The sequence below is a fragment of the Astyanax mexicanus genome, chromosome 2 (genome assembly GCF_023375975.1).
Source record: "Astyanax mexicanus isolate ESR-SI-001 chromosome 2, AstMex3_surface, whole genome shotgun sequence".
In the NCBI taxonomy this organism is placed as follows: domain Eukaryota; kingdom Metazoa; phylum Chordata; class Actinopteri; order Characiformes; family Acestrorhamphidae; genus Astyanax; species Astyanax mexicanus.
In genome coordinates, this window is record NC_064409.1 from 23,455,877 (window position 1) to 23,527,965 (window position 72,089).

The following is a 72,089-nucleotide window of genomic DNA, read 5'->3' on the forward strand; positions in this document are numbered from 1 at the left end:
TTTTTTATTAGAAGAGAGATGTTATTCTGCGCGCAATGCTATATTCACTAACACCACTCACAACTTTATGTACAGAACACAAGCTCTACAATACAGAGTTACTATATTCACTAACACCACTCACAACTTTATGTACAGAACACAAGCTCTACAATACAGAGTTACTATATTCACTAACACCACTCACAACTTTATGTACAGAACACAAGCTCTACAATACAGAGTTACTATATTCACTAATACCACTCACAACTTTACTGTACAGAACACAAGCTCTACAATACAGAGTTACTATATTCACTAATACCACTCACAACTTTACTGTACAGAACAAAAGCTCTACAATACAGAGTTACTATATTCACTAATACCACTCACAACTTTACTGTACAGAACACAAGCTCTAAAATACAGAGTTACTATATTCACTAATACCACTCACAACTTTACTGTACAGAACACAAGCTCTACAATACAGTTACTATATCCACTAATACCACTCACAACTTTACTGTACAGAACACAAGCTCTACAATACAGAGTTACTATATTCACTAATACCACTCACAACTTTACTGTACAGAACACAAGCTCTACAATACAGAGTTACTATATTCACTAATACCACTCACAACTTTACTGTACAGAACACAAGCTCTACAATACAGAGTTACTATATTCACTAATACCACTCACAACTTTACTGTACACAACACAAGCTCTACAATACAGAGTTACTATATTCACTAATACCACTCACAACTTTACACAGAACAGAACTGAGATCTTAGTCTGTCTTTAAGACCACACCTTTACCAGGAATACATGTGTTAATTTTCCATAAGACAATGCTAAACCACATGCTGCACACATTATGAAGGCATGGCTGAGGAAGAAGAGGGTGTGAGTACTGGGACTGTCCCGCCTACAGTTCTAATCTTCCAATAGAGAATGTGTGAAGAATTTTGAAATTTAAAAAATGTGATAATGATCCTGTACTGTTACATACTTTTGTTTACAGGAAGAATGTGGCAAAATAACACCTAAAACACTTCATAAATTGGTATTATCAGTAAAAAAATGTCATTTAAGGCTTAACAGGGAAACACACCATTACGGTCTGCACGTAGAGCTATGAGGAAGACTTTAGTAGAGAGAAACAAAACAGGTCAGAAAATATTTTGTCAACATTTTACAGATAAGCTGCATTCCACAGATAGAGAGCAGATTCAGAGAAAAACACACTATCTGCAGAGTCGCTGTGACCTTCAGCCTACTGAGACCTTATGAGAGCTGACTAGACACAATAAAGGGCTTAAAGCATCCTGAACTAAAATCCTTTTAAATATATGATTCTTAAAACAAAACTAGGAAAGGTGCACAGTTATGAGAAAAGGTTAAGGTGGCCAAGTTTTTCTCCTCTTTGCATCTTCTCTGAAGAGTGGCAACATGGGAGCCTCAAAACAAAACTCTCAAATGACCTGAAAAAAAAACAAAGCTTGTTCAACATCATGGTTTAGGGTAAGGATACAAAAAGCTATTTCAGAGATTTTAGCTGTCAGTTTTCTCTGTGAGGAACATAATGAGGAAATGGAAAACCACAGGCACAGTTCTAGTTAAGACCTGAAATGGCAGAACAAAAAAAATCTCAGATGATCAGAGGAGAAGGATGGTGAGAATAGTCATAGTCAACTCACAGACCACAAACCAGCTCCAAAGATCTACTACATCATCTTACTGCAGATAGAGTCACTGTGCATCATTCAACCATTCAGCTTACTTTACACAAGGAGAGGCTGTATGTGAGAGAAATGCAGAATAAGTGTTTTTTTGAGCACACGCCACAAACAGAGTCGCTTGAGGTATGCTAAAGCTAAAGCACATTTGAACAAGCCAGCTTATTCATTTTGGAATAAGGTGCTGTGTGGACTGATGAAACTAAAATTAAGTTATTTGGACGGCGGTATGCATGGAGGAAAAAGAAAACAGCATTCCAAGACAAAAAAAAATTCGGCCCACAGTAAAGTTTGGTGGTGTTTCATCATGCTGTGGGGCTGTGTGATCAGTGCAGATACTGGGAATCTTGTTAAAGTTGAGGGTCACATGGATTCCAGTCAATATCAGCATTCAGATTCTTGAGAGCAATGTTCAAGAATCAGTCAGAAAGTTGAAGTTAAAGCGCAGGGGCTGGATACTTCAACATGACAACAACCCTAAACACTAAACACTTACTTCTCAAAATCTACTAAAGCATTCATGCAGAGGAACAAGTACAACGTTCTGAAATGATCTCAGTCCCCAGACCTGAATATTATTGGAAATCAATCAGAAACCATCAAACCTGACTGATCTGGAGATGTTTTGTAAAGAGAGATGAGCCAAAATACCTTCAACTAGAAGCCAGACTCCCATTGGAAGCTATAGGAAGAGTTTAGAGGCTGTTATGTCTGCTAAAGAAGGATTTACTTAATAATGATGTAATTTTTCTGTTGGGGTGCCCAAAATCATGCACCTGCCTAATTTTGTTTAAATAGTTATTGCACACTTTCTATAAATCCTATAAATCTTTTTACACATATTAAAATAGGTCTGTCGGCTATACGGAACATGTTCCTTGAGTTATTTTGCACAAAATCACTTGGGACATAAAAAGAGCTCACCAGCTCTATTATTGCCAGTTCAGTCCCTTTCAGAATGAGACGTTTAAGAGCTCTGTCTTTAGATAGTTTGGTTTGTTTATGCTTAGCTGAGATAGAAACACTAAACTCTTTATTTGAAAGTCCTTATACCCCCCTCATCTGCTGACCTGCCAAGGGCAATAGGTACAGATTCCTCCCTCAGACGAAGCATGGTGCTCCTCAATCCTTTAGACCGAAAGAGTGGACCTTCAACTAATCTAGTGGATGGGGCTCTGGTAAGGGTTAAGTGGTGATAGGGTGGTTCTATGCAGGTTTCCTTATTGTGACATCCCAATAAGAGAGCATCCAAACAACTAATGGACGCACATGATTTCTGACACCAAACTTTTTTAAAAGAGTCACAGGAGGGTTTTTGTTTTTTCATTGTTTATAGGGGCAATTGAGACCCAAGTAATAATACAAAAGCATGCATAAATATGAGTTTTGCATAATATGTCCCCTTTAAACCAGTGGGTGTGGCCAAAACTGTGACAATACTATTATAAAATGACAGAGAGAGAAAATAGAAATTGTGTTTATTAATAAAAAAAACTAAAAAAAAATCCTTCATTCATCATTAAAGAACTATAATGTCATAAAAACACACTGGACATCAGAAAAGAAGAAAATAACAAATCGATAGTTTTCTTTTTTTAATTTGAATACTGAATAATGCAAAAATACTAGATTTGAAATGTACAACGCATAATTTTGCAGAAAGATCGTAAGATGTATTTGACTGTTCACAGATGCAATCGATCAGCTAATACATGTTCAATATCTGGTCTGTGCTTCTGCAGTTTAGGACAGGACTATCACAGGACACTGTCTTAGCAGGTACACAGCAATGTCTTCATTTATTCGCGTCAAAAATTTATTAAAAGCTATGTAAACAAGAAATTGAGAAAAAAAAAGAGAAAAAAAAATGGTCTGACATTTTTTTTAATAGAACCTAAAAAGAACAAAAGTACACCAATCTATTAAACATTACCAAACCAAAAACAATATGGCCACCTCCTTATTTCACCCATTATCTGGTTTTACAATAATTACAGAATTGGTGTAAAAACAAAAAGGTGGTCATACTGTTATGCTTGATTGGTGTATGTGTGTGTAAAGTCACATGACTCCACCCTGTCCAGTGTGCAACAGTGAAGCAACATGGAGGAGAACTTAAACAACCACACAACTGTGTAACGGAGGGAACTTGTACAAAAATTTGATTAAAAAAAATTATAAAGATCAATAACTTTAAATTAGGTCTCGCAGCTCTGCTCATTCAATGTGTTTTCTTTCTTTTTATGAATTTTCTACATTGTAAATTTAATATTGAAGATATTAAAGCTATACCAGAACACATGCAGAATTATGTAATATTAGAAGATGTTAAACAAACCTGAATATATTTATGCTTAATACTTTAAATTCTACCACATTTAGCTTCGAGGACAGATCTGCACACTCTTGGTATTTTAATTTCAGTGTCTTCATGAGGGAGAGTCACCCGGAATAGTTTTCTCAGTGTCTTGAAGGAGTTCCTGGAGGTGGTGAACAATAGTTGCTGCTTTTTCTTTACACTGTGAAGCTCCAGCTCATCCCAAATCACGATCTCAGTTGATCAGGTTTAGAACAGGGGATAGTAGAGGACAATTTTTGAAACAATGTTTTCATTTCCTACCGAATTCCATATGTGTCCCTTAATTGCTTTCTTATTTAATCTACAATGTAGAAAATAAATTAAATAAAAAACGAAGAATAACATTGAATGAGAAGAGGTTTCCAAACCTTGGATTCGTACTGTATATATAGATAATTATATATAGATATGTATGCATATGTAAGGCATGTCCAATCATGTTTTGCCCAATCAAGTTTTTTAACCAAATGTCACATGGAAAAATTCATTTTTATTTATACTTTCTTTCTTCTGAAATCAAGGGTATTAAAACAAGTTTAACCTGCTTTTGTTGGAGTAACTGTCTCTACTGTTCAGAAAAGATTTTCTACTAGATTTTAGTAGAAAAAATTGCTGTGAGGATTTGATTGCATTCACCAGCATTCAAAGTGTTAATGAGATCTAGATGTTGGATAATCACCATATTCAATAATGTGGGTGGTAATTATATAATAATATTACCATCCACAGTGGACAGTGCAGTGGGTGGTAATGATGGTGACAGCAGCGTTTGGCTGGAATTGTCTGTGTGAACAGACTGAAAGCGACTCCAGATTTCACATCCACATTCAATCGCTGTAGACCCCGCCCACATATCCCACAGGTCAGTGCAGCTTTCTTTAACTTCAATGGGACATGTAAAATGTCAAGGGACACTATAATAGTTTCTGTCCTATGACTTTTGACATGCTCCACTAAATGTATGACACTAGCTCAGTATTGCAGAACTTCTGAAAACAAAGGTATTTAATAGGCAGCTTGTTGCACTTTAATACAGTTACAGCCTCTACTCCTCTGAGAGGGCGTTGGACCTCATTGCTGTGAGGAGGATTTGATTGCATTCAGCCACATAAGAGCATCAGGGAGGTCAGGTACGGATGTGAATGGTTAGTTTAAATCAGGGGTTCTTAACCTTTTTTTACTGTATGACGTCTTTTTTTGGATGAATCATATTTTGCAATTGTATATATTTTATAATTTAAAAAAAATGTCTTAAACTCACCACCCAGACACATGAACTAACCCCACCAAAAACAAACAAAAAGAGGACTAGCTGACAGGCAGTGCAGGGCTGAGGTGAGTTAAGTCTCATGTCTGGAACAGTCAGCTGCAGATTTGCTTTCAAATGATAAAAAACTAAAAAAATAAATCCTCAACCTGTCACTAATATTAAGTAATAATAATTACTGCAATTTGTGATTATTTTACTGATCTTAACATCTATATGATTATATTAATATTTTACCAAGACAGCACTTTGTGCAGCACTTTAGGGACCGTGGTAAAATAAGTAATGAATAAATCTATTTAACTTTGGCAAAATGTGACCTTGTGATGTCACATCCACAGTAAACTAATATAAAATTAACATATATTTTACTGTTGGTTTGACATCATTAAGTCACATTTTGAGAGAGTTAAATTACATATTTTTTTCCTATATTATCTTACAGTCCCTAAAGTGCCACTCGGTGGCTATATCATGTCTTAATCTTTATCTTGGTCAAATATAATGGTAAAACATTACAAAAAGGGTACATTAACAATACTCATGACAGAATGCATCAATTAATTATTAATTGGCACTAGTTAAGGCATTATTAATCACAAGAAAAAACTAATAAAAAATGTCTTAATTAGTATCAGTTAAAACATAGTTGAGGCATTGTTGAACTTTTTAACAAATGTTTATTATTGTTGTAAGTACTGCTATTTGATGTACCCTTATTTTTTTATTAATATGTTACCAATATAATCGTATACAAATGTAGTCAAATAAAAGCTCAGCAACCCTCAAACGATGGTGTCAGGACCTCTTGGGCGTTGCTGAGCCCAGGTTAAGAACCCCTGTTTTATATTAAGTATTGAATGGAGCTCCATCATCACTCCAGATGACCACTTTACCTCAATGCTGGGGAGCTTTATACCCCTCTGGCCTGCTCTTGGCATTAGGTATGATGAACTTAGGGCTCCAGAGAGTCCTGTTCTTTATTGGTCAGTGCTTCTGTATAGAGATTATTTTCTACAAACTGTGTTATTAAAAAGACGGTGTCCGGATACTTCCGGACATAAAGTGTACCATTGCACATTTACAGCACAATATTTTGATATTCAATATTACAAAATAAACTACAGGGGTTGAACAATGAAACTGAAACACCTGTCATTTTAGTGTGGGAGGTTTTTTGGCTAAATTGGAGCAGCCTGGTGGCCAATCTTCATTAATTGTACATTGTACCAGTAAGAGCAGAGTGTGACGGTTCAATTAGCAGGGTAAGAGCACAGTTTTGCTCAATATATTACAATGCACACAACATTATGTGTGACATACCAGAGTTCAAAAGAGGACTAAAGAAGACAAATTGTTGGTGCACGTCTTGCTGGCGCATCTGTGACCAAGACAGCAAGTCTTTGTGATGTATCAAGAGCCACGGTAAGCAGGGTAATTTTAGCATACCACCAAGAAGGACAAACCACATCCAACAGGATTAACTGTGGACGCAAGAGGAAGCTGTCTGAAAGGGATGTTCAGGTGCTAACCCGGATTGTATCCAAAAAACATAAAACCACGGCTGCTCAAATCATGACAGAATTCAATGTGCACCTCAACTCTTCTGTTTCCACCAGAACTGTCCGTCAGGACAATAAATTATTGTGGTTTGAAACCAGTTCAGTTTCAGTTTCATTATCGAACCCCTGTATATTCTGAAATGTAGGCACTTTAAGGACAGTATGAAAAATACCGGACAAAATGAACAATGAATAAATCTATTCATCTCGTCTCTCAACGATGAAATATATATCTGTATAAATATTTTTTTACTGTTGATATAACAACAGAAAGATAAATAAACATTTTTCCAGTCTTTTTCCTACAGTCCCTAAAACGCAGTTTTAGACTGAAGAATTTAGAGCATTCCATTCTATTGGTCAGTACTTTTCTATAGAGATTGTACTTTATAAACTGTAAGATACTTTTTAGAAGGGGTGTCTGGATACTTCCAGACATAAAGTGTACCATTTCACATTTAAAGCAGACATTTCTCAATTCTCGATTCTCATTAATACAAAATAAACTATTTTCTGAAATGTAAAATCACCTCTTACTGAAGGTGTAATCAGACCTTCAGCCTCTCTCTATCTGAACCTCCTCCTCCTCCTCCTGTACTTGTAAACTGTTTTTCCAGCAGCTGAAGCGTCCCAGTATTTGGGTTCTGGTCCATGTTTTTGTCTCTGGGTCCAGCAGGCGCTGCTGAAACTCGTGCACATCGCCGGTCAGAGCGTCCCCGGCTCATCCCAGGCGGCGTTACGGCCGCTGGGCCAGCCTGCTCTTCCCCTCCTCCTGCTCGGCCAGCTTGAAGTGTGTGTAGGCGAGGATGCCGCTGAGGGTGCAGAGGATGCCCAGGCCCTGGTGCAGAGAGAGTGGGTCGTGGAACAGGAAGTAGCCTCCCAGCAGCGTGATGCAGAACTTAAAGTGTCCAAACATGTTGTAGCTGAGAGGGTCGGGGTTAAAGAAAAACAACAGAGAGGATCTATAATACAGATCAAACAGTAAAAAAATCTGTGGCAGACACTAAGGTTGGGCTTAGGCTTGTCACAATAATTACGTTATCAACTTATCGTACAATAAATGGACATGACCTCAATAATATTTGATTGTGATATTGTCTATTGTGTTTTTTGTATGTTTGTTCACATATATAACAATGAATATTATTTTAGCCAGTCATGCAATACCAGACAAAAGTAGGTAAAAAAAAAAAAAAAATCTATATATTTCCCAAACTATGATTAATTAAATTTTGTTTCCTATCATTTCTTTCTTTTTGTTATGATATTCTATTATCATCATAATAAAATGAGAATAATATTGATTATCGCAATAATTTCTTTTTGCCCACAAAAAAATCGTGACAGGCCTAGTTGAGCGATATATCACAACACATTGAATTTTACAAATATATATTTCAAGAATACACTACAACATTAAATTTGAAAATTGTACTATTGCATATGATACGATGTGACGCACCCCTTACCGAGATATAAAAATAATACAATAATTTTATCAGATTTGTAACAGAAGTCAGATCCAGTTATGATCCAGAATGTTGTAATACTAATAATGCATTCCAAATATCTGCATATATGCAGGATTAAAGTAAAATAAATGATACTGAACAGATATAATCTGTCTCTAGTAGATATAAAATGGGAAATGAGAACAGAGTGATTTTTTTCTCATTTTGCTAAAAACAGACAAAAAAAAGTAGCACCCTGATGTGATGATCAGGGGTGGGTGATGTGGCATGATATTTCATAGTATAATATCGTTCACAATATTAAAAAATGTTGGAGATATCATTGCATACTATACAATATGACACACCCCCTAGCAGACACAGTGTTTAAAAACTCCAGCAGCACTGCTGTGTCTGATCGATAGTATCCTGTGGGGATCTGAGTATTGAAGAACAGGGTGAAAGAAGGAGGATAATAATAAAGTATAGAGAGAAACTGATACAGAACTACAGTCTGTAATTATACAGTGGAGCTACAAAGTGTCCTGTATGTTATGGCTGATCTGTACATACTTACATAAAATCACCTCAGTAAAAACAGTAAACACAGCAGACTAGTGTTTCTGTGGCCTGTGGCCACTCTATGCCACTGAGAGCAGTGTACTTTGGGTGATGTACGCCATCTACTGGTGGAACTGTGGAAAAAGCCACAGAGCACCAAAAGCACTTAAAGAGAGCCTTTAAGTTTGTTTAGTTGGAGAATATTTAATATTTCTCAGGTATTTTGTGTAAAGTTGTTACATTAATGTAAATACACTTCAGTGTCTTACTCTACTAAACTCTAGTCTGCTTGTACTGAATAATTCAGTATTGATAGTCTGAACACCATTTACAGCCTGTACAAATATTAGAAATGGAAAGCATCAGTATACATAGGAAAAACAGTCTGAAGTTTCCTCATAATATAGTGCATAATACAGATAATGAATACAAATTAACAATAGAAACTGAATAGCTTAAATTAAAATTACAGGTTTTAATAACACCGTATAAAAATACTATTAATTAGACTATAAATTCACTTTTAAATCTGACAAACTTTCAGAAACCCCCATGAAATTAAGTACAGTAGCATAAAAAAGTTTGGGCACCCCTGATAATCTTCAAGATTTTCCTTTATAAAATCATAGCTGGTTCAGATCAGCAATTTCAATTAAATATATCATATATCAGATGAACACAGTGATATTTGAGTGGTGAAATAAAGTTTATAGGATTTACAGAAAGAGTGCAATAATTATTTAAACAAAATTAGGCAGGTGGATAAATTTAAGCAGCCTTGTCGTTTTATTGATTTGAATTGATTAGACCACAAAATTTGTTTGGTAAAAGCTCACTGAATACTTCAACAAGACAACGACTCTAAACACTTCTCAAAATCTACTAAAGCATTTATACAGAGGAACAAATATAAGTATATATTTTGGGTTCCCAAATGTATGCACCTGCCTAATTTTGTTTAAAGAATTATTGCACACTTTCTGTAAATGCTATAAACTTTACAGAACTTTTCATTTCTTAAATTTCAATTCAGCTGCTGTGTTGTCTGCTATATGATATATTTAACTGAAATTGCTGATCAGAACAACTCATCATTTATAAAATTATCATACATTACACTGTATATTCGTTTTAAATATATAAGTTTTAGTTTGCTTTTACATTTAGATCCAAAAATATAGCGGGTACTGTGAATAATGGACTAATAACATGATCATAATACTACTACTAATAAAAAACAATTCTGTTTTAATCCTGTGTTAGAACAGTAACACCACATTATTAAGGGCAGGAAACATCATTAATTTAAACGTGATCCCATACAAAAATGCAGAGGAAAACTGTGTAAATACAAACAAACTGACAGTAGCAACCAAAGTAAACAAAACAGATTTACTGCTTCAGAATAAAAGGATACGTGACTGGAGACGTGTTCCCGATGATCCAATATATAGACAGATTCACCAGGAATGCAACAACCCCCGACAATAACACCATCACCTACAGGAAGCAGAATTGTTATAACCATGCAACATTAGTGTAGAATTATAAACCAAGAATGTGGCATCATACAGTATAGCAAGTCAGAATTCATCTTTACTTTTATTACATAACATGTTTTCTTGTACCTATAGCCCTATCTAGATGGGATTAGTTTTTCAGGGGGATGTTTTTGCAGTGTGATAATTGAAAAAAAAAAAAAAAACAGTGCATAATTCTGCCTGTAATTTTCTCAGAGGACCTTAAAAAACCACATACATGGTCGTTTTGAACGGTAATAAAATCACAGAGGACCCCCCATAAAAACAGAAAATTACCCCAGGACCCCCTGAGAAACTAATCCCATCCAGATAAGACTTTCGACTGATTAATGCAAATGAGCTTTGTTCTGATTGGTTGTCCTCATAAAAGAAAATGTGTATGTGTTCTTAAAGTCAGTACGGACCTCACTACTGAAAATAGAGCTCCTGAATAAAATGGTGTGTTTGAGGGGCCTCCTAACACAGGCTCTGCTGTTATGACTGTGTGTTCAGGAAATTCCTGTGGCTAAGTGGGTAGAGGTGTGTCTGGCCAGTCTAACAGAAGCACGCACACAAACGCGCACACAAGCCCCTTTTGTATAAAACCAGGGCATTATCAAGTTACTGTTCCTGGTAAGGTTCAGGGTTCTGTTTACCCAAAAAGCTCTTATCACAATATTTTACACATTTTTTCAACTCGACCTCAACCTCACTCCCAACTCTTGATATTAAACTGAAGCTGTGTAGAAGTCATTTTTTTCCAATTTTCTTCCAATTTAGCAAGGCCAATTGTCCCACCCATTCAGCTGCTACTCAGCTGTTTATCCCCCACAACACAAGGTGGGTGAATACTAGCACACACCTCCTAAGACACATGTGAAGTCAGCCACCGCCTCTTTTTCAACTGCTGCTGATGCAGCATTATCGAGTAACATCACAGCAGACTCAGTTCTGATACATCAGCTCACAGATGCCTTGTGCTGATCGACATCACCCTTTGGAGAGATGTGGGGAGAGAGCACCATCTACCCACCCAAAAAGAGCAAGGCCAGTAGTGTTCTCTCGAGGCTCCAGCAGCTGATGGCAAGCTGCATGACCGGGATTCAAAGCAGCAATCTCCTGATCATAGTGGCAACGCTTTAGACTCAACTGCTGATCTAATCAGAGGATTAAATACACTGTCCAGGCCATCCAATCAAAGAAGATTGTTTAACATTTTTTATTTACAAAATAATTCTGCATGTACTCCTGTATAACTATAGCTGTAACTACAAGGTAAGGGTTTCTAATAAACTGGCCAGTGAGTGAAAGCAGTGTGGAGCAATTATGCCAATTTTAGTCCTAACAGACATTTAAAGGCTCTAATAGAAGAAATATCTTACTAATACAGGTTGTATCTTTGTTTTATTCTGTTCGTACTTTCCCTACTGTGTATGTTTCCCATAAAATGATGATGAATGAACTATGTGTGTAGTCACATGACTCCACTCCTCCTAGTCTGCAACATAAAAAGCAACACTGTGCAGAACACAGACACAAATCCAACTGAGCAACTCAGACGTGGCTTAAATTTGTTGGACCTGGTTCAAACATATCCCACCTAACTGGTTGATTTTACCAGGATTTTAACTCCAGCTTGTGTTCACTTTAAACCCCTAGCCTATTTCACTTCTTCCGAATACCTGAATACAAGCAAGAAAGGATCTTCACTCACCACAGCCTGTATAGACCAGGGGCCGAATATGCCCCCCTCTCCAGTGATAGGTTCGAAGAACGGGACGATGACGAGGAGGAAAGCGGAGGACATGGGGGCCTGATAATACAGCAGCTGCATGGAGTTCACCTGCAGCTCATGCTGCTTCGCCCCCACCCACTGAAACAGAAAGAGGAGAAAAAAAACAGCTTAGAAAACAGAATTATTCTCATTTACTGTGATTCAGTAAAATATGATACTGCAATCATTTAAATATGAACCACTTACCACCTGATACAGCGAGGTGACAAACACTCCCAGCGTAGCGAAGACGATCCCCAAAAAATTAAACTTCACATCATAATACGAGTTCAGTATCACCCCCAGAGTGATGGGCACCTGTCAAAACACAAGTCAGGAGATGTTTCTATTAAAGTGGCCAGCAAGCGAGCACTTTCATTAATTTTGGGACACATTATTAGAAACACCTGCCAAACACAAAAGAGTGGGGTTCCTATGAAGTGATCAGTGAGTAAAAGAAGAAGGTGGTAGGCGTTTCTAATAAAGTGACTGGGGTGTGGAAGCACGAAGTAAACGTCAGTGTTTCCAATAAAGTGGACACTAATGAAAGGTGTGGAGGAGGTGTTTCTAGTAAAGTGGACAGTTAGTGGAGGTGGAATGTAGTAGTAGGTGTTTGCATTAAAGTGGCCGGTGAGTGGGAGCACAAGATAAAGTAGGTGTTTCCAATAAAGTGGCCAGTGAGTGAAAGCATTAAGATAATAGTAGGTTTTTCCAATAAAGTGGCCAGTGAGAGTGGAAGCATTATTTATTAGTTGGTGTTTTCCATAAAGGGGCCAGTGAGTAAAAGCATCAAGATAATAGTAGGTGTTTCTAATAAAGTGGCCAGTGAGGAAAAGCACAAGATAAAGTAGGGGTTCCTAATAATGTGGCCAGTGAACAAAAGTATGAAGTATATGTTTCCAATAAAAAGGTCAATGAGTAAAAGCACAAGATAGGGTAGGCGTTTCCAACAAACTGACCACTGGGTGGAAGTATTAGTTATTAGTATGTATTTTTAATAAAGTGGAAAGTGAGTGAAATCACAATATACAGTGCTGGTCAACGAATTAGAATAATTTGAAATAGTGCAATCATGAAATTCTTTGAATGCATTTTTTGTGCAGAAAGCAAATCAGGTGTTCACCGCACCTGTCCTACTCGTTAGACTAATCACAGAACTCGTTACCTGGAAAAAAATTTGCTCAGCTGAGCTTTCCAAAAGGCCCATTTAGGCCATTTAACTGTGACACTGTTGTTTTATTGAATTAGAATAATGGAGAAACCGTTTCATTGAATTAGAATAATTTTTATTATAATTACAATCACTTTCTCAGTATTTTGTGGCTGCCCCCTTGGCTTGTATGACTGCCTGAAGTCTCCGCGGCATCGATTTGATCCAGCTTGTCGCAAGTTTCCGCACTCACAGCTTCCCAGGCAGTGGCGATGTTCTGCTTCAGTTGGTCAAGCGTAGTAGGCTTTCTGTCGCGAATTTTCCGCTTGACGATGACATTGAGGTCAGGCGAGTTGGCTGGCCATGCCAAAACTTCAAGCTGTTTTTTAGTGAACCAATCTTTGGTCAACTTTGCCGCATGAGCCGGTGCAAGATCCTGTTGAAATATGAAGTCTTCTTCGCCGAACTGTTCCTCAACAGTCGGAATCAGGAACGTTTCCAGAACATCTTGATATACGGCAGCATTGACAGTCTTCTTGAGGAAGCAGAGTTTCCCTACACCTCGAGCGGACATGCATCCCCAGACCATAACGCTCTGGGGAAACTTGACGGATCTTTTCACGCACTCGTGGTTGTAGGTTTCGCCACCACGACGCCAGACACGAGGACCTTGGTCACCGAAGGAGATGCAGAAGCGTGATTCGTCACTGAAGACCACTTTCTGGCTGTCTTCAGCAGTCCACTCGCCGTGTTCTTTGGCCCACTTCAGCCGTTTCTCCATTTGTTTCTTGTTCAGCATCGGTTTTACTGCTGGAACTCGAGATTTGAAGCCGAGTTCGCGCAGACGACGGTAAGTGGTTGATCTGGAGACGTCAGCGCCGGTCTGCTTGTTCCACAAGTCGGTGAGCTCGGAAGTGGACTTGAACCGGTTGCTGACTGCGATCTTTCTCAGCTGCTTGTTGTCGCGAGCAGAAGTTTTTCGGACGCCGGAACAGTTGGTGCGCTTGCTGCAGTTTTTCTTGAGAGCTTTGCAGACGGAAGACTGGCTGATGCCGAGCTGCTCAGCAATTTTAGTTTGGGTCAAGCCTTGTTGGCGAAGGGCTTGAATTTGAGCCACTATTCCGGTTGAGAGGTCGCGCTGCTTACCCATGATTGATTTTACAACTTAGAAATTCTACTCAACCCTGACTTTATACTGCACAGTGAACACTCTTCACAGAAAACAAAAATTCGAGCATTTATTCTAATTCAATGAAACGGTTTCTCCATTATTCTAATTCAATAAAACAACAGTGTCACAGTTAAATGGCCTAAATGGGCCTTTTGGAAAGCTCAGCTGAGCAAATTTTTTTCCAGGTAACGAGTTCTGTGATTAGTCTAACGAGTAGGACAGGTGCGGTGAACACCTGATTTGCTTTCTGCACAAAAAATGCATTTCAAAGAATTTCATGATTGCACTATTTCAAATTATTCTAATTCGTTGACCAGCACCTGTATAGTAGGTGTTTCCAATAAAGTGGCCAGTGTGTGGAAGCACAAGATACAGTAGGTGCTTCTAATAAAGAGTGAGAAAAGCATTAGGTAATAGAAGGTGTTTACAATAAAGCGGTCAGTGAACAAAAGTATGGAGTAGTGGCTAGTGTGTGGAAGCACAAGCTCAGTTAATAAAGTGATGTAAGAAAGTTCTTCTGATGTTTTACTGTGGTTGTGGGAAGATTCTCTGTAAGATATTTCATATGAAGTGAATTCTACAGTAATAAAATTTATGGATCAGGTGTGTGTGTTTATAATGGCTCAGTCCAGGCAGGCTACTCACCAGTGTGAGTTTGATCTTGAGGGAGAAGGTCTTCCTGTAGTAGACGGTCTGGATGATGATGATCACTGGGGTGGTCATGGCTTTGATCAGCTGGTAGGTTCCGATGGTGTTGTTCTGGAGGGACAGGTTAGTAAAGGCCACGAAGCCGCAGAAGCTGAGGGCCAGCAGGATGATCTTGGTGGGTCTGAGGGTCTTGGGGCTGAAGATGTCCATCTGGTGGCACATGACCAGCCCCAGCCAGGTGACCACGAAGTGCACCAGGGTGAGGGTGATGTTGGGGAAGCCGTAGTGCAGGTAGATCCATTTGTTGAGGAAGACGATGCAGATGGAGGAGAGCAGGTTGACCAGCAGACCGGTGGCGATGGGGCTGTGGTGGAACAGTGAGCCGGCCATGCTGCTGCTCCTGCTGGACCCTGACTGCTGCTACTGCTGCTGCTGCTGCAGAGCTCCGGGGCTTCAGCTCTGGTTCTGCTGCGGCTCTGTTGTGAGTGAGGGCTGGGTCAGAGTGTGAGCGGGTCCCGGTGATCAGCAGCGCGCCTGGAGCCGCGGCTCGGGCTCTGGTTCGGCCTGGGTTCGGGTTTGTATGCTCTGACTCTGAGCCGGTTCAGTATCACTGCGCTCAAACACACACAACTTTCAGCTGGACGCAGCCGCCTGACGTCAGAACACGCTCTGCGGACCACAGCTGGTTTTATAGCGAGACCATCCACTCCACATACACCACACCATCTCCCTCTGTTATATCAGAAAATCACTGCACACCGATAGAGGGAGCCCGCGAGTCAGTGCAGAATGAATGGGAGTGAATGGAGCTAAACAGCTAAAACACAAATTGAAAATAGTACCTATTTTATTATATGAAAATAGTAACTATTTTATTAGAATATTACTTTAAGTTAGAAAGTAGAATGATGTATTTTGCAAAAAAAAAAAAAGCCTACCTATGTGTTTCAGTTTTTCTCTAGTAAATGGGTTTTATGCAGTAAAGGCCCTAGCATCACTGCCAAGGTTATGCCTAGTCATTTTTATGGGGCAATATGGCCCTAAAATATTATTACAATATTTCAGGATATTTTGGATATATCCTGGAATATTGTGACAGAATTGTGACAGATTGTAACCCAAATCAATGACCCACACAAGTCTCAAGTCTCCCAGAAGTCATGGGAGTCTACCACATATCAATAAATGGCTCCCTGATGCCCACAAGTCAGATAAAATCTCCTGGAACCTAGAACAAGCCAAAAATGCACACCCAGGCAACACATACTTTTCCCCCCAATCGCATGTGTGAAAAAGAAGGAGAGGGAGAGAAAGTTTTGTGTGTGTGTATTTCTGTGTGGCCAGCTAATCAGATAAAGATATTTGTTTTTTTAAAGAGCAAGTTCAGATTCAGGTGAAAATAAATTATGGGATTTTTTAGCTCAGAGTGAGCAGATGATGAGTTATCTGCAGAAATTATGTTTAAAATTAAAGGAACATACATCAACTGTTCTTAATAGTTTGTGTGAATCTAAATGGGTCTATATTATCTGATATTATATTATATTATATTATATTATCTATATTATCTGCTGCTGTGAGCTGACTGACTGGTTAGTGATCTGATGCTGGAGTTACCACAGCCAGATTACTGAGTTTAAAAGGTTTATATCTGTTGTTTGAAGGTTTAAAATGTGTGTTCAGTTCTAAAACTTTTAATTTTGTTCTGTGTTGGGAATTTGTTTAATTGTTTTCAGTATGAACATTTATTAAAACAAGTTTATTAATGTTTTAATAAATGTTCATAGTGAAAAACAATTAAACAATTTTACAATTAAACAATTAAATTAGTTAAATTGCTCCATTGGAACCTATTCTTTTTGGACTCCCCTAGGAGCGCCTTCTGGTGGTAAAACACACCCACAGCACTTTTTTCTCAAGTGGGTCTTCTCCTTTATATTACAGACTCTCTGGCTGCCCTGGCGCTGAGCTGCCACGTCATTACTGCGCTCTACAGCCACCTAGTGGTTCAGAGGAGCGTTTACACTTTATAACCGGTTAATATAATGAAGGATATTGTTTTAGATTTTTTTACTATGGAATGATTAACAGTACCAGTCAAAAGTTTGGACACACCTTCTCATTCAATGTTTTTCTGTATTTCTTTATTTAAATACAATAAAGCTATCAAGGCACACATGTGAAATTATGTAATTAAGAGTATAAAAAGTGTTTGTTCTCCACAATCCCCTGATCTAAACCCAACTGATCAACTGAGATGTTGATTTGGGATGAGCTGGAGCTTCACAGCGTGAGGAAAAAGCAGCAACTACTGTTCAGCACCTTCAGGAATTCCTTTAAGAGACTGAGAAAATTGTTCCAGGTGACTCTACATCGTAAAGACACTGAGATTAAAATACCAAGATTTGTGCAGATTTGTCCTCAAAGCTTAATGTGCTACTTAGAAAAATCTACAGTAAACATAATTCATATTCTAAATTGTTTAACACTTTTTATTTACAGAATAAATCTACATGTGTTCCTGCACTGCTTTTATATAGTCTGTAATATTACATTTACAATGCAAAAAGCATAAAAAAGAAAGAAAACACACTGAATGAGAAAGGTTGTGTCCAAACCTTTGACTGGTACTGTATATACTTGTAATGTATAGATTACAGGTAGATCTGTTTCTGTGAATGCCCAAAGCTGCTATAAGCATACTATACACAGCTCTACTGATCATACAGAACAATTTGTAGTTCTGTAGTAATTAAACACTGTAGTCCTCTATCTGTTTCACCCTGTTCTTCAATACTTAGGGTCTCACAGGATAGAAAACCACACAGAGCAGCTGTTATTGTTATTTGGGTGGTGGGTCATTATTCTCAGCACTGCAGTGACACTCTTTGTTCAGGTGTTTAAAAACTCCAGCAGCACTGCTTTACTTGAACCTTGTTATCTCGGTCCTGGCCCTGTACAAACATTTCACTATGGCACACACACCAGTGGTTAAAAAGTCTTCACTACTACTAAGACTTTGCACCTATACAGCTTTTTTTTGGTTCTGATCCTGAGAGAATAATGAACTTTGTTATTATGGGCATAATATCAAATGTTTTTGTCAAATTAAATCAAACTTGTTTTTGTTTTATTTGAGGGTGAACGGCTGGTATGTCAACATGTGCAACAGCAATAAAATACCACAGTGCTGTACATCATACTATGACCAGTTTCATCCTCTTTAGTTCCTCGAATGTTGGTATCGGAGCCTTGTTTGCAATTTTGAGTGAATAAGTATTGTATTTTCTCTCCCTGCACTCACTAAGACTCCCCCTATCACTAGTGATGCCCCTACACACCAGGAGAGTGAAGACTAACACATGCCTCCTCCGACACATGTGAAGTCAGCCACCGCTTCTTTTCGATCTGCTGCTGATGCAGCATTACCGAGTAGCATCACTGCGCACTCGGAAGAAACAGCAGCGACTCGGTTCTGATACATCAGCTCACAGGTGCCTTGTGCTGATCAAGAGAGCGCCATCTACCCACCCACAGAGAGCAAGGCCAATTGTGCTCTCTCAGGGCTCCTGTAACCGATGGCAAGCTACATGAACAGGATTCGAACCGGCGATCACCTGATCATAGTGGCAGCGCTTAGCCCACTGGACAACTCGTGTCAATATTAATTTATCTCAAATTCTTTTTCTGATATAGCTGATATAGTTCTTCAGCTCCAGTACTGGAGCTCTGTGTGGTAATATCCCAGTTTAAAAGAACCCGATTTAACTCATCAGTTACATCACCAAACCTTTCTGGACCAATACTGAAAAAAAGACTGTTCTGTAAGAAGATCCAACAGAAGGCTTGCAAACAATCCACAAATCTTTATTCAAATACAAAATAGAAAAATTCATCATCTCACACTGTTTTAATCATACTTAAAAGAAAAGAAAAAAAAACTGAATGAGAGAAAGACATAAGTGTTTGTGTGTGAGTTTAGGACTGGAGCTCATAGCCCAGAGGATCCAGTCCTTTATCCAGCAGCAGCAGAGACGACTCCCTCATCTTCTGCAGGAACTTCTGCAGCTCATCTTTGGAGAACACCTACAAACATACAAACACACACATTCAGACAGATTTAGATTTACTAAAAAAACATCAGTAAAATTGTTGAGCTTTTTGCACTTAAAATCCTTTAATTTTCTAAAAAATTGTTAATTCACTTTATAATCCGATGCATCTTCTGTGTAAATTTTACCAGTCAGGTAGTAAGGAGCAGTAAAGCCACTCTGCTGAAGTACAGTGTTGTACAGGAGTTTCAGTGAAGTTTCTCCAACACAGAGGCTGCAGCAGTATTAGCATTAGCTGCTAAGCGCAGTGCTAGCTCTTTCGCCACTCTGAGGTGAGTATATCGAACTGTATATTAAAATAATCTACCTAGGCTGAACCGCTAGTTAATATGGCACTGGTTTACCGGAACACTCAGGGTTCCTCAGTGTAGCGCTGTCAGGCGACACTTACTAGCGCTAAGCACTGCTAACTAAGACTATTGCTGCTGCTATAGTCTGTAAAATACGGTAAATGAGTAAGTTTGGAGTGGCTACTCAATTTATGCACTGGTGTCATTTGTGTGTTGCAGGAAAGAACAATCCATAATACTGATTGACATGGCACATTTTGATAGGACTAAAATCGCTGAGGATCTCCCATCTCCCCATATAAAAGAGACTGAGGAGTGGAGGCTGCAGAGTAGCTGGGTCTTTTTTTGCATGTGTTTATCTGGCTAAGTTGTATTTGACTCTATTTTAAACTGCATGTACTTTTGTCCATTTTTAAATTTAACAGGTTTTAATTAATTCCTTTTTATCTGAACTCTTGCTGTAAGTAAAAACAGGACAGTGTTAGAGAGTAGCAGTAGGAGAGGAGAAAAAGAAATAGAAGACAGCAGGAAAAAAGACATCAGTAAATAAATACTGGCCTCATAAAGCCTGTGCTGGTCGGAGGCGATGATGTCGGCGAGGCGGAGGCTCTCCTTGTGACGCTCGGTGCGCTGCAGAACCGTCAGCAGCAGGAACGTCATCATCGGCAAACACAAGCGCCGCAGCAGCGCCATCTGGATCGAGCGCTCAGAGTCCTCCTCAGCGTCCTGACAGAACACACACAGACACACACACGGTTCAGTCTTTTACTGGGATTGTGAAGAGCATTTGAAAGTACACTCACTGGATATTTACTGTAAAATCGTGTGAAGTTAATGTTTACCCAGCAGGAAGTAAATTAACACTAAAAACATAATGTAATGTGACAATAGTTTATAAACACTGAACATGGAACTGTACGCATCTCACCTCTCGCACATCCACCATCCAGCCTCCATCCACAAACAGCAGAACATTATAAATCCTCTCCTTCACCTCCTCCGTCAGAGCGTCCAGACGACCCTGCCAGTTCTCATACTCCATCTGTAAACACGAAGGAAACATACAAAAGCTAAAGTTTAACAGTGTCATTCCAACAAACTGTGGACTGTGAACCAACTTAAAACCCTGCAAAAATAAAATAAAAAAAGAACAGTTTCAGAAGCATCTTAAGAAGTGTATTTCAGAAGTGGAATTAGAATTCAAAAACCACAGTAATGTTCCGGTTGGGATCTGGCAAAGATGGCGGCGTAGATTTTTTCTCTCCCCCTCAGCTCTTTTAAACCGAATAATTTTTACCCTAAAACACCCCGGTGCAGGTTCGTGTACGGCCTCTGATAAAGTATGGAGTCCACAGAGAAAAGAGGTTCAGAAGAAAACGCCATGGAAATTGCATCTCCTTCTTCTAAAAGTGCGGCTAAGAAGGCTAGGCGGCAGCTAAAGCTATCCGAGGAGCAGGACACTCAGGTTCAGTATTTGCAGTCGCTCAGCTCCTCGGTGGACAGCCTGAAACCGACCTTGTCGGAGCTTAGCATGGATGTTAAGGCTATTCGCAACGATATGGATAACTTCCGTACAAATCTTGTGAAAATTGAGTCTGAGATTTCCATGCTAACTGCTTCGCTAGCAAAGCTGGGCAAACGCACAGACATACTGCAAGCAGCTCAAAGACAAGACCGGGACGGGATTAAAGAGGCGAACGACGGTGTTTCGAAGCTACAGAAGCGGCTGGCAGAGCTGGAAGACCGCAGCCGGCGCTCGAATCTCCGTCTGGTCGGACTACCGGAGAATGAGGAAGGGGGCGACGCCGTCGCGTTTCTTCAGCGGCAGCTCCCGGTTTGGTTTCCCTCGCTGGCGGGGAAAAGTTCGTTGGAGATTGAGAGAGCTCATCGAGTTTACTCTGGGCAGCCGAATTCGGATGGAAACAAACCGCGCACACTAATTTTCAAGCTGCTCCGCTACACCGACAGGCAAGAAATCTTAAAGGCTTACCGGCAGCCCGGTGCGCAGGTAACCCACGGCCGAACGCGCCTGCTTCTCTTCCCGGACTATTCCATCGACACAGCGGTCCGCCGCAAAGCCTTCCAGCCTGTGATCTCCTCGTTAAAAAGCAAGGGATTGCAACCCTTTTTACTCTACCCAGCGAAGATGAAGGTCCTGCATAACTCCCAAACGCATGTCTTCTCCTCTCCTGAGGAAGCCCAGCGTTTCGCTGATTCGGTCCACTCTGTCTCTGCTAACTCCAGTAACAGTGTAGTCTGATCTGGTAAAGTGGCCTTGTTTTTCTGGTGTGAATTTGATGGAAATAAGTGAGGGGTTTAATTGATATAACGCTCTTTTGTACCTGTTTGCTCCCGTTTGTCGGGCATTTTATATTGTTTATTCTTGGGGGTGATAAGTTATTATGTTCGGGCATCACTGCGATTTTTCGAGTGGCTCATATGTTGTTGAATTTGTCACTGAGTACTTTTTATTATTACCTTTTTTGCATGTGTAAAAATTCTAATTTCGAGTTATTATGAATAGAGATGGGGGGGGGGGGGGGGTGCCTTTTTTGCGCGATTCCACCGAAGCTAGTTTCTCGTTTGTTTCTATTCCAGCTTTTGCAGGGCAGATGTTTATGCCCTGGCGTGCTGGTGTTCTGCCTGTTGGGCATTTTGTTTTTGTTTTTTGTATATTTGGATTTTACAACACACACTACGAGCTATTTAACACTGGGGGGTATGATTTATTACAGTTTACTTGATTCCCATAGACCCATCATTATTAGTATTGATGACTTAGTACTCTTTACTATTTTTATGTTCTCTTGTATAATTATTATTGCTTTATTATAAATGGTCATTCAGTATAATATTATATCCTGGAATGTGAATGGTTGTAATACTCCTGTCAAACGTATTAAGTGTCTTGATTTTTTGTACCGTAAAGGGGCAGACATAGCTTTAATACAAGAAACTCATTTGAAGGCCAAAGATGTGTACAGATTGCAAAACAAATATTATAAAATTATTTCTAGCTCCTCATCCTCAAACAAAACAAAGGGAGTTTTAATTTTGGTAAAAAGGAAATTAAATATAACTGTAGAATTGGCTGGTGGGGACTCAGATGGTAGATGGTGTTTTGCAAGCATTATTTTAAATGATATTAAATGTTCTATTGTTTCTGTATATGCACCTAATATTTTTGACCCTGAATTTTTTGCATGCTTAAAACTAAAGTTATTGCTTTTAGGGAATAGGCAGCTAATTGTGGGTGGGGATTTTAATTCTGTAATTGATCCTAAGATAGACAGAACAAGTAGTTCTGGGTATGCTGTCTCTAATTCTTCATCAGATAATTTAAACAGTTTTTTGTCAGATCTTAATTTATATGATCCTTGGCGTCTTAACCATCCAAAGGATAATAATTTTACCTTTTTTTCACCCCGTTATAAAACTTTCTCTAGACTTGATTATATCTTTATATCATCTGGTGCAATCAAATTTGTTACTTTTACGGATATTCTTCCAATAACTATTTCAGACCATAGTCCTGTGCTTCTAACGTTAGCTGTACATGCAACAACTCCCCGCTTTAAGAGATGGCGTTTCAATGTATTTCTTCTTCAGGATGCAGATTTCATAAAATATATCAAAAGTAGTTTAAAGTCATTTATTGAAATCAATAATACCCCTGAAATTTCACCCCACATATTGTGGGAAACAACAAAATGTTTTATAAGAGGCTGTTGCATCTCATTTGCTTCTAATTCGTCCAAACGTAATCAGTGGGATATCACATATTTGGAGGGCCGAATTAGACAGTTGGAGATATTGCAGAAAAACTGTTTTGATGAACACAGGGGCAGTCTTCTGACATCAATTAGGGCTGAACTTAAAGATCTTCTCAGCACACGAGCAGAATTTTTATTGCTTAAAACGAGGCAAACCTATTACGAGCAATCTGAGAGACCTGGTAGACTCTTAGCTTTACAGCTAAAACAGTCTGAAAGACTTTCTTCTATCAATGCAATTAGGGATTCGACAGGTATATTATTCTCTGACCCTACAGATATTATTAATATTTTTAAAGATTTTTATTGTAATTTATATAAATCTGAATTATCTGGAGACACTATAGAATTTGATAACTTCCTAAAACCTTTGAATCTATCTTCTCTTGCACCCCATCAGGTTATGCAGCTAGATGCCCCTATCACACTGGAGGAGCTTAAGGAAGCAATTATATCTATGCAAACACACAAATCGCCAGGTTTGGATGGAATCCCACCAGAACTTTTGGTAGCAGTATGGGATCTAGTCGGACCTATATTTTTGAAATCAGTCGAATATTCTCTAGAGATTGGGTCATTCCATAGAGACCAAAACTCTGCACTTATATCACTTCTTCTAAAACCTGGAAAGGATTCAACAGAGTGTTCAAGTTATAGACCATTGTCACTTTTGAATACTGACGTTAAGGTGTTTGCTAAAGTCCTTGCTAAAAGGCTGGATTCTGTTATTCCTGATTTAATACACAGCGATCAAACTGGCTTTATACGTTCTCGATTAGCCTCTGATAATTTGCGTCGCTTATTCCATATTCTAGAGTTTGCTCCCTCACAGATGCTAGGTTCTGCAGTGCTTTCATTAGATGCTGAAAAGGCGTTTGATCGCCTAGAGTGGCCTTTTCTCTGGGCTGTTTTAAAACGATTTGGTTTTGGATCAGCTTTTATTCATATGATTTTTACTCTTTACACCAATCCGTCGGCGTGTGTTAGCACTGGGCATATGATATCAGCTAAGTTTCTTCTAGAACGAGGCACCAGACAGGGATGTCCTTTATCCCCTTTTTTATTTGCTTTAGCTGTAGAGCCTTTAGCACAGGCTGTAAGACAAAATGCCTTAATTAAACCTATATCTATAAAAGACTCTCTTCATCATATATCACTCTATGCTGATGATATTTTACTTTATCTGTCAGACATATCCAGCTCTTTTCCTAATGTAATTTCTCTATTTGACCAATTCGGCAGGCTCTCGGGATACAAAATTAACTGGTCAAAGTCTGTATTGATGCCACTGGATGCTCTTGCTAAAACATACTCTCTTCCTTCTGAAATTCCAGCTCAGATACGGGTCTCTGAATTTACATATCTAGGTATAAAGATTCACCCCAATATCTCCTTCGCTAGCAAAAATAATTATGCCTCTCTTATTAATAAAATCAGACATGATTTGATTAGATGGTGCCCTCTATATCTTACTCTACATGGAAGAATATCAGTAATAAAAATGAATATTCTTCCACGGGTAAATTTTCTATTCTCTATGATACCACTCTCCCCACCAGACACATTTTTTAAAGAATTAGATTCAGCTTGCCGTACTTTTATTTGGAACAATAAACGTGCTAGGATTCGATTGTCTACCTTGCAACGCCCCAAATCTTTGGGGGGAATTGGTTTCCCTAATTTTAAACTGTATTATTGGTCATTTCAGTTGAGATTTTTGAGGACATGGTTGGATGCTTCTGCGCTAACTCCTTGGCGAGCTATGGAACAAGCTATGGTTGAACCATACAGACTTCAGGATGTACCCTTTTTAGGTCTTAAACAAAGATCAGTCTTACTCACTTTGGGACCTATAATAAATAATACACTGAACATTTGGAAACAAGTGCATAGATATTTAGATCTTTCTGATCATTTTTATAAGTTATCTCCTCTTTGGCATAATAATTATTTATTGACAGGTTCTAAACCATTCACATTTCCTCCTTGGAGTAATAGGAATATACATGTTTTTGATGATCTATATGATAAAAACGGAATACGTTCCTTTCAAAATTTAAAAGAGATTTTCTCTCTCCCTGGAACATCTTACTTCATGTATTTGAGAATTCGATCTGCTCTACGAGCTTACGGTGTCCCCTGGGATGGCCCGCTGAAAAACCATCCATTGGTGGATCTTCTTACTTTAGGTAGCTCAACTCGGGGTCTTGTGTCCTCACTTTACAGCAAATTTATATCAGCTAAGGATCATACCCTGGGGACTGTTGCTGTGTGGGAGAAAGAACTCTCAAACTTGGGTATCAGTGTGAATTGGGACGTGGTCTGGAATAACGTATTCATGTCATCAAAAAATTTAGGTCATCAATTAATTCATTATAAGATTATTCATAAGTTTTACATGACTCCTCTTCGTGCTTTTCAGATGAAACTCAGTGCTGATAAAAACTGTAATAGATGTGGTCTTTCACTCCTTGGTACTTTTTTTCATTTCTTTTGGGAATGTCCAGTTGTTGTAAGATTTTGGACTTTTGTGATGGAGTTTATTTCTGAACTGTTAGATATCAAACTACGATTATGTCCAGCTCTTTTGTTATTATGTGATGATTCTGGATTTGATTTGAAGCTAATACAAATGAAGATTCTGATGGCAGGCTCAACAGCTGCGATAAAGGCTATCTTAAAGCAATATTATGAGCCTAATATTCAGCTGAGGAATATTTGGTTACAGTATTTCCTGGACATTTTAATTCTGGAGCGGTCTACAGCCAAACTTCGTAAGGCTACTTCAAGAACTGTTAGTAACTGGACAGATGCTATTTGGTTTGTGAAGGATCACATTTGAAAAGAGGGATAAGGGATGGGTCTTTTTGTTTTCCTCCAGTTTTGTGTTTTTGTATATGGACATGTTTGTGAGTAGTGAATGTGTATGTATTGGTGTGTGATTGTTGTAATTATTGTGAATCCAATAAATTGTTATTCGCAAAAAAAAAAAAGATAAAAAAAAAAAAAAAAAAAAAAAAAAAAAAAAAAAAAAAAAAAAAACCACAGTAATAATGTTGTGCTAAAGATAAACTTGTTCGGCTATGCGTTTACGAAGACGACCTGCTGCATCGTGAATGTATTTATTCTCATAATTGCCTGTGTGCTCAATGTTTTACTGGAGGCTTCCACTAGAGGGCAGCTCAGACACCTCATTACTGTTAAAAAAAAGACCTTTATTTTGTTATCGGGCGTTTTCCACCATGCAGAGATGCAGCAGTGTCGGATCATTTGCAATTCAATTTAATTTCCACATTGACTTTTAAAACGATGCTGATCTCTCACCAGCTGTTCTGATTAACATATATGTTGTAATGCAGCGCTGAACTGCCCCCTAGTGGTGTTTTGTGAGGGTGTACAGACGGAGAATATGCGAGGCAGCCAGCATGCCTATACAAATGTGTAATTAACAGCAAGTATATATTTACACTAAGGGTTTTTAGAATCAAAATAAGAATTATAGAATTCCACAATAATTATAAAATCACATTTCAGAACAATAAATATTTAAGAACCATAAGTAGAAGTCTATGAGCACAGCAAGGGTACTACAAAAAAAAAAAAAAATAAATAAAAATAAAAAGTTCTAAAATTCTAGGAGCATAGTGAGGATTCTTAAACAGTAAACAATGTAGAAGCAGAATTTTAGAAGCATGATTCAGATTCTACAACAGTATGAAATTCTAAAACCACAAGTAGATATCTAGTACCTCACAACATTCAATCATTCATATAACAGTAGAAATTCTAGGCACACCAAGGATTCCACAAGAATAACAAGCAAAATGCAGATTCCAGAACAGTGCGAAGTTCTACATCCACAAGAGGAATTCTAGGAGTGCAGGAATGTAGAACCATAAGAAGAATTCTAGAAAAATAGTGAGAAATTCTAAAATCCCAAGTAGAATTCTAGCAGCACACCAAGGGTTCTACAAGAGTAAGACACTGGAAAATCATAAGTAGATTTCTACGAGCACAATATGGATTCTAGAAAAGTAAAAAAAAAAATTCAAGAACCATAAGCAAAATTCCAGGAGCATAGTGAGCATTCTAATTCTACATGCACAGTACAGAATCTAGGACATTAAGAATTTCTAGAACCACAAGTAGAATTCTAGAAGTACAATACAGATTGTAGAACAGTTGGAAATTCTACAACTACAAGTAGAATTCTAGGATTACACCACAGGTTCTGCAACAGTAAGCATCATAATGACTTTAGAACAATAAGAAATTCTAGAATCAGCAGTACAATTCTAGGATCACAATATAGATTAGAGAACATGAAATCCTAGCAGCACAGCAAGGATTCTAGAATCCTAATATCGCTAAATATTCTAAAAATATATTTCTAGCTTAGTTTGTCTTTCGAACAGTCTGAGAGTAATATTTTTATATTCTGAACACCCCACTCTTGAAAACATGCTTATTAACACTGTGTTAATCAACTACACTAATTAACTCATAAGAGTCATAAGAACCCAGTATCTCTGACAGTGGGTAATTTAATGTGTAGGCAGGGTAAAAGGTGAGCTGGAAGCAGATAATGGGGCAGTGTTGGGGATAATACAGGTCCTGACCTTGTACTCCTTCTCCTTCATCTCAAAGGCCACCTTCTCTGTGAACTTGGCCTGGGCTGGCATGGTGGGTTTCACTGGGGGAGAGTTCATGTGCCTGAACCACTCATTAAAGGCCTCGTGAGCTTCCTGTTAACACAACACACACAAACATCAGCATTACAGCGCGCCCCCTATGCTTCCTGTAGTGTATTACAGTCTGTCAGAATAAGTATATGGACCATATGAACATTATAGAGCATTATAAAGTGCCCCCATGCTTCCTGTAGTGTATTACAGTCTGTCAGAATAAGTATATGGACCATATGAACATTATAGAGCATTATAAAGTGCCCCCATGCTTCCTGTAGTGTATTACAGTCTGTCAGAATAAGTATATGGACCATATGAACATTATAGAGCATTATAAAGTGCCCCCATGCTTCCTGTAGTGTATTACAGTCTGTCAGAATGAGCATGGGGATCATATGAACATTATAGAGCATTATAAAGTGCTCCCTATGCTTCCTGTAGTGTATTACTGTCTGTCAGAATGAGCGTGTGGATCACGATTATTATAGAACCATATAGACCCCCTACGCCTACTATAGTGTATGGCTGTGCGGATCATATGAACATTAAAGAGCAAGTGTATACTGTAGTGTATTACAATTTGTCAGAATCAAGCTAATTTTGCATATTAGTTTGCATATATAAACTGTATGGACTCAGGAAGCGAATGGCACATTTTGAAACTTCAATGGAGTGTAGCTTCTCACCAGGTAAGCCCGTATACAGAGGTGTTCACGAATGGCATTTTCCTCCTCAGCGGGAAGGGGCGTGTTCATGCCTCGCTCCTCCCACTGGCGGTAAATTTCTCTCATGGAATCTTCTGGGACTTTGGCGAACACCAGTTTAGCAGCATCATGCTTCTTAGAGGCTAGAAAGCAGAGAGATCAGTCTGTCACAAAGAGTGTGTGGATCTTATGAACACTCTAGAGCATAGAGTGCCTCATAAACTTTCTGTAGTGTATTACAGTCTGTCACAATGGCCATATGTTTCACTTGAGCATAATAAAGCACCCCTCACGCACCCAGGAATTTCCTCATGATGGCATTGCTCTGCTTCAAAGCCTCGGCACGCTGGGCGGGGTCAAACACCAGCCAATCAATCACATCAATCTTCTGTCGATCTTCCTGTTAAAGAAAAATTTTAATTTGTACACTTATTTATTTTTTCATACACATTTGCTATACTACTCACAATTAATTCACTAAATTAAGAATTATTATAATAATGAATAATAAATAATACTTTTGTAAAGAAAGAGTGGATTTATAAAGTTTAGTCAGAATGGTGTAAATATACTGTTTCTTGGAGTTGTAAATCGAGATTAAGTTTTAAAAGCATCAGTGTGTGTGGTGTGGTGCCATACCACTGTGGTGCCAGTGTCCAGTGCAGGTGTGAGATCATGGTGAGAAAATTCCTCACTGTCTCTCTCTCTGACGGCCTCTACCACTGTCTTAGTGACCGCTGCCACGTCCAGACCTGAAATTATACAAATATTTATTTATAAAAGTGGTTTTGATTTTTCACTAAGAATGATTTATATATATTTTTTTATCTGACCCTCCTCCTGCATAGCTGACAGCTTGTTGGGAATTAAGAGGTGCAGCAAAACAGCTCTTATTAATAATATTCTGCATGTAATGATCCAATTCAGACATATTTATATGGATCATGCATCGGCTGTTTTTGGCCAATCTTGCTCTGATCATTTGTTTTGACCGCTGAGTAAAAAGCACAGCACAGAGCCCTCTAGTGCTATCTAGATGCAATCAACCCACATTATTTCCCGGCCACTGCAGTGAGAAACATTTTTAGATGATGACAGAACAGTTCACAATGTGTAACTTAATGTAACAATATAATGTGTGTTTCTTGAGCTTTTGATTGCATTTAAACTGCTTTACTCAGCGATGCTTGTTTATTTTATGCTGTTTTGCCCATAGAACTTGAAAAAGCAATGAAAAACAAATCATAATATCATTTACTGATAAAAACTGCAGTTATCACCAAATGTATTTTTCTATTTTGGCTATAATTAATAGACTAAGTCTATTAGTCTATTATTTGCTGTAAAGCTTTAAGGGCATTGTCTGTATTATTGTTACATTTGCAATTTATATGCATGCACTAAATATTCTGCACTGTAGTTCTTTGGTAGATTGTTTGCCACTTTATGTTATTTTTATGTTACATTATAATTATTATTCCCAGTTTCGGACATTGTGACTATGCCTTATACTAATGCATCTCAAACAATTAGATTATTGTAAAAAATTTTTCAGTAATTCAGTTCAAAATGTGAAAGTCATACATTATATAGATGTATTACACGCAGGGTGATCTATTTTAGGCATTTATTTATTGTATTACTGATGATTATGGCTTACAGCCAATGAAAACACAAAAATCAGTGTCTCAGAAAGTTAGAATATTAAATGAGAACAATTGGTACTTTAGGAGGTGTGGGCAGTGTGCAAAGTCCTGCTGGAAAATGAAACCTGCATCTCCATTAAGGTTGTCAGTAGAGGGAGGCATGAAGTGCTGTAAATTTGTTTTGGGCAAACGGGGCACTGACTTTGGACTTTATCAATAAAATAAATTAAATTGATCAATGTGTGTGTAATACAAGAGTTTCAAACTGAATTACTAAAATAAAGTAACCATTCAATGATTTTCTATTTCCTGAGATGAACCTGTATGTGTCTGAATATGACCAGACCGCATTTATTCAAGCTTTGTCTCTTTCATTTAAAGCTGAAACTCCAGTCAGATTAGGACCCATGCAGCCAGCTAGCCAAGGCAAAGTGACCTGATGAATTTGCCCAAACATTTAAATATATATATATATATTTTTTTACCAAAACAGCTTTTCTCAGTCGATAAATGGAAAGGTTAAGATTTATATAGCAAATTTCTACAACTTTTCCAAAACTTTCAGGGTATTTTTTTTTGCTGAAATTGCCATTTTCAAATTCCATGACTTTTTTTTTTTTTTTTTTTTACAAAATGGACAAAATTTCTGTTATGTTTCTGCTTGTTTTATATCGCCAAGAATATTGTCATCACAAAAAGACCCTGAACTATTGTGACATAATTAATCAGGACATGCACCAATGAAGGAATTATGGATGGATGCATACATACAAGGGATAAACAAACAGAAGGATAAACAGACTAATTCATTAAGAGGTGGATGGATGGATGGATGTGTTCTCTCACCGGCTTGCCTAGCGAGCTCCAGGCAGCGCTTCCGCTGCTCCGTCTCCGTCACTTCCTCCAGGAAGTGAGCGTACTGACTGACGGCCATGTCCGCCGGCAGATTACTGACATAAAACGCAATCAGCTCCACCTGCTTCTCCTTTACCAACAGAGAGATGTACGCCTTCAGCACATCCACACACACCTCCTCCTGCACACAGAGAGAAAAAAGAGGAAATTAATATTATATACACTCAGTGCTTTACACAGGGTTTACACCCATAACCCTACGATTATTTATTCTGTTTATTATCTAAAACTACAGATCCCATTAGAACAGATACAGAGAAACAAAAATACAGTAATAACTAAGAAGAATTCTCATACTGAAGAAAGTAGTTGAGACAATCTCTTGCAAATTTCTCCTGGATGCCCCCAGCCAGCACCCCACTAAATATGTGTTCAATTTTATCAGCAGCTCACCAAGAGCAATGCTCCAAGATCTAGTAGAATTTCTTCTTTGCATAATAGAGACAGTTACTCCAACAAAAGCAGGATAAATACTTTTTTAATAGCCTACAATTCAGAAGAAACAATGAATGAGCAGCAGTCCCATTACTTTTGTCTAGGGATGCAGCTATACCATCCCCCCCAACCGAGTATGAGTATGTGTTTTTTGTACTGGCTGGTACCTATACCTACCTAGAATTACGAATCAGGAGCATTAGGTAATAGTGTAGTTATTAGTAAGTAGTGTAATGCAGCTGTTAATTTATTAACTTGTAATTTCATTTGAAAGAGCCACAGTATATTAACATTTTATTTTTACTGTTCCAAACAAAAATATTTGAAAGACATTAAGAATTTATGCTTAGTTAAAGAGAGAATACGTTTACTCTAAAGATGCACATTAATTTCTACAGCCTCATTTCCAGGGTTCATACACCTTTTACAAGGCAAAATTTGAGCACTTTTTCACTTTTTCCAGCACCTTTCAACTGTGGTAAATGAATGATAACGGTGATGTCTCAAAACTGCGATTCAGTGACATTCAATATATCGCAAAACTATTCTCCACACTTCACAGCGACTATGTTACTGAGAAACAAAATACTTCTAATTAAGTAAATAGCAGGAATTATGGATTGAGCCAATCTCCGGGGCTTCTATCGCGGCTTTAGTGCCTAGAACGACCCGTTCGCCAGCACTGTTTACCTGGCTTTTGGCTTTTAGCCAGCTGGATCGGCTTGTTTCACGGCGCTTATGCCGAGCCAACCGCGGCTCGCTGGAGGACGGTGACACTGCGTTAACAGTGCCGGGTTCGGTTTAGCCTAATAGTATATTGTACATGTAACCCCGGATTATTACTATTATTATTTAGATAAATCCAAAGCTTGGCTTTTAGCATAGCTAGCTAACTCTCCTGCTGCCCGTGTTTAATTAAAAACACACAAGGTAAAACTATGTTGCATCTGGGGGCAAACAGAGACGGTTCCTCATGAGCCAACTCCTCGTGGAGGCGCAAGCAAAGCCTTTTTATTTTTCGCTCTGTAATTTTACCTTTAAGCGAACTTATTTAGTTGACTTTAGTAGACAGTTTTTTGTAGTAAAGTAAATACAGTTACAATTTCAGGCACTTTCTCTAAAATTTTTCAGGATTTCAAGCTCCCGTACGAACCCTGCATTTCAAACTCGAGCGAAGAAGCTGTCAATATTGTATACTGAGTATTTCAAGCAGGCTTAAAATGTTTGACAGTTTCTAAAATGAATCCATTATTTTGTATCTAATATAGAACAACTTGTAAGTTATATTTTATCGAGCTACATACAATCATTAGAAGCAATGCCTACAAGCATTAAGATATACAGTGCACAACATCTGAGAAATAGACGGTTTAAAACCGACAGAAACGTGTCTTTTTGAGATCTTATATAAGAGAGGGTGTGTGCGTGTACCTTCAGCTGCATGCCCAGACTGCGGTAGAACAGCACCAGGTGTGTCATGAAGCGCAGCAGGTGGGCCGGCAGCGGCGGACTCCTCCCCAGCCAATCACTGAACTCCTCCATAAGACCTGCAAAAAAAAAAGAAATAAAATATATATATTTTTTAAAAGCACACACTCTAAATTAATGCTATCACTACAATATAAACACAAACTCTACCATTCTTATCAAATTACCATCTAAATCTCCGAGGATGATGTATTTCTGTATAACGTGGTAGTGCTCCTTTGTCGCATCTGAAACTCTCTGCAGAACACAATCACACAAAAATTTTATATATTATCCACAGAAAACAGAATTAAACAGTCAAAATATTCTTTTAGATTACTTAATTCCTTTATTATTACAATTGTACTGTAGGGAATAATCACACTGACCTTTGACTCCGTTGCTTGTAGCTCCTCAAATACTTTTTCCATCGTCCAACTGAAAAAGAAATACGCAAACAATTCAAAATACATGCACACAAAATGCATTAGCATGGGCAGGTTTCTTAAAATTTGCTATTGAAAAACTCTTTAATGCATAGCACAGTGATTTTTATTAAACATTTCCTGCACATTTAATTAAATCCGATTTAACAAAACGTATTAGTCTCTTTGTAATGAAATGTACAGTTGGGTGAGTTGGTGTTTCTCAAGATTTGATAATATCCTTGACAGATATCTTGTCCATAAAATAAGACAATATATTATGATATGATAAAAAAAAAAAATCATATTGTCCATTTGCCCAGACTTTACACTGCCAGCTAGCACAAAGGGTAATATCTGCGTTAGCCTACGTGTGATCAGAGCAGGTTTTTTTCCCGGAGAATTCATAGGCTATGTTCACATTACCAGGCTGAAGTGACTTAAATCGATTTTTTTGCTCAATGTGGCTCAGATCAGATGTTTTTCATGGCTGTGTAAATGTGCCAAATCAGATTTGAGTCACTATCCTATGTGGTCCTAAATCGAATACATATTTGATCCAAAGACATGTGACATGAATGTGAATGGTCAAATCTTGAAACGGTCAATTTTTTGTTTTTGTGCATACGTGCTTCTCTCTCACACCCACAATTTATCTCTTTGTGCAGCTGTTTAGCCATAGCAGCAAAAACAGCAAAGCAAACCGCATGGTCTTTTTTCACCTCCTCGACCTGAGCATGTACTTCAGACCAGCTGTTTGCCTCCACTGGAGCAAAAGATAAGCTCCACATATGAGCTGCTAATGCATTAATTTCTATTTTTTAAAGCTAAGAGTCATCTTTCAAATATGAGGTTTTTTGTTGTTGGTGAAGAAGGCGGTGTTTATACACGTATCAATGTGCACATGTGCGGCTTTCCAGGGACAGATTTGTTCACATTACACACAGATACAGGTCACTTACAAATGTGAATGTGAACCGGTAAAATAGCTAAATGGCTAGTAATGTGAACGTAGCCATAGTAGGAATTCACGCTGTATGTGCTACACAGCCTCCGTCCCTTACCTAAACCACACTGAATATTTTCTATTGACATAAAAAAATCGATCATCAATACAATCTAGAGCTGTACATTTCATGCACGAAAGGAGAGCAAAAACTGGAAGTTTTACTGAGTTCATATATGTAATCAGTACAAACAAAACAAACACACAAACAACAAAACAGAAATCAGTTCTATTTTAAGGAACAAGAGCCCTTTAACCATGATTGCACACAGTTAAACAGTACCTGGCCTCCAGGTATTCTCTGGGCAGCTCCTCCAGATCCTCGTGACCCATCCCTGAGGAACGAAGCTCCTGCTCCACCAGAGAATCCACCAGCACCCGGAAATACGCCCAGACCGTGTCCTCCCACGTCTCACACACCGGCAGCAGCTACAGCATAGGGAGAAAATAAAATTGTTAAAAAAAATGACAGTGAAAGAAAAATGAAAGACAGAGGGGAAAAAAAGGAAAATAAAGAAGATGGACAAAAGGCAAATAGTAGAAGAGACCATAGAAGAGACAATGGCTGACTAATGAATAATGGAGGACTAAAAGCTAATCCAGTCAATCCAGACTACAATTTGTTCATCCTAAAACACAAACCAATAAGACTCAGGAATGACTAGAAAAAAATATATTTACTTGTATTTGCTCTTGTTAAGCTATGATGCTTAGCTATACAAGGCTAGGCTGCACTATACTAAATATGCTACTGTGAGTTATCTTATCAGCAAAAACCAGCTAAGAATTTTTATGAGCATGCTGTACTTAACTACAAATTAAGACGCACACAAAATATAAATATTGTTATATATCCAATTGTTTTGTTGCCAATACATTACCGATACGTGGGGTTACATATGGATACTTTTATTGAAACATACAAGCTCTAAACACCCTAAGATTCACCCCCATGTTGACTTACTAAATATGATCAAATTAATTAAAAAAACTGACACCGATAAATCCATAATCCCTGATATTTACTTAATTAGAAGTATTTTATCCTTTTCAGCAACACAGATGATGTCTTCACAGAATCACAGTATTGTGGTTTCATAGCTACAGAGATGCCCTGTGATTCCTACCCTTACTATTTTTAGTTTATGTTTTCAGAAAATTTGAAGTGAACGCCAGACGAGATTCTCAGTTACCTGTCGGAGGTTTCCACTCAGTACTGCGTATACGGCTCTCTCATATCTGTTAAACTGCTCCTGCACACAATCACCAACACACACAGTTATATACACTTATCAAACACACACAGTTATACTCTGTAAAAAAACACACACCAAAATACTATAATCTTACCTCCTCTGCCATCCTCCAACAGCACACCTTCCACACACACCTGTGAGGATTCCCCTCCACCGACTGCAGCTCAGCTCCACCTACACACACACACACACACACACACATATATATATTATATGTATTTAAATTATATTCTGAAGATCCAAATACCTATAAACAAACTTTTCACAACATTCCACAAAGTAACATTAACGTCTCAGTAAAGTCTCACTAAAGTAAGCAAGTGTGTGTGTGTGTGTGTGTGAATTTTTGATACAATAATAAACTTCATATTGTGATAAAAGCAACCTCTTTAAAAGCAGATAATTATTACTGTATTTACTTTTTTATTGTTAGTCTGCAGTTCACATGCATGCATTAAATATGCTGTAGTTTAGTGGCGAATTGTTGACACAGTATTTTATTTTTGTTCATTATTTTTGTTACAGTAATATTGTATTGGTAAGTTATTTTTAGTTATTTTTCTGTCTACTGAATATATGAAAATGTTATATTTATACTAAACATTTATATTAAATATTTATAATTTAATATTTATTTTTATTGCAGTAATATTTTTCTAAAATAAATTTGTAAAAATACAAATGTTTTGTAATACCGGCAGGAATATTGGTATAGTAAAAATACCATGAAACACTGTAATATTAATTTTGGTCCATTCTGCCCAACCCTGGTGTGTGTGTGTGTTTGATCTAAGGCAGGTGTGCTCTGACCTCCATTAATGTTTGGGTCATGGTAAAGCTTCCATCCTTCCAAAGTGGCAGCACGCCAAGCCTGACCACAGCGCTTACACAACCTCTGAGCCTGAGAGAAGAGACAGGGAGCAGAGACAAATAAAAAATAAAAAAGTGACACACACACATACACACACACATACACACATATGGCTTAATGCATCCATGAAGTGCAGAGCTCTTTTTAAGTTAGAATAGAATATCTTTACTGACACCAAACTCCCCAAGCTGATTCACATAAAACAGATGGTTGGATTTCTGCATAATATGTCCCATAATTTGCATAATTATAACTATAATACTGAAGGAGCTTTCAGATAATAAGAAACCCCTGTCCATACACTTACCATCCAACACCCAGTAAGTCTCTCAACAAATTAAATTAATACCCTCTCCATCCACTCATTCATTCAGCTACATATCCAATCACCTCTACAATACGAATATATGAAATTAATCCCCGAAATACACAGAAAATGCCATCTCACCCAAACGTATTGCACAGAGAACACAGTCCAACTGCTCCACAAATCAATAGTGGTGGCTTTAAACCTACTCTAAAGCTCACACCTGGCATTAGGCATGGTGTCAATAGGTGTACCTCGGTTTGTCCACTTCAGAGAGTCCTACTAAATTGGTAGTACATCTCTACAGGGACTAGGCAAGTGTCAGCCATGGGCACAACTTAAAATAGCTAAATGCATTTGTTAGAAGGGAGGTCAACAAATATTTGGATATACTGGACAGTTTCCCTGACATGGTATAATATTCTGAATAGAGATTTTCTATTAAAAGGAAAATATTCTACGAGTAGCCCAATCGCTGCCTGAAAACTGCCTCATAAATGTTCAGTCAGCTGTTAAAAACAGGACTAGTTTAGCATTTTATCCAGAACAGCCTGTAAAATGCATTGCCATCTCATGCACCGTGTCAGCTCAGTGCTGACATGCTATTAAAATCACATAGATGTGCTAGAAGAAACTGGAATTTTCATAAAGTGCTCCTTAGATGTTTACTTTGTTTGAACTGAACTAAACATCTAAGTACAATACTCACCTCGTCCGTCATTCCTGCCCGGATGAGTGTAAAAAGAAACCGGAGCAGCCGGGCGTCGTCCTCCCGATCCAGATCAGCCAGCGGCCTCTTCTGCCTGATGGGAGCATCAGGGTCTAGTTCTGTCACCAGTGGCCTGCTGAAACCTGCGCTGGACTGATCTCGCCTCAGCTTCAGAGTGTGCAGCGTGTTCTCCCTGTGAACAAACACAAAAGACACACAACTCTAATTATTAGTCAGGTCTGTCACAATAATTCTGCTACCGATTAATCGTACAATATATATGGACATGACCTCAATCATGTTTGCTGACCCAGATACTGCGCATCATGTTTAATCAGTATATTGATGGACAAATCTGATTTATTTCAAATATTTTTAACTGTTTATATGCATGTTATTGGAATATTCCTAACAATTAAAATTTACTGCTGTGCACAGAGTAACATGGTCTTAAAATGACAATAATAAACGTTCCCAATTACATGAACATGGCGAATCTCTGAAAACTAGTTTATTTTAAGGCGCCGAGTGGTCCAGCGGTCTAAAGCACTGCCACTATCAGCAGGAGGTCGCAGATTCGAACCCCTGCTCATGCAGCTTTGCCATTAAGCTGCCCCTGCTCCCTCTAGGTGGGTAGATGGCGCTCTTTCCTCACAGCACTCCTAGGATGATGTCTGTAAGCTGATGTACCGGAACCGTGCCACTGCGCTTTCCTGCGAGCGCGCTGGCTGCTCGGCAATGCTGCATCAGCAGCAGCTCGAAAAGAAGCGGAGGCTGACTTCACATGTATCAGAGGAAGCATGTGTTAGTCTTCACCCTCCTGGTGTGTTGGGGCATCACTAGTGATAGGGGGAGTCCTAATGAGTGGGTTGGGTAATTAGCCGTGTAAATTAGTGAGAAAATGGTATATTTATATAAAAAAATATATAATAATAATAAAATAAATCGTTTAAACAGAGTTTACTTTAAGCCGCAAAACTATACTTTACTAGCCTTTACAGTGGGGGTTTTGCGGTGTAGGAAACTCACCAGTAAAACAGACCAATCGCGTGTGCACTAAATAAAGTGTGGTGCACACAGGAGAGGTAGGGAGCTTGTTGACTGTGTGCCCTAAAAACACACAATAATGGCAGAACCAGATTTTTCAGCTAAACACAGACAGTTAAGAACCAGTAACGCACCACTACTGAAGTAAACACTAAATCTGTAGAGCAGACAGACACATGCAATCTACCTTTATATGCTGTATAATATTGTTGTTAAGGCTCACTGAACTAATGCATAAAGTTTAAACTTAAAATAATGTCGTGATTGGTTAATTTCAAATGAGGTGATGTACACACACACACACACACACAAAAAAAAAAAAAGACACATACAAATACATATGCCCCTGAGAGTATGCATAAGATTTAATTACTCACCAGTACACAGACTTGGCGTAGTACTCAATATTATCAGAGAAATCACCTATATCGTCTTTGGCAATGCTCTCCAACCAGTCCACCACCAGCTGCAGAGAACACACAAAGCATGAAACAATTTGTCACAGAGAGACAACCTTATGCTCAATCAATCAATCAATTATACCTGCCTTTTTCAGAGAAGTTAGATGTCAATCTCCACACAAAAAAACTATAACTAACTATAGGTATTCCATATATGCTAGGCTGCACCGCTTGTAGACTATATATTGTGTTGCACTATTTGATTGTTAAAGTTCACTGAAAAGTGTGTACTATGATAACTCTTAGGTGATGTACAACATGCTGAATAGAGAACAGTTTTGGACACAGTTAAGTACTTATTTACTTGCTTATTTACTTTTCCCCAGGGGTGGACATATCGCTTTTGGTAATACAATACATTTGATTATAAAAGTTACAGAAAAACTGTTAAGGATGGCCAAAATGTCTGATAAGGAATTTTCCAGTTTATGTAAAGCACCCTGTAATAAGCATCAGTCGGGTAATGGGCACTGTAAATAATGTATACTGAAATATTCACCTTTAAAAAAACATAACTTTTATTTAAACTTTTTTCACGCAACATATATGGATATTGAAATATTAATGCACAACCATATTCAATAAAGATGCTTTAAGCACTCCTTGGAGGACACATTTTTACATGCATTTGTGGATAATTTGAGATACAGAAGCAGAATCTAAAGTGAGAGATTTATGTGGAAATAGTCACTAATATGACTCAGGATATGCCAACTTATGCAGTTCTTTCAAGTGATTACCAATGTTACATAATTAGCAGTGTGTCGAGTCCAGAATAGCATTGATAGCAGCACCATTATCCTTATTTCATTCGGTGAAGCATCAACATGATTCTAAGGTTAATGTTTTAAGTATTACAATTGCTACATTAATGCATCTTTATTGGCTGTATCTGGTTGTTGTAGATGTTTACAATGTAGCTTAAACAAAACTCCTGAGGAAAATTTTTTTAAAGTATTGCAGTTTAAAGACTCAGAGATCAGTGATCAGAACCATTTCTCTCCATATCTTTCAGGCCTAGCGAGGACGTTACCTGGCTCTGTCGGACCAAGCTGTCCCTCTGGAAGAACTGCTCCATTATTGTCTTCTCACTTTCACTGGGAGCCTGGTACACACCATTACAGCAGCATTATAACACAATTATAACACCATTATAACACAATTAAAGACTATTACACTATCATAAAATAACATTACAGATCATTATATCGCCATTACAACATCATTACAGTCTCTCTGTTTGTCTTCTATATTTACAAACATTGCAACAATTTACCAACTCACTGCAGAACAGGTAACACACACACACACACACACACACAGTAAATACACTGTCTCTCAAAAGACACCACTTACAGTTATATCCATCATCATCCCATCCTCCATCGCAGTCTGAATCCTGTCCCTGTGACACAGAGAGACAGAGAGAAAGAGAGAGAGGAGAATGAAAAGGGCAAATGAATAATAAAAAAATGGTCAGAGAGGGAAAAATGAAAATGAATGAGCAAGTGGAGAAATTTAAAAAGAAAAAGAACAAAAGAAAGAAAGATAAATAAAGGCAATAAAAGGCCAACAAAAAAGGAGAAGAGAAAAGAAGGAAGGAAGGAGAAAAAGAAGCAAAAAAAGAGAGGGAGGAAAGGAAGACGACAAAAAGTAATTAAATACAGTAAACACAGAATAAAATCAGAAGATCAGTTAACAGGTGGCTAGTGTACCTTCAGAAAGCATGAAGGCGAGTGTGTGTAAGTGTGTGCGTGTAAGTTTTATACCTGTAGAGTGAGGTAATGAGTCTCCAGGTGACCATCTCCTGCTGCAGGAGCCAGGTGATGCTGGCGGTTTTGGAGGATTTCTGTTGGCTGGAGGCGGAGCGAAGAACCAGCTTCTGCAGAGTGCTCACCTGAACAGACAGACACACAGACAAAATCAGAACCACCCAGATCTCTCCACACTGTTTAAAGACACCATTTGATCTCTACACAGCTGAATATCTTCAGGGATGGTCCGTTGGTTTGTGTATTAGTCCTGCAAACTAATTTATGCATTGGTGAATCCACAGCACAAGCCCCACCCACTTAACTCTGATAGGCTGCATCTGATTGGTCTAATGAAAGCTGTGTGAGAACTGACCTTATCTTGGCAGATGGTCTCGTAGTCCTCCAGCAGGTCAAACACTGCGCTGGATGAGTGACGCATATATGACTGCAGAAACTCCGGAAACAGACTCACCGAGGCTGAGAGAGAGAGAGAGAGAGTGAGAGAGAGAGAGAGAGAGAGAGAATATAAAATTTAGTGTAAAAAAAATAAAGTATACGTCCAAATGTTTGTGGACAGCCCTACTAATCAGTGCATTTAGCTACATTAAGTTGCACCCATTGCTGACACGGATGTGTAAATGAACACTCAGCTCGTATAGTCCCTGTAGAGCACTAATGCCAATAAATTAGGACACCTGGAGCAGATAAACAAACATGAATCCATTAGCACCATGCCAAGTGTGGGCTAGAAGGGTATAAAGACCCCAGTACTGAGCTGTGGAGCAGTGGAACTGTGTTCTCTGGAATGATGAAGCTAAGAGATTTTGTGATGAGGTGAGGCGGTGTTCCTGCCACATCCTGACATTACTAATCTAGGTTCTTGTAGTAGAATTTGAGAGAATTCTTTCAGAATAGTGAATCGAAAATTTAGTTAAAAAAAAAAAAATCTCTGCACAGTAGAAACAGATACTCCAACAAAATCAGGACAAACTCTTTTTAATACCATTGATTTTAGAAGAAACCAAGAATAACCAGATGTATAGAAAGTTACAGTTACTGTTATGCAATAGATGACATACCAGCCTCTCCAGGGTCCTCCTCCTTCAGCATTACAGCGCTCATGTTCATCTCATCAGTGAAGCTGCCGTCCCCCAAAACAGAGAGAGGAGAGGGGTACAGACTGTTCGTCCAATCACTGTCATCCAGATTCTATTAGATATTAATATAAGAAAGAGATAAGAAAAAGAGAGAAATGGAAAAAACATGAATGTTAAACATTAAAGGCCCTAGACCGATTTTGCAGTTCATTTTGGTAGTTTGACCTACCTATATTAAACTAAAATTACTAATTTATTAAAGTCTGCACATATTATAACATAACTTAATTTTAATGGAGTGGACAGAGTACAGTATCTCTCCAACACTAATCCAGCTAACGTTAGTTTAACTAATGTTAGTAATGATAATGAAGGAGTAATTTAACTGACCATTGGTAATACAGAAGTCAGTGTTCAAACTGTACAGAACAAACAAAAGAACTAGTACAGTATTGTGGAGTTAAATGTGTTTGTTTGTGTTTCAAGGGCACAGTGCTGCCATTACACTGTATCCGTGTCTCCACCGTGCTCTCTCTACCCCGCTGCAAGTCTCACTTACACTAAAACCTCATTGGCCAACTAAGCATTAGCAGAAGCCAATCAGGATGCTCAGGATTTGTCATTCTCTCATTATGTGTGGGTCTTCCTCTCTCACCATTTTTTCTCGTGTGCACTTTTACTCAGTCACACATTACTCACATGTTGACAATGAAACGCAGCATCACCAACTTTCAGGGCTCTACAGTGCGAACAATTTATTTTTTCCGTGATCAGCCGTCTCCTTATGGTTCAAGGCTCCTAACTGTCTAAACCAGTTAGATCAAGTGAAGGGCGGAACCTCACTGTGATATAATTATATTTCAACATTACTCAGAATCTGACCAGCCATGTTTACAACATAAATAATTAAGAAAACAATGATTAATTGAGCTCAGAAATAAAGTCAGCATGGCCAGTTAGCTGTTAGCCGCTAGCTACAACCATCAACACCAACAGTTTATTAGCCTATCTAGCATTAGACCGACAGCAGCTGCATTTAGGTGTTGTAAAGGTATTAATTACAGACTGGTGTAAACTATAGTAATAATCCACATATCCTATAAAACCAGCACAAACACACCCATCTGTTGTTAAAAAACACTGATTAATTTAGCTCGGAAATAGAGTTAGCATCGCTAGTTTGCCATTAGCCATCTCCATTAACATCTGCAGTCTCTTAGCCTAGCTAGCATTGGGCCGACAGCTGCATTCCGACATTGTGAATGTAATAACTAACTAACTCAAGTGAACTAAAGCCATAATCCACAATGAATACCACCCACAGATCCTCCCCACTCTAATCAGCACCATAAAATAAATCTGTTATTAAAAAAAGTGTTAAAAAATTAAAAAGTGATTATTTCAGCTCAGAAATACAGTTAGCCGGTAGTCGTATCCGCTATGTGTCATAATAAAAGTCATCACATCAGCTTGAAAACTTACACTTGTAAACCAAGAACAATAAAGAAAATCTATTTTATTTTATTTTGACTTTACTAAGTACACTTTTGATCAAAATATGTTAAAATATCTAAATGCTCTTAATAAATTTCAATAAATTTTAAGCCTATGAAACAGGGCTGGTACAGATTATTACTGCAGTGCAACACAATTTATCTATTAATGTAAAAATGTCTTACAGTGTAGTTACTCTTTAAGATTTGAGTAACCGCTGGCATGTGTGACTTTTTCCTAAGAATTCTTTGAAATTAAAATAAATAAAGGTGCATCAAACTATATGAAATTGGTCTTGGGTCATGGAGAATAATTCATAAGATGTTGAGCTATTATTGCACTTTTACATTTTATTTTTATTTATTTTATTTTGAGAGATTTAAGTCAACCTGTAAAACTGCAGTATTAAAGGCAATGCAGTAGACATTTTGGGTGCACCTAACATTTGTTCTGATGCACCTAAGAAAAAACAACTTTTTGCAACCAGTGCAAAAGTTAGTCTAGACTGACTTTTTATAATTGTCGTCGCAGCCCTAATAATTAATAGTAATGGGATAGCAGTGCTAATGCTAACACTCAATTTATGTTTATTTACTGAACTAAACACTGATTTACCACTGCTCCCCACAAACAAGCAAAACACAAACACCCATATAAATATATTTACCTTATACAACGTTTGAAAACAAAAGCTGCTTCTTTTATTTTGTTCACAAATCGTTTCTGAATTAACACGTACAAAAACATATTTATATTTTTCACACAACCATTATTAATTCTTTAAAAAATAATACATTTATCACATAAAAAAAATTGGTCTACTACTGCAGAGTTACTAATTTTGAGGCATTTCTTAAACGGTGACAAATCATTTGGTCCCACAGAAAGTTAACTCTTCCTTCAGTCTTAAAAGGCTGTCCAAATCTTTGCACGTTTGCTGTTCAATGAAAAACTATTTTTTTTGTTGACTTATAGTTTACTACGTAATTTGTACTGTCCCTTATACAGTTTTTTTGACAAACAGACTACTATACAATCTCCAATCTGACCTGAAATAAACTCCATTGGAAAAAAAGGTTTTAACTGTCCTATAAAGTGGCAATTTTGGAGATTTAGTTTTTTTGGACAAAATATCAAAATTCCCCAACAAACATAAGGATTTGAAACAGAATCCTGAGGAATAAATGTAATAAATCAGATATTTCACGCTGCATCAGTCTCCTAAATACCCGTATGTGATCTGATGGTTAATGAGGTCAGCGTTTCTCTCTCTCTCTCTAGAAGCTGTTTAATGATGACCTGCTGAGACTCTCACCATGCTGACTCCGCCTTTGGGAAGCGGCGTGTTCACGAATCGGGACGGCCTGCTTCCCGTTCCCAAAATAGCCGACACATCTGGGTTCTTCAGAGCACTTCTGGGGGTGACTGCATTACAGACAATCAACACATATAATTACACACAGAATACACTGAATTCTTACTGTTTCACTGCAGAGCAAAAAGAATAGTCCAGTTTAAACTGCCTTCCTCAAATAAAATCCACATATACACAGTCCTCAAGAATAATGCTAATATTACATTTCCCTATAAGAAGCTTGTGTGAGTTTAATTATCTAATTATCTATCGATACCTTCTCATCAGTTTTTTTTTATAGTATGAAGGAACACAAAGATCATGTATTAACTTAAGTGTTAAACAAACCGAAATACTCAGTGAAGCATTTACAGGTGTTGGACAATGAAACTGAAACACCTGGTTTTAGAGCACAATAATTTATTAACGGACAGTTCTGGTGGAAACAGGAGAGTTGCACATTGAATTCTGCCTTGATTTGAGCAGCCGTGGTTTTATGTTTTTTGGATACAATCCGGGTTAGTACCTGAACATCCCTTTCAGACCGCTTCCTCTTACAGCATCCACAGTTAATCCTGTTTGATGTGGTTGGTCCTTCTTGGTGGTATGCTGACATTACCCTGAATATCGTGGCTCTTGACACATCACAAAGACTTGCTGCCTTGGTCACAGATGCGCCAGCAAGACGTGCACCAACAATTTGTCCTCTTTTGAACTCTGGTATGTCACCCATAATGTTGTGTGCATTGCAATATTTCGAGCAAAACTGTGCTCTTACCCTGCTAATTGAACCTTCACACTCTGCTCTTACTGGTGCAATGTGCAATTAATGAAGCCATGAAACCTCCCACACTAAAATGACAGGTGTTTCAGTTTCATTGTCCATGCCCTGTACATGGGCTATTATCTGATAATCTTATTCTGTGAAATAGGGATAACTCCTGGTGCTTTTCCCCTGGGGGGTTCCTGATGAATCATGAATCATCATAATATTTCTGATGGTCTTTGTGACTGCACTTGATGATACATTCAAAATTCTTAAAATTGTTCAGATTGACTGACCTTCATTTCCTAAAGTATTTTTTTCTTTACTTAGTTAAGCAGTTCTTAATAAATTATTCCATATGTTTTTCTTCATGGTTTGGATTAATTTATAAACTGAGGCAGAAAATCTTTAAATAATGAAAAAACACAGAGCATTAATATACAATTTATAGCATCGTTTTTTATTTTAAAGTGCTCAAAATGTAGAATTTAACAAACTAGTTTGGCAGTAAGAGGAAAGTGTTGATATGTAGGAGGAGTGAAAGAGAGAGTGATCTTACAGGACTGTTTAAAGAGTGACCCGGGAGTGTGGGTCAGCAGTGCTCGAGCTGGAGTGGCCATGGAGGCTGAAGGTGATCCATCCTGAGCAAGTGGGACTGAACACACGGTTAAGAAACAAACAATGCACTGGAACTGTATAATATGGAGTAATATATAAATATACCATATAAACACTAGAGGTATGTGTTTCTGAAGAGGACAGAATACTTCTTTAAAAAAATAATTATAATTATGGATCTTTTAGTTTTACAGAATTAATTATCCAATATTCTTCATCACAGGTCAACCCTATTCATTAGTTTAGCACCAACATGTGGAGCAATGAAGCAGTTACTTTAGTAAAGCAAATTTGAGTATAAAGCAAAAACAAAAATGACGAGGCTATGAAGATGAGACTCGATATTGGGTTCAAAATATATGTGTGAAACATATGATAGATAGATAGATAGATACTTTATTTATGCCGAAGGAAATGTAGGCATCCAGCTGCAACAGCACAATACAATAAGAAACATGTTAAACATAAATTAAAACACAGAAGAATAGAAAACACAAAGCTATAAAAAACTTATTATACAACGTAAAGATCTACCTGTTAACCGAGCAGTGCAATAGATGTTGCTAACGGTCATTAAATAATTAACAGAGCAAAGTGCAAGGTGCAATGACATTGATTATAAAAGTGACCGATGTGCCATAAAAATATAAATATAAATATAAATATGCATATCTTACAAATAGGTCTGTGAATATGTGAATACCCAATCATGAGTAACTGTACTTGAAAGTAAGTGAGGTTGGGGAAGTGATGGTGTAAAGAATTGAAACACACAAAGCAAACTTAAAGTCTTGCAAGACACATTTAACACCTGATGAGAAATATTGAGACGAGGGTTCATGGCAGAGGTTTGACTGCATGAGCTCTGGAGGATAAGAGATTTATACAAAATCTAACCAAGTGGAAAAATAAAGCAAGTGGTCACTTCAGCTGCAGGCTCTGCAATCTGAGCAGCCAAAGTCCAGTAAATTTAGGTAAGGATACAGGCCACCTTTTTGTGTGAGCTTTTCCTGCGTGCGGCTCGAGTCACCTCCGAGTCTCGAACAACAGGAGAGTTCAACCAGTTCTGGCTCCTACAAGAAAACAACAGGGAAAATACATAAGCATTTGGATCTGCAAATTATTATCGAATATATTACTAATATAATGCATATGGTGGCAACATCAATATTACACTGAACTGTACAGATTTTAAGATCTAAAAAGCATCTCAAAAGCAAAAAATGGATCAAATCATAACTCTCTTGACCAGTTCACATGATCTTAACACCCTGATTTAAGGAAACAGGTCCTAGCACTCCCAAGCTGCCAAAAATATTTTTACTTACAGGGTCTATGTATTGGCAAACAAAACTTCTCTATTTTTGATGAATGCTATTTCCAGTATGCTCTACAGTAACAGTGTTCAAATTTGAATATGCACAATCCTCACTGCTGTCCATATAAATGACTTTGCAGCCTTATATAAAATCTGTTGCAAGGTCTGTTCAATTTTATGTAAGGTTGTACCAAAGTGAACATTTTTGGATAAAACCAAACCAAAACAAACAATACCAAAATTATCAATTGGTCAAAGAACAAATAAATAAATAAAACATTTATTCACAGGTTTTAATTAATTAATTAAATTGTCTGAATATATTTTGTCCTAAATTTACAACTTAAAAATATTTATTAAAATTTTACACTCAGAAAAAAATATTCAGGCTTATTCAGCTGAACACCTAAAGAGTTTTGTATTTTGCCATTTTTGGCTAAAATATTCATTTTAAATCCAAAACCAAAATGTCAAATGTCAATTACAGAACAAATTAAATACATAAAAAAGTGTGATACAGGCTTTTAATTAAAAGTCAAAAGCAATAACAAACCTAAAATTTACGAATATGTATGAACACTGTTGTAGAAAAGAAAATGAAAGGTGGGTCAACACCTCCCTCTCGACCGGGGTACAACTCCCCTGCGTGTTCGTTTGATAGAGAGAGTCAGACAGGTGGAGTGAAGTTGAAAGCAAACCAAGTATTTATTACAAAGTACTGAATATTCAGGAGAACCCACACATGAAAGACCGTCTAACAGCCGTCCCAGCATAAGTTCTGACCCCCCTCTGATCTGACTCCATGTTTTATACCCCAAATGACGTGAAACCTGCTGATGAGGCGTTGCTAACGATTAGCTCATGTTAATATGCATAATTTCACGTGTTAGTACTCAAGTTTCACAGGTCTGACCGGACCACTAGTGTTTGGCCTTGACTGTGTTCTTCCAGAATGGAACATCGTGGCACTATCTGTGTGAGTGTGCGTCACCCCCCTCTTTGAAGCCGCTGCAGGTTCCCCCACACACAGAAGGCCGCTTTGATCTAAAAGCCTCCTCTGTAGAAATGTAGTCTCTTACCGAGTGTACCAGTCGAGTTGATGACCGTTAGTTAGGGTCATGCAGTGAACGAAATGCTTCAAGCATGAGCTACGCAATAGTCACACAATAGATTTCATATGTTATATGTTAATGTGTTAGTAACGCGTGGTTAGTCCGCCATATAATAAATCCTATGTGTTAGTAAATGCCTTATGTATCATGTGGGTTAATTTGTCATATAATAGAGTCTGTGTTAGTCACATGCCTGATCAAACAATGTTTTACTATATATGTAAAGAATATATTGTGATTATTGGTTAATCTTCTATATAATTGCGTGTAAAATACACTGTGAGTAAAAATGATCAAATGTAAGGTGAGTATTGGTTAATGCATATAAAATACAAGGTTTCACACAATGATTATGTAATTATAGATACTAAGATAAGTAATCATAACTGAAAGATATTTGTCAATACACCCAAAGTATAATAAACAGTTACTCTTCAACACTTAAGCACTTAACATTTTTAACATCCCAGCAGATATGTCCACAATGCACAACAAAAACACTGAAAGTGTTTCTGTTTTGTGTCATTTTTGGCCAAATTAGCCATTTAATTTCCCCAACATCAGGTGAATCCCTACATGTTTCTGTTTGTATATCAAACGAGAATCAGGTATAGGCCCTTTAACTTGCATATAATAATAGAATGAGGAGTCACTTATTCCACTTAACTAATAACGTTACATCTATTCTGATCCTCTCGCTGTAAAGATTTAACATTAATAAAGTCACAGAATATTAAATTAGTTATACACCAAACTCTACTCAATCACTATATATGAAACAATTATTTACAATCAGTGGAATATAAGTTATAGAAAACTCAACTTTAATCTAAACTATCTGTAACTGACAGCTTCTTCTATAAAGCTGAAATTACTGCTCTGTGCTGTAGTTCTGTAGTGCTACAGATTTTAGGTGGATACAGACCCCTTCACAGCACAGCTGCAGTACAGGAGTAAAACATGCAGACTGATAAATAAGTAAACAAATAAACAGTGATGATTAGTCTGAGCTCAGACCCACAGTACAGTACAGTCAATTAGGCTAGTTAGCTTAGCACTGCATGCTAATCGCTAACAGTTAAGTTAACTTGGTACTGGTGCAGAAGCTCAGCCTGTACAGTGGTTGTAATCTAAGTTTGAGAGGCGAAATATTAATAAATCTGATTAATAATAATATCAGCGCTGTTAATCACTGATTATTGATTCATTTACCAATCCATGCTGAGCTCGTGCCGCGGGATTTGCGCCTTCTCTGTTTCTTCCTCTCCTTCACCGCTTTTACTCCAACCTGCTCCCGCTCTCTGCTGCCCCCAGCGGCCCCCAGCTCAACCCCACTGAAAACCTATGGAATGTAATCAAGAGGAAGATGGATGGATGATCACAAACCATCAACCCAAGCTGAACTGCTGGAATTTTTGAGCCATTTTTGAGTGGCATAAAGCATAAAGTCGCCCAAAGGCAGTGTGAAAGACTTGTGGCGAGAATGCCAACACACATTAAAGCTGTAATTATGGTTATTCTACAAATTATTGATTCTGAACTTTTCCTTAGATAAAACTTTAGCATTGTTACTGTTTCTAAATAAATATGAACTTCTGTAAGGTTTGAAAGATCTGCGTCTTTTTCGTTATTTTAACCATTTCCCATTTTCTGCAAATAAATTACAATATTTTTATTTGGAATTTGGAAGAAATGTCATCAATAGTTTATATAATAAAACCACAATGTTCATTTTATTCAAACATAAACCTGTAGAAAACAAAATCAGAAAAACTGATTACTTTGAAGTGGTCTCTTAATTTTTTTTTTTCCAGAGCGCTCTCTCTCTCTCTCTCTCTCTCTCTCTATACACACACACACATAGTGGTGTCAATCGATTAAAAAAAATCCGATTAATCACAACAAAATTCTGTAATTAACTTATATGAGAGAGTATATGAGAGAGAGAGAACTCTAACCAGGTCTGAGCTGGAAGTCTGAACCGGAGTGTTACTGCTGGACACCGTATGACTGTTCAGTCGTTCAGCCAGAAAACAGATCAGTGTGCTGGGCAGGGGCGGGGCAGATTATGGCGGAAGTAGGAGTCGAACTTGGCGCCTTAATTAACTTGCGTTAAAAAACGCGTTATTGATTACAAATTAACAGCGTGCGTTAACGTTGACACCCCTAATATATATATATATATATATATATATATATATATATATATTTTTGCGGCCCGTTTCCTTTTATGGAGCGGCCCGCGAGGTGTTTTAGAAATAGAATGAAAGTTGGCCCGCTGTTAAGCAGGTTTTTATAATGTGAGAACCTAAGTTTGAACGCTAGGTGTCAGAAACGGGCCAAAGAGTCTAAAAGCAGAGAGAGTGAAGTTTTAGCGCAGAAAAACAGGGCAAAGAGTCTAAAAGTGGAGAGGGTGCGCGTTTCTAGCGCAGAAAAACGGGGCAAAAGAGTCTAAAAGCGGAAAGAGTGTGCATTTCAAGCACAGAAAAACGGGGCAAAAGAGTCTAAAAGCGGAGAGAGTGCGCATTTTTAGCGCAGAAAAAACAGGCCAAAGAGTCTAAAAGCGGAGAGGGTGCGCATTTCTAGCGCAGAAAAACGGGGCAAAGAGTCTAAAAGCGGAGAGGGTGCGCATTTCTGGCGCAGAAAAATGGGGCAAAGAGTCTAAAAGCGGAGAGAGTGCGCATTTCTAGCGCAGAAAAAACAGTCCAAAGAGTCTAAAAGTGGAGAGAGTGCGCATTTCTAGCGCAGAAAAATGGGGCAAAGAGTCTAAAAGCGGAGAGAGTGCAAATTTCAAGCGCAGAAAAACGGGGCCAAAGAGTCTAAAAGCGGAGAGGGTGCGCATTTCTAGCGCAGAAAACCAGGCCAAAGAGTCTAAAAGTTGCCGTAATTAAGGAGTTTAATTTTAAGAGAAATCAAGAAATTAAACATCAATTTAAAAAATCTTAGTTTACACAACACTGTCAAATATAAAGATAGTAAGTCAAGTAAAATGGTGTGTAAATGAAATAATCAGGAAAAAAGTATTATTTAAAGTGGTATATTTCATTATTTGTTTTATTACGGAGTGTGGCAAGTGACTTCAAATATATTTCTCCTTCTGGCCCCCAACAAAAAAAGTTTGAACACCCCTGAGTTAGGATGTTGAATGATCACCACCCTACCTAATCCCCAACTCCTTAACTTATCCCATCTATTAGTATTAGATGGAGCTCCATCATTCCAGAGAACACAGTTCCACTGCTCCACAGATCAATACTAGGGGCTTTATACCCTCTAGCCCACACCTGATATTAGGCATTAAACTTGATCAAATAACTTATGTTAATGTTGTCTAATCTAAACATTTTTATAATGTTTTTTGTTACCTGGGGACCCTCTAACCCTGTGAACAGAAGCTGATCTTGAACTGGATTTGTGAGAATAGTAGGATTTACCACATAGTTGGATCCAGGATCAGTGTGTGGATCAAACTCATTCAGATTTAGTTCACAAACAGCACAATGCCAGCTCACCAGGGCACCCAGACACACAACTGTTCTATATAACACTGCTATTCAGAAATGAGAGCCTCTCACTGGAATTTAACAGAGTGCTCAGACACAAGAGGGCGCTCAGGTATGAGATTTAGGCCTCTGTGCTGGTGGAGCTGTTGAATGAATTAGTAATGTGTAAATATTTCCCTAAGCTTCTGTGCATTTTAATACATAATTACTGTTCATGTGCTGAATTTAACCTATTAGAATCTTTGCACATGCCAGATTTTACAGTATTTCATATTTTAATCATTTGTTCAATTCAACAAATAAACAGTAATTGTGTATTGAAATGCACAGAAGTGTGTCACCGTAGAGGATTTGTTCAGTTATTATATCATCAATACAACAGTGTGTACTTTGTGCACACCATATGGACAAACGTATTGGGACATTTTATATCTGGATGTGGGAATATTGCATACTAATGTTCCCAGAATATTATCTGAACCTTATTTACAATGATAGTTTAACATCCTAGGAACATTCTTAGTCAGAACATTCAAAATTACATTCTTAAAAAGTTCCATTTTGGTTGTGGGAATGTTGCATGTCATTGTACTTGCAACAGATTAATGTCCAGTATTCTTAATGTTCCCAGAATGTCTTTCTAAAGTTATTTTACCCCAACCTTACTTGCAATGGCAATTTATTGTCCTAGAAATGCTGTATTGTACTAGGAATGTTGTACCTCAGAATGTTTTCAAAACATTTTAAATTACATTCTCAGAATGTTCCTCCAACATTCCACTTTGTTTGTGGGACTGCTCCATGTTAATGTAATCTAAACTACAATTAGCTTAGCTTTGTAGAATGTTACCTCGTAACATTCCCAAAATGTTTTTCCAAAGTTATGAGAACGTTCCCAGAAAGTCACCTCAACGTGTCATTTACAATGACAATCTATTGTTCAAGGAATTGGATTATACTTGGACATTTTCAGACCATTTCTGAGAACATTCTGAGAACATTTAAAGACATTTCCAGAATATTCTCCTAATGTTCCATTTTGGTTGTGGGAAGGTTGCTACTTTTTTTCCTAATAAGAACGTCTTTCCAAAATTATGAAAATGTTCACTAACCTTCACAACTGAATGTTTAAGGAATGTTCTAAAAAACTTTCTGAGAACATTTAAAATAATATTTTCATGCCATTGTGAATGTCTTTTCTTGGATACTTTTGCCAGGGTTTAAGCACTGCATTCCAGGAACACCCCACAAGACCTGCTTGATGTTCTGGAAATGTTCTGACCCAGGCATTGTCTAGAACTTTAAAGTTTAGTTTTTGTTAAAGTGTCTCAGATTCTTACGCTTGTCCATTTTTCCTGCTTTAACACATCCACTTTAAGAACAAACTGTTCCCGCCTAATATATACAGTGGGTACGGAAAGTATTCAGACCCCTTTAAAATTTTCACTCTTTGTTTCTTTGCAGCCATTTTACTTTATTTTCATTAATGTACACTCAGCACCCCACCTTGATAGAAAGAAATTTAGACATTTTTGCAAATTTATTAAAAAAGAAAATCTGAAATATTACATGGTCATAAGTATTCAGACCCTTTGCTCAAGATTGAGTAAAGGCACCCTTTTGAGCTAGAACAGCCATGAGACTTTTCGGGAATGATCTAACAAGTTTTTAACACCTGGATTTGGGGATCCTCTGCCATTCATCCTTGCAGATCTTCTCAAGTTTTTACAATTTCAGGTCTCTGTCTCTCCAGAGATGCTCAATTGGGTTTAGGTCATCAAGAATGGTCACAGAGCTGTTCCGAAGCCACTCCTTTGTTATTTAAGGTGTGTGCTTAGGGTCATTGTCTTGTTGGAAGGTGAACCTTCGGCCCAGAGGACTCTGGAAGATGTTTTCCTTGTACTTGGCTGCCTTCATCTGCAACCAGTTATCCTGTACATGTAGCTGAAAAACACCTTCATAGCATAATACTGCCACCACCATGTTTCGCTGTTGGGGTTCTATTGGGCAGGTGAGGAGTAGTGCCTGGTTTTCTCCACACATACCACTGCATCCCTGGAGCTCAGCCACAGTGATCTTTGGGTTCTTCTTTACCTCTTTCACCAAGGCTCTTCTCCAATGATTGCTCAGTTTGGCTGGACAGCCAGGTCTAGGAACAGTTCTGGTCTTCCTAAACGTCTTCCATACAAGGATTATGGAGGCCACTGTACTCTTAGGAACCTTGAATACGGCCAAAATTCTTTTGTAACTTTGGCCAGATCTGTGCCTCGCCACAATTTTGTCTCTGAGCTCCTTAGGCAGTTCCTTCGGCCTAATGATTTTCATTTGCTCTGACTGCACTGTGAGCTGTGAGGTCTTATATAGACAGGTGTGTGCCTTTCCTCATCAAGTCCAATTAGTTTAACTGAACACATCTGGACTCCAATGAAGAAGAGACATCTCTAGTAAGATCAGAAGAAATGTTAAATATGAGTGTCACAGCAAAGTGACATTTTAGTTTTTCTTTTTTAATAAATTAGCGAAAAACACTGGTAGTGTTTTTAATGTTATAGCTGATTGGTATCATACATTTATATTTACTTTTCAGACTAATTTGTCATCCTCAGCTCAGTACAAATACAATTCTGAAAATTACAAAAGGGTTCAGTGGAAAAGGTCATGTAACAGAAAATTAATATCAGAATATCACTGTGGAAAAAAATAAAATAAATAAAAACAGGACTCAAGACAAGAGTGACTTAACAGAATATATTTTACACCATGTCAATGTTTTATTTGACAGTATTTCAGGGTATTGTACAATAAACAAGTTGTTCTGCAAAAGTTATTCCATAGAGTTGCATTTCATAAAAAATAGTTCTTCGCTTACAGTTGTTTGTGACTATTAATAATATACATGTAGTTTGATTTTATAGTTTTTATAGTTTATACAGGTTGAACAGTTGCCACTGCTAATATAACACTACACAGTGATTTAGAGCCCAGTCAGACTCGTCATTCCTCCATTTGTTTTTTTTTTAACCACAAATCATCTCTTTTTCATACTGTTATACCACATTTCTGCACATTTCCACACACTCTGTTGGGTTTTTGTTGAATGTAAGAGCCTGCAGGGAATGCTAGCTAATGTAAGCTGCCTAGGTTACACCTTTTGTACACTAATTCTGTGTTTCATTTGGACTCGGGCGAGCTATAACCGAATATATACAGTTTATCAGAACTTTTACCTGTTAGTGTCTTATTAAATCAGGCGTACACACAGTACTGTCCAACTCCTATCTGTGGACATCTTTTCTATGGTGTTTGGATGCACATAATGCTAATGCTAATGTGCTGTTATCAACTGCTATTGCTAACAATGTTAACCTGGCACAGTGTTAACAATGATAGTTAACTAGCTAACTTGTGACATTCAAAGTGGGACATATTTAGGTTTGATTCACAATAAAACACTGATGAAACTAACTGTTAAATAACCGGTAAACTCTGAAGTCTTAAGCTGTTTTTTTTTATTTGGAAATGTTTAAAAATAGTGTAAAATTATCAGAATGTTAAACTGATGTGATGTAATTCCCAACTCTATTATATATCTGAGGTAAATGGAATGCAGCGTAACTGTAAGTGCTAATACTAAGAGCTAAGTTTTAATACTGAGTGCTAATAAAGCTAATAAATAATAGTTTATTAGCATTAGCTTCAAGTAATTCACTAAAAGTGAAGCTGACATACTGTAGGATTTTACTAAAGGCTTTTAATCATCTTAATTCATTTCTGAGGAACTGAGGTAAACACAGTTAGCATTAATGCTAATGCTAGTAAGTTAGCATGCTGTGTGATCTGCTCACTGGGTTGAACTTCAGCTAAAAACAGAGTCACTCCAAATATTTAAAGAAACATTTTAAGAGAAAATGTACGCAGTATTTATCCACATATAGCCTAGTTGTAGCTTATTGTGGTTATGAATTATGCTTACAAAGCTAACTTAGCTAACAAGTAAGGTTAGCTACATTAGCCACATGTAACTATTTGCTGGAGTCTTATGGAAACCTAAATATAGCTAGTGTGTTTAAGCTGTTCTTGGTCAACCAGCACCAGACCAGCGTAAACCAGCATTTATTGTGTTTTGGATACAGGCATGTTGGTCACCCAGCACCAAACCAGTATAAACCAGAGTATGTTGCATTTCAAACATTTGTACAATTGTCAACTACTCCTACACCAGCACCAGTCCAGCGTAAACCAGCATTTGTTTTGTTTTGAACACTGCTATACTGGAGAACTAAGACTAGACCAGCACCACACCAACACAAGCCAGTAAAAGTTGGATTTGACCATTGGTATACTGAACAACCAGCACTACACCAAAATCAGAGCAGCGTAAACCAGCATAGATCATGTATTAAACACTGGTCCACTGGTCAGCCAGCATCACCAGGAGCAGACCAGTACAAACTAGCATTTATTAGGTTTTGAACACTGGTATGCTGGTTAACTAGCACAAGACCATCATCCTAACAAGCTAACAATGTTTGTGTAATAGAACATTTCCTGAACATTACCAGGAAAAATGATTTAAAACGTTCTGGTAACATCACTGTAGTGCCACTCAATGTTTCAGTATTTTTATTATCTTTTGAGTATCGGTAATGTTACTTTTTAACGTTTCCATAATGTTAGTGTTTATCTAGCTTGGACGTTGTTTAATAATTTTTTAAATAATGTTTTAAAGTATGTCAAAGTACTTTATTTCTTGCTAACCTTTATGGATTTTTTTTGTGATGCTAAACGTTTTTATAACTCTCTTTGTTAGCTGGGTAATTATCCATTACTAGTTCCTGACCTCACTAATGCTCACATGGCCAAATGCCATCAAATCCTTACAGCTATGTTCCAAAATGTAAGGGAAAACTAATTCCATAGTAGTAATGGTCTTTATTTTACAATCAAATCTAAGTGTCTACAAACTTTTGAGAATATAAGAAAAAAAGTATTGGGACAGCTGCTCATTCATTGTTTCTTTTGAAATCAAGGGTATTAAAATAGCTTTTGAAACATTGCTGTGAAGATTTGATTGCATTTATTGACAAGATTATTGAAGATTCATGAACTGCTTCACAGCTTAATACTGGGGGCTTTATACCCCTCTATACCCCACATGACTGGCATTAGGTGGGGTGCGAATACTATGTTCATGTTTGTTTGTCTGCTCCAGAGAGCCCTATTCTGGCAGTACTTATCTTATCTACAGGGACAAGACAATCTGTACAAACTGTGGGCAACTTAGCCCAACTGTAGCCAAATGCATGCCACAAATATTTGGACATTTAGTGTATTATACGCACAGTAAAATCCAGAATTCCAGCAGTGAAACTCTCTCTGTGAGGACTGTTGGACGCTTTTATATGAGGAAATTTATCAACCCAGGTTTAACTGCTCTGAAGGCAGGAACACGTTCCAATTGTTCAATTACTTTTTTTCTTTATCGGTGAAATGACCCGTGCTATCTTGTAATTACTAGATCACTGTCGGCTCTTCCTGTCCTCATTTACAATTAGAAAGAGAGGGTCAAATTAATCACTGCGCTTTTTTTCCTTCTCCTATGGAGAAGCGGAACGTTGAGGACGATGGTGGAGGATGGCGGTGGAAGAACACACATAGTGTATATACATACATTCACTCATTGACAAAATAAAAAAAAGAATGCACCCTGGATTCATGCAAATCTTGGCATGCAGTTCTGTTTCAGGCTGATACACAAATGATTACACGTGTGGTCTGATTAGACACTGTGTCTTGCCACAAGAGGGCGTAAGCCTGCTTGCCCCATTGTGCTATAAAAAGGCTCTCATAGACAACCTTTGGGTAGTGTACCCCCTGGTGAGAGGTGCATTGCTAGACATGCCTCTATGACACACTCTGCTGTGATGATCTGGGGAGCAGTCAGTCACTCCTCGTAGTGGTGACACAGCTGGACATCCATCTGCCATTTTTCAGCAGTCTTATTACATTACATTACAATTGGCAGATGCTTTTGTCCAAAGCGACTTACAATAGTCATGTACAAAATTAATAGAAGTTAAAGGTAAAAACAAATAGGAGCTCCAAGGGAAATAATGGGATAGAGGAGTGAAGGAGGGGAAGAAGGAAATGAGGTTAGAAGTACTTAGTGTGTTAGAGGTGTTAGGAGAGTAAGTGCTCTTTGAAGAGCTCTGTCTTCAGGAGTTTATTAAAGATAGTGAGAGATTCTCCTGATCTGGTAGTAGAAGGTAGTTTGTTCCACCATTGGGGAACTCTGTATGAGAACAGTCTGGATTGCTTTGTTTGAATGTTTGGTTGGACGTTCATTGGAGGAGCGCAGCGGCCGGGAGGTGGCGTAAGCCTTCAGGAGTGATCAGTGCAGGTAGGAAGGAGCTGTTCTGTCATCACCTTGTAGGCGATTGTAAGAGCTTTGAATTTGATGCGAGCAGCAACTGGTAGCCAGTGGAGCTCAATGAGCAGCGGGGTGATATGTGCCCGTTTTAGCTGGTTGAAGACCAGATGTGCTGCTGCGTTCTGGATCATCTGGAGTAGTTTTACTACACAGGATGAGAGGCCAGTTAGTATGGCATTGCAGTAGTCGAGGCGTCAAGTAGTCATCCATATACAGCAAGGGTTTATCAGGAATGTCTTCACCAGATTACAACACTTCACAGTCTCCAGTTTTAATACCAATCCAGTATTTATGGGAGCAACTGGGACAGCAGCTTCAGCAACCTACAAGTGTAGAGCAGGATCTACAGGCCCAGCTGCAACATCTGTGGGTAAATGTGCTGCAGTATGCCATACAGAACCTGTATACCTCCATGTCCAAACGTATCTCATCTTAATGTATATTCATGCTAGAGGCTCCAACAGGCTATTAGAACATCCTTTCAATTACAGTATAGTTTTCTCCAATAAACTTATCCATTCACTCTAATATATATATAATATTTACATTCATACAGATTAGGATTCCGTATATTACAGCTACAGTATCAACTTCTGGGTGCATTCATTTTTTGTCAATGAGTGTATTTCTGTGTCGCCTTAAAGGAGCTTAAGGCTGTGTGTTAAAGGGTGCTGTAGTATAGAATGGAAAACTGTACTCTGGTAGAGGGAAATATTAACCATCAGCCGCAAGCATGGTTGCCTCTTCATTAAAATGCAAATCCGGTATAACCAAAACAGAATCGAGTAAAATGGGCCAATTCAAGCCCTAGTCCAGTATGGTGGTGCATTGCAGAATAAGAATATGGGCTGCATCTGAACTGTCTATTGCACACTAATACTATAAGTACATGTACTCTATGGTCTGCTAATCTTAATAGTGGGGGGTTGGCAGGATATGCAGTAAATGCAGTAAAAAACACAGTAAAAATGCAGAATGTAGATTATGTATCATGGCTATTTGATTACACTCAAATCTGTCACTTTTTTATACTATACTACATACTACATGCTAGGGATGTATTAAATATGTGGCAACCAAAATGTCCAACATTTAGGTTTTACAGTCTACTCACATTAATTAAACTGAATCAATAATTGGGCATCACTTATCACACTTAGTATGAGTTTACCAACCTTAAACAAACTGGGCTACCTTAGTTTAGTCACTTTCTTTCATGTGATTTGAGTAACGCTACTGAAGTAAATTCATGAATGGAATAGCAATTAGCTCTGCTTAGATGAATGTAGTGTGCTTTGTTTATGGGATATTTAAAATGTTAAGTGTTAAATAATTTATTGCCTTTTCTTTGCAAAGCAAGACAGAAACACACTTAGGCTATTTAATTTTATTTAATGATGTCAAATGTGGCAAAATGAATAAGAACCTATGAAAAAATTGAGTGGGTATTCAGTCTTCGCCAAGTATTTCATTTTTTTGGATTCAGCACAAATTCATAATTTCTGTGCATCTCTTCCACTAGTTAGTAATATGTATTAGTATACAACTGGGATACATCCATGGCGTTTCTGATACTTACAGTCTTTACTATGACAGTATATCAGTAAGTGTTACTGTGGCAGTGATAAACTCATTACTGCTCTATATAATGGAAAATATGTGACCTTGTAAACCACACATTCATTGAACAAAGACTAGGGAATAAGAACAAAAATTTACATTTTTTTAAAAAGAAAACACAGCCAAAGTGGTTCTCACTCTCATGCAGTTGCTAATGGTCCCCAGTTTGATACTGTTTTTGTTAGGTGGTTGCTGTGGTCTACCAGTTAGTTAATATGGTCTTTCTGGGTGGTCCTTATGTTGCTGTTATTGTCTGTCAGGTGGTTGCAATTATGCTGCTATAGTATTCCTGATGGTTTCTATGGTGTTGTTAGATGGTGGCTATTGTACAGTATCAGAGGTGGTTGCTAAGAGACAACTGTGGTACTAAACGCGGTTACCGGGGTTACCAGTTTGATACTGTGACTAGTTTGATACTAGTTTGACACTGTTTTTGTTAGGTGGTTGCTTCGGTCTACCAGGTAGTTAATATGGTGTTTCTGGGTGGTCGTTATGTTGTTGTAATTGGCTGTCAGGTGGTTGCAATTATGCTGCTATAGTATTCCTGATGGTTTCTATGGTGTTGTTAGATGCTGGCTATTGTACAGTATCAGGGGTGGTTGCTAAGATATAACTGTGGTACTCGACGAGGTTCCCATGGTATCCCATATTCTGTTTTCCTTATGGTTAATATGGTGTTGTTAGGTGGTTGCTATAGTAACAGAGGTGGTTACTAAGATATCATGCAGATGCAATAATGCTGCCATGGTATCCTATGTCTTACCATGCGTTCATATGGTCTCCCAGATGGTTAGTATGGTGTTGCTTGATGGGCTCTATTGTGTTGAAAGGTGGTTGGTATGTTGTTGCTAGGTATTTGCTATGGTGTCTCATGTGGTTGCTGAGGTGTTGTCAAATTATTCATGAGCCCATGCTTAGCACTGTCAAACATTGTAAGCTTTTTTTCAAATTTCTGTACTGTATGTATGCATTCATGAATTCATTAATTCATTAACTGAAAATGTTGTCTAGACATTTTTAGTGTAAAGATTGAACCATTAGAATATGCAGTAGAACTGTAATTTCAGTCTTCGCCAATACTCGAATGCATAAAACATGTCTTTAATGTGACACAATCTGCTACATTGGTTTCATAACCGCGACTGCTCACGGGCCGTCCATATTTGGTGTTATTTTGGCACAGTATGGAGTAAAGCTGACATTGCACCTACCTGCTGCTTATAGAGTACAACACACATGTAAAACTGAAGAATTTACTCAATCAATCAACAAATGGTATAATACAGTTAAAGATGAACATTATAGATGAAGTTCTTTCACAGAAATAGAGTCGAGCATCCTTGACTTATACTATGTTCCAGTACTGCATATATACTATGTGTATTATATACTCTCATTGACAAAAAAGAAAATTACACATCCTGGATTGCTGCAAAACTCGACATGAAGTTCTGTCTCAAACATATATGTAAATCATTACAGGTGCAGTCTGATTAGACACTGGGTCTTCTCAAAATAGGGCATAAATATGCTTCCCCCACTGCTAGGCCTGGTGCGATAATTATGTTATCTACTTATTGTACAATAATTTTTAACCGCAATAATTTTTGCCCACGTCGATAATAGCCATTGGGTTTCCACATTGGTTTGTTTACATACGAACAAACCGCAGCTGCTCTCTTGCTCTCTCTTACTTAAAATGAATCAGCTTTAGAGAACGTTTAGAAGGTTTAGAGTAGTCCAGTCCAGGATGGACTTTGTTTTAAAATTCCACGGCTCCGGTGTGGGAGTACTTTGAAAAATGTAAAAAATTTTTGAAAAAAAAACAAAACAAAAAAAAAAAATGATGCCCGATGTCTATTCTTAATAATAAAAATTTAGTTTCACTGTAAAATGGTGTAATAGTATTATTATGCTAGTGTATTACTACTGTGGCACATTGTCCTAAACCTTTCAGTTGTACAGATTTTCCATCCTGGTGCATTATTTTTTTTGTCAATGAGAGTAAATACATATATTTACGCTTTCAGTGTCTACTAATAGACAAAGTGCTGAACCCCCCAAAGACTTCTGCCTCCAGCTATAGAAATCTCTGATAAATATATACTGTATATACATTTCTCTTAGAAGAATTTTCCACTTTAAGTGTTTCTGTTTCTGTGTATGAAAATAGCCTTTTCAAATTATATAATGATATCTATATCTATCTAAATCTGGAAATTACACAAGTCACATCCATTCCGAGGCTCAAGACCAATCAGCATCCAGTAACAAGAATATAAAACATGGGGCTTAGTCCCACATATATCAACAGGAATACACTGAAAATGATTTGTTTACCATGAATCGATTAGACTGAAATACGTAGATTATTTCCAATAGAACAAAATATACATCAGTTTATTACAGTAGTTTTGGCAATGATCATGGTTACATAATATATTTCATTCGTTTAAAAATAATGTACTTGTATGAATGAGATAAATTCACGTGGAACTGAGTGTACTGAGCTACAGCATATGTTGCCTGTATATAACTGCATTAGACTGGATCAAATGACATTTACTGAACATATGGTCAGATTTACAGACCCGGATTAAGCATTACCTGCAATGAAGAATCCATTTCTCTTAAACTACGTATCATTTTGGTTAAAGTGGAAAAAAGGTGAAAAATGTCTTTTGGAAGTAGATGAATGATGTTTATCTATATATTTAAAGACATGTTTTCAACCGCTTCAAAAACACATATTTTCACCTTTCACTTCAAAATGAAACGTAGTTTCAATAAAAAGCTCTGAAGCCTTTTTTTAACAGACAGTACTAGTCAAAAGTTTGGACACACCTTTTCATTTAATGTTTTACTTTTTTCAACATTGTAAATAAATACTGAAGTGTTTCATGTATTAAACTTAAAAGTGTTAAACCAAAATACAGGCTGTTTCTGCGGCTGGTAAATCTGATGAACTTATCCTGTGTAGCTGAGGTAACACTTGGTCTTTCTTTTTTGGGGCGATCCTGATGAGAGCCAGTTTCATTATAATGTTTTTAATGCTCTTTGCAATTGCATTTGAGGATACTTTCAAAGTTCCTGAAACTGTTCAGACTGACTGACCTTCATTTCATAAAGTCACTGGTTCTTTACTACTCTCATTACTCAAATAGGATTACTCAATGCACACTCACTGCAACTCTACTTCTTCACAACAATACTGATGATCTCAACCACATAAATAGGGCAAACATGGCACAGCTGTTAACTGAAAGCCATTCCAGCTGACTGGGAAAATGTCAAGCTGTCCAACCATGTGCAAAGCTGTGAACTAAGCAAGGGGCGCTACTTTGAAGAATCTTACAAATTAAACATATTCTGGATTGTTTATTAAATAATTTCATGTTTTAATTCATAGTTTGGCTGACTCTTTAGTGTTAAACTACAATAATCAAAAACACTGAATTCATGGTGTGTCCAAACGTTTACCTGGTACTGTATTTTTTTAACAATATAGTGCTGGGGGGTTATTGACCAATGTATGGCCAAGCCCAGGTTTCCTGTATTGTTGCTGGGACTAGCTTTACAGAATGTTAGACAAATATTACTCAGAATTATAAGAAATGCACATAATTATAAAAACAAATTCTACTTATGGTATGGACGTAAACTCTTGTGACAGTGTCACACTTTTAAGATTATTTCATATGCAGCCTTGTTGTGTGTTTTTGATCTAATTTGTTGCTTTCCTCTGCTCTGGAGCAGCACATGGTAAGTAGGGGTAGATAGGTCTAAGTAGTTAGTATTGGGATGCCAGATTTCATTATTTGTTTCTTTTGAAGGGTCATTATTTGTTTCAAGGGTTTAAGTGTATTCTGTCTGATAAGACTTGCTGTGAGGATTAGATTGTATTAAGTATTGTATGGAGCTCCTGATGAGAGCCAGTTTCATCATAACGTTTTTGATGGTCTTTTGATGGCGACCGCACTTGAGGATACTTTTAAGGTTCTCAATTTTTTCAGATTGCCTGAACTTTATTTCATAAAGTCACTGTTTCTTTACTTAGTTAAGTAGTTCTACTTTTTTACAGACTAGTCCAATTTTTGTGGTCAATTTTGTGGGGGGCTTTATATGACCCACACCTGGCATTAGCTTTAGCATAGTGTTAATAGGATCATGTTTATCTGCTTCCTCAGAAACCTAGTCCTCAACAGGGACTAGAGAAGTATTGTGGGTTTATTTTTTGCACATCTGTGTTAGCAACTGGTGCAACTTAAAGAGTGTTCATAAAAATATGGACAAATGTGCATTTGCTTTTTAATTGCATAAATCAAGATTTTTTGGCCAACATTCATAAAGCATGTCCAAGCTGAAAGTAATAGCAATGAAATAATGCATGTCTGGGCTGGTTATTAACATATCACTATAATTTATCCCAATTTTAGACTTAATCCACATTTGTTAAGGGCTTATTCTTCATTGGCAGCCTCTGTTCTTGTTCTTAGAGTGAAGTTTGTGTTTAAAAATATCATTAAACTCTCTGGATAAGGCACTCTGCCCACTCTACACCCATCTGTTTAGCACCTGAACCCTCACAAAGCCTTAACTGATTGCATTATCTGTGAATAACAGCAGTTTTTTTTTAAAACACTGATCAAATCAACCAATCCCAGGAGGAACACTGAACGGGTTCTGGTCTCTAACTCTCGCGGCTGTGTGGATATCGTGACAATGACCGTATTTACACAAGTGTGTCTCATATCTATAGTCATATGATATATATACCTATGTCTATATTTCATTACATTAATCTTTATTAGAGATATCTGCAGGTCAGTACAGCTTTCCTTCTTCTTCTTCTTCTTTTATTATTTCATTATTTAAGGCAGAGTTCAGTCGTCGAGTGTCTTCTAATATTCTCTAATATAGTACTCTTTATCTCTTTATTTACCGCAGCTCGCATTCGTTCCCTTCAAATACACATAAAAAGCTATATATCAGGCAAACTCCTTCATCATACGTCATCATTCTTCATACGTCTTCTTCTCTCTTAGTTTTTTTTTTTTTCATAAAATATATTCCATTGTAAAAAAAACTCGCGCGGCCGCCGGCAAGCGGCCGACAGTCAAAGTGGTCCATTTTTAATGCATGTAAAGAGTTTGGTTTTGGTGCTTCTCCTCTGCCGGACGCATAGAAGGCCAGGCCAGGCCAGCCCAAGCTACGTACACCAGCACACATCCTGCCGCGGGTCCTTTTTAGGTCCATTTCTGAGAGGATACTTCCAGTTTTTTAAGGTGGTGGGTGTCACGTCTCTTCAAAATAATAACTTAGAAATAAAATATAACTTAAAAATGCTCTTCAGTCCGTGAATGCGCAGAGAAATCCTTCGTGAATGTCGCAGGAGTGAAAAAAAATTATGGAATTCAGGCCTCGACTGGTTCAACAAATCCAGATTCAGGTTTTTAAACCAGGTTTATAGAGGCTTACAACAGGTTCTAGCCAAAGCAGGAGGACGCTGGTCAGCCAGGCCTGATCGAAAACCCTAGGGTTTAGGAGAAAAAAGAAGCTAAATGAAAGAAACCAGCCTGAAGTTAATCAGGCCAGATCTTGAAGCTGTGCTAGCCACTGTAGCCGAGTAAGGGCTGGGCGATAATGATAAAAAAGTCAGATCAGATAAATCGATATTGATAACTATTGTTTAATTAATCAATAATAAATGTTACGTGGCCATATAAGTTGTATTTGTTTAATGACAGGGGGCTAATGTTGTAGGTGTTTTGGGTTTATCCCATTTAAGAAAATCAAACTCATCATGTAAAGCCCTGTGGAGAACTCATCGCTACATTTCTCATACAATTTTAAAGACAATGTCAGGAGGATCTGAGCATTTTAACTCTATACACAGATTTAACACTCAAAATTTGCAAGGTTAACTTTGGCTGTGTCTAAAATTGAACAAATCCTTAATATCTCATAAGTCAGTGCTTCAGAAGGAAGTGTGCAAAGGTTGTGTTAATTTATAATATATGCTTAACATTAAATTAGAATACATACAAAGCTTTCTGAATATCGTCGCAGTCCTATGAAAAACACTTATCTCCATTTTTGTCGATTTTTAGTTTACTACATAATTTGAACAGACAAATCGTGCCTTACACTGTGCCAAAATTTCTCGATGAACGGACCAATAGAAACTCTTCAAAATGACTTGAAATGAACTCTTTTTACATTGACTTCCATTAAAAGTTTACAAGGTTTTTTCTCTCTCCTGTAAAGTTGCTGTTTTGGAAAAAAGTGGACATTTTTCACTGGACAGCAACGATATACTCTCCATTCATTTTATCAGTCTGTGTGCACATTATCTGTGTAGCTTACAGATACAGATACACTGCCTTCTGTCCACAGTCTAAGATCATTTTGTTCATTTTTATCTATCTAACTCTCTGTTCCAGACACTGAAACGAAAGCTGTCATATAAGTCAGTGACAGAGTGCTAAATGCTACAGTAAAATCAGAGTGCAAAATGCTACAGTAAAATCACTCTTTTTAGTGTGTGCACAGTGTGAACCCTTAAGAGTTTATGGACGAATGTGTCAAAATGGCTTAAAACATCAATTAACTTCTTTTGCTCATTTCTTCTTGCTCACTGTTCATTTCTTCCATTTTTGTGCACATTCTCACAAAGTGATTAATTACTAAGAAATATGATTGGAACCTATTTTCCATACTTTTAATTATTTTTTCCCGTACTTTTGCACATTCTCTGAATGTTTACGGATGCAAATGGAGCCTTCTGTTCAATTTTTGCCTTTATTTCGTTTCTATTCATGCACACTCTCTGGAAGTACAGCTTTGTAAAAAATAAGAGACCAGATAAAAATTATGAGTTTAATCGCAAGCCATCAAACCAAGCTGAACTGCTTCAATTTTTGCCCCAGCAGTAACAGTAAGTTATCCAAAAGCAGTGTGTAAGACTGGTGGAGGAGAACATGCCAAGATACATAAAAACTGTGATTAAAAAGCAGGGTTATTCCGTCAAATATTGATTTCTGAACTCTTAAAACGTTATGAATATGAACTTGTTTTTTTTTGCATTATTGAGGTCTGAAAGTTCTGCATCTTTTTTGTTATTATTCATTATTAATTCTTCTCTAATTTATTCTATTAATTGTATATTTCTGCAAATAAATGCTCTAAATGACACAATTTTTATTTGGAATTTGGAAGAAATGTTGTCTGTTGTTTATAGAATAAAACAACAATGTTTATTTTACTCAAACATAAACCTATAAATAGCAAAAAAAAACAGTCTCACAAACTGAAGTGGTCTCTTATTTTTTTCCAGAGCTGTTTATGGATAACGTCTGTAGCCTATATATTGATTTTATCCTTATTTGTGCATAGTCTCTAAAAGCTTACAGAAATGAATAGAACTATCTGTCTGTACTCTGCATTTGTTTCATATGTATTTTTCTGTGTTACTTATGAATCGTCTGTCTGTATTCTATGTTTATTTCTACAGTAGAGCCTTCTGTCTGTACTCTGATTCATTTCATCAGAATCTGAAAGCTTACACATACGTCCAGAGCCTTCTGCAGTCGTTTTATCCGTATTTGTGCACATTATTTAAAAGCGTGTGGGTATGAACAGAATGGGGCAGTACCACAATAATTATCAATATCGATTTATCGCCCAGGCCCTGAAGTGATGGGGGTGTTATCTGCTGATGGTGGAGGTGGCCGATCGCAGGCTGCTGGGGAGTTTGTCAGAACCAGGAATTTTCCAGGGTCCAGGAGACACTGTGGCTTTCCTGCCCGCCAGGCTGCTGCCGCTGCTGATGCTGGTGGTGGAGTTGGTTGTTTTGGAGATCTGGCTGGACTGGGTCTCTCCTGCACCCCTCTCTGGCTCTTTTAGCCTGGATTTTCCATCCAGGCTGCCGCCGTTGCTCCCGTTAACGCCGGTGTCCACTCGCGGAGGTTTGGGGGACTTGGGCACGTCCCGCTTTCTTGACAGGCTGCTACCGGACCACTCCTTGGATCGCGCCCGGCTGCTTTTGGCTGCTTTGGCATCCCGGGGCGCCCCCGCGACTTCCGCGTCCGAGTGCTGCTGCTGCTGCTGATGCCCCTGATGTCCTTTTCCGCTCCTGCTGCCCCCTTCTCTGGATTTGTTTCGCCCCCCGGCCTGACCCGACCGCCTCCGGGCACTGTGGGGCTCCGGGCTGTGGCCCCGGACGCCCTCCAGACAGCTTTCAGGGACTGCTGCTGTTTCCGTGGGCGAAGTGTGAGGTGGATCTAATGGTGGATTTGCGTGAGATGAAGGCGATTGGTTGTTTAAGCTGTCCGGAGGCGGGGCTACTACTTCCGACAGGCTTGGGGAGGCTGTAGGCCGAGCATCCCAGGGGGCGGAGCTATCTGCTGGAGGAGAACCATAGAAACGGTGTGAGTGACAGCTCATGAGGCAGGATAAGGGTTCACACAAGTAAGCAAACAACGGTGCAATCAAACAAACAAAGCATAAACAAACACATAAAAAAAAATAATAATAATAATACATTGATTTAGAGAAATTGTGTTAAAACTTAAAAAATATATATTTTATTTAAAACCACTCTATACAGGGTGAGTCAGAGTTGAGTAATAGATTGGTAAAGAGCAAGTCCAAGTCTAAGAGCAAACCAGGCAATTTAGAACTGAGTTGTTGACTGGTTAAGTGCAAGTCAATTAAGGCAGAGTCTGAGTCTAGTTGTGAATCACTCATTAACTATTGTGAATCAAGTCGCGACTCAGTTGAGTCAAGATGAGTCACATACAGGGCCATCTAAAAAAAAATTTTATATCTTTGAAAAGTTACTTTATGTTTATAAAGTGTTTATTTCTTTTATTGTTTATGTTTTTGGCTTACAACCAATGAAAACCCAAAAATCAGTGTCTCAGAAAATTAGAATATTATATAAGACCAATTGGAACTTTCTCCAGTGTCCTGCTGGAAAATGAAATCTGCATCTCCATAAAAGTTGTCAGAAGAGGGAAGAATGAAGTGCTGTTTTTCTGGGAAACTAAACTGCACTGACTTTAGACTTGATACAGTAACACAGTGGATCAACACCAGAGAACACATGTCTCTCCAAACCATCACTGATTGGTGGAAACTTCACACTAGACCTAAAGCAGTTTGGAATGTGTGCCTCTCCGCTCTTCCTTCAGATTCTGCTCCCTTGATTTCTGAATGAAATGTAAAATTTACTGATGATCAGTGATGGTTTGGAGAGACATGTCATCTGCTGGTGTTGATCCACTGTGTTAAATCAAGTCCAAAATCAGTGCAATGTTTTCTCAGAAAATCTTACAGCAATTCATGCTTCCCCCTGCTAACATTTTAATGGAGATGGGGATTTCATTTTCCAGCAGGACTTGGCACACTGCCCACACTGCAGAAAGTACCAATTGGTCTTATATAATTAAAAAAAATTCTGATACACTGATTTTTGGGTTTCATTGGTTTCAAGCCATAATCATCAATAATAACATAAATAAACTTCTAAAATAGATCACTCTGTGTGCAATACATCTATAGTATATATGAGTTTCACATGCCGTGAGTAACGCCCTCGAAGTCCGCAGACAGACTAAATGTGAACGAAGAGGCTTGCCACGATTCTGAATTACTGAAATAAAGTTACTTTTCAAAGATATTCTAATTTTTTGAGATGGCCCTCTATATAGAGAAATCAATAATTCACATAGATTCGGGATTTAATCAGTTAAGCGCAAATTGAGTCATGAGTCAGTTGAGTAAGGGTAAGTCAGACTAAAGCCTTCAATCTGTAAATCAGGCTATGTTCACACTGCAGGTAAAAGTGGCTCAAATCTGATCTGTTATGTTACACAGATGTGTTCTCTGTATCAAAGTGTGAACAGACTGATGTGATTCCGATTTGGACTGCTTTAATATGTGGTACTGAAACACATGTCGTAGCAAACTGACTCAGTTTGAACAGTCAAATAATAAGGAAAAAAATGAACAAAAGCAGTGAGTAAGGGTTCAGTGACAGGATAATGACATCATAAATATTTTAAACGATGTCTTTGTTCTACAGAGATGTGGCCACTGTGTCAAAAGAAAATAATAAAGCTTAAAAACAAAGTTTAAAGAAGTGGGTGTGGATGAGTAACGTGTCTATATTCAGCAGCAGAAACTGAAATTGCTTAATAGCTTCTCTGATGCTGAAGAGGATGAAACTGAAACTTCATGTGAAGCGCTGCTCTTTAATGCATAAGTGTCAGTGTAGGAGCCTGAACTATTCAGATCAATATTGCATAAACTGTATATCACATTAAAATATAGTGTAAACAGCTTAAACCACTTTCACCTGCAGTGTAAATGTAGTTGTAATTCATTAAGGGTGAGTCTCAATCAAAGAAAGCAAAAATACCTCAAATCAATTAAAACAGAAGCAGTAACTTAATGAACTCCAGTTACTCCAAACACAAGGAACTCAAAAACCCAGCACACATACACACGTAAAAACACACACACACACATACACACCAGCAGTATTAGAAGTGTTTGTGTTAGAAGGCATGCACTCAGTTACAAACCGTATCTTTAGACTGGCCCATTAGGAAGAAATAGGGGGAGCCATGCTTGTCACTTTTCATGCACATGGAGAGGCTGGAAGGTACCATTCCTATAAAAGGGGAAGTAACAACCTAGACCAATCATTAGGGTTAGAACAACAGCCTGAAGATCAGATGTTATTCTGTGTGTGAGAGAGATTTGATTAGACACATAGAAAGAAGCCCTGTGTCCCAATCCGAGCACTGTGCACTACGTAACTCACTGCACAACTTTGTACATTTTTGAAAATATAGTTGAAATGAGTTGAATTCATATTTGTATTCAAAATTCAAAATTGTAGGTGGACACCATGGATCATAGAACATGCCAAGTTTTTCATTACTACTCAACAAACACCACGTCATATCTTGCCACATCATACCCTGTCACGTCAGGTTACATTACATAACGATACCTTATGTCATGTTACGTTATGCCATGTTAAAGGATTCCACCTAAAGTTATGTCACGTTCTGTTCCGTTATGTTGACGTGTTCTGTTATGCCATGTTTCGTTATATCTATGTTGCATTGCGCTATGTCGCATCATGCCTTGTTATGTTACATTTTGTCATGTTACGTTACGCCATGTGATGTTACGATATGTCACGTTATGTCACGTGATGCTATGTCATGTTATGTCACGTTACGTCATGTCTTGTTATGTCATGTTAGGTTATGTTGTATTATGTCATGTCACATTACGTTATGTCACGTTATGTTACATTTTGTCATGTTACGCTATGTCTCGTTACGCTATGCTGCCTTGTGTTATGTAGCATTATGCCTTTTTATGTCAAATTTGTCATGTTACGTTACATCATGTGATGTTACATCATGTGATGTTACGATATGTCACGTTATGTCATGTGATGCTATGTCATGTTATGTCACGTTACATTATGTCTTATGTAATGTCATGTTAGGTTATGTTATATTATGTCACATTACGTTATGTCACGTTATGTTATGTTACATTTTGTCATGTTAGGTCATGTCTCGTTATGTTATGCCTCGTGATGTTACGCTTTGTCATGTTACGTTACATCATGTGATGCTACGTTATGTCACGCGATGCTACGTCACATTACATTCTGTCATGTTA

General features: G+C 37.8%; 3 protein-coding genes across 14 annotated transcripts in view; all 3 read right to left on the bottom strand.

Annotated features, from left to right (window-relative positions):
• Positions 1-3,318: 3,318 nt before the first annotated feature.
• On the bottom strand, positions 3,319-15,866 carry slc35e3 (solute carrier family 35 member E3). The gene is made up of 5 exons (XM_007235706.3): positions 15,197-15,866; positions 12,438-12,548; positions 12,171-12,329; positions 10,354-10,436; positions 3,319-7,847 (listed from the first exon to the last, which is right to left on the bottom strand). Exons 1-5 carry the CDS (start codon positions 15,587-15,589, stop codon positions 7,661-7,663), a joined length of 933 nt encoding a protein of 310 aa, XP_007235768.1. The 5' UTR covers positions 15,590-15,866; the 3' UTR covers positions 3,319-7,660.
• A 3,184-nt stretch (positions 15,867-19,050) lies between these two features.
• Positions 19,051-50,140, bottom strand: nup107 (nucleoporin 107). The gene is made up of 26 exons (XM_015602020.3): positions 50,037-50,140; positions 47,379-47,467; positions 46,336-46,431; positions 44,972-45,081; positions 42,145-42,274; positions 41,439-41,542; positions 41,081-41,208; positions 40,668-40,716; positions 40,345-40,416; positions 39,228-39,316; positions 37,804-37,996; positions 36,727-36,817; positions 36,011-36,090; positions 35,854-35,913; positions 34,944-35,089; positions 33,619-33,667; positions 33,418-33,487; positions 33,194-33,309; positions 31,259-31,448; positions 29,406-29,518; positions 29,064-29,166; positions 28,749-28,909; positions 27,994-28,119; positions 20,530-20,643; positions 20,160-20,327; positions 19,051-19,285 (listed from the first exon to the last, which is right to left on the bottom strand). The coding sequence occupies exons 1-26, from the start codon at positions 50,042-50,044 to the stop codon at positions 19,178-19,180; spliced, it is 2,763 nt and encodes a 920-aa protein (XP_015457506.3). The 5' UTR covers positions 50,045-50,140; the 3' UTR covers positions 19,051-19,177.
• Positions 50,141-60,129: 9,989 nt separating this feature from the next.
• The window catches only part of magi2a (membrane associated guanylate kinase, WW and PDZ domain containing 2a), a 321,760-nt gene continuing 309,800 nt past the window's right edge, over positions 60,130-72,089 (bottom strand). For 8 of the 12 annotated variants that reach the window (XM_022671571.2, XM_049473851.1, XM_049473850.1 and 5 more), the window contains one exon: positions 60,130-68,782. In XM_022671571.2, coding sequence (XP_022527292.2) covers positions 68,085-68,782 — 698 coding nt within the window. In that variant the 3' untranslated portion in view covers positions 60,130-68,084. Of the gene's footprint in view, positions 68,783-70,966; positions 71,078-72,089 lie in introns of all 12 variants that reach the window. The other 4 variants (XM_049473854.1, XM_049473853.1, XM_049473855.1 and 1 more) reach the window with 3 other exon arrangements.

Excerpts from the sequence above, each read along its gene's own strand:
- slc35e3 (XM_007235706.3), bottom strand. The coding sequence starts at position 15,589 with ATGGCCGGCTCACTGTTCCACCACAGCCCCATCGCCACCGGTCTGCTG. Across the intron at positions 12,549-15,196 it reads TCAAGATCAAACTCACACTG|GTGCCCATCACTCTGGGGGT; the intron begins GTGAGTAGCCTG and ends GTGTTTTGACAG. Across the intron at positions 12,330-12,437 it reads TCACCTCGCTGTATCAGGTG|TGGGTGGGGGCGAAGCAGCA; the intron begins GTAAGTGGTTCA and ends TTTCTGTTTCAG.
- nup107 (XM_015602020.3), bottom strand. Across the intron at positions 46,432-47,378 it reads CTCACACAAAAAGGTGGCCT|TCCCACTTGCTCAGGATGGA; the intron begins GTATCCTTACCT and ends CCGTGTGTTCAG. Across the intron at positions 40,417-40,667 it reads GGATGATGATGGATATAACT|GCTCCCAGTGAAAGTGAGAA; the intron begins GTAAGTGGTGTC and ends GGTGTGTACCAG.